Here is a 72,089-nt window from a genome sequence, read left to right on the forward strand (position 1 = left end):
GGATTGCTTGGTGTGTTGGCTTTTGTTTGGGTTTTTTAACAAAACAAAACATGATAACATACTGTTTACCATAAAAATACTAAAATTAAAACTTCTGGCCCAGATGGTAACCCACTACAAACACTGCTGAACAGTGACTCTCGTTCTACTGCCTGTTTGTTAGAAAGGTACCACAAAACTGGACAGGGGAGTCACAAGACGCAATTCAATGACTGGGAGTGGAAAAAGAATGAAAGAGCCTGCTGCCTTTCAGGAAAAGACTTAAGGAGCTCAATCTGTTTCAGTTAATCAAAAATAAGATTGAGAAGTGATGTGGCTACAGGGTATAATTACCCACATGGGGAGAAAATACTGGCTACAAAAGGGATCTTTAATCTAGCAGAGAGACACATAAAAAGAACTAATTACCGGAAGGTGAAGCCCAGCAAATCTAACATAGTAATGGGGCACAACTTCTTAGGAGCACAGATGATTAATCACTGGAACAAAATACCCAGGGAAACAGTGGGTTCTCCATCTCAGTGGTGAGGTTGAATGCTGCTCTATAAGACCTGCTTTCAGCATGAGATGCCAGACTCCCTAAGGTCACTCATAGTGGAAACCTATGGCCTGTTTTGCACCAGACCAACAATTCTTTCACCTCACATCCAGTGTACCTCAGGATCTCTTCTGCCCAAAGGCCTTCAATTCCACACTAATAATGGTACTTTCTCACCTTAACTTTGCTACTTTTTCTGATGTTTCTTCCATGGCCAGTTCTGGGAATAATTCTTGGATACCCAGCCTTTTATTGCTCCTGATTGCCATGCTCTCCTCGGCTGGACATCTGCCCTATTTTCCCCACACCATACTGTGACATCTCTCCACTTTTCTCCACAGAGCCTGCTCTGTTGCTTTGCATGCATCCCTAAAAAAGCTGTCTGTGTTACCAAACAGCTGACGCAACCAGGGCAGGGAGCCCCAGGACAAAATGTGTCACTCTCTGCTCTCACTTGCCACCTCAGAATGTCCTGCCTACAGTGACATCTACACTTCAAGGGACACACAGATTCAGAAAGGATTTCCCAGGCAGAGTTCTCCTTGTGGTACCACACACTTGGCAGCCTCTGGCCTTTGGAAAGTTTGGAAAGGGCCTCCCCTTCCTACCCCAGCAGATGGACCCAAGGCTCACCACCAACCCACCCCCGCTGCTTCCCTGGCAATATATCCCCTGCCACAGCTGGAGTGTTTGTAACCTGGCAGACAGAAGGTTTCACAGACTTGATGTAGTTTGTGACAAAGTGGCCCACCTGCTGTTAGCTCTGGGCCAAAACAGGCTTTTGAGCGAGGCACCATCGGTGAAGCTCGTCTGCCAAGAGTGGTCCAGCCCCACCAGAGTCCTTATTAAACTACTCTATTTTTTCATCTTCATCTTGCAAGGCAACTTTATCTCTTCCTTCCAGGAGTGGACATGGCTAATGCAATCTTTGCATTTATCAGCATTTGGATGGATTATCAGAAGAAACCAGACCTGGGCCTCAGTTTAAGGCTGCCACTCAATTTTGAATTAAAAAAAAAAAAAAGCTGCCTTCTGTTTGGCTTAAACCTCAGAAGGCACGCAGAGCTTCTTTCCTAGTCCCTTCTCCAGCTCTTCAATAGCATCTGGCATCAGTTCAAGGTCCCATTTCTCAAAGAAGCTGAAAGATTGAATCTGTTCTCCAAGAAGGACCAAATTTCAGTCTGTGTCCTTGGTGGACAGCTCCTCTGAGCCAATGCCTCTGAGAATGGACAACAAAAGAGCTCTGATGGACGGGAAGTAAATCTGTGTGGAAATTGTTTAATTGGAGATCAAAAACACTCCCAAGCCTGGAGGTCTCTAAGGGGTGTCACTCAGCTTTCTTGGAGGCAACTTTATTGGCACCATTGATATTATCAATAGAAAAACCTTTATTCTCCACTCATGCCCTTATTCCCTCCTAAGACAACAGCCTTTCATGAGGAGTGCTGGCCCCAAAAGGAAAGCTGCAGGAGAGCCCCTGAACCCTATGAGGGAATTAATGAATTTTCTTCACATGAAAATTGCTTGGAGGCTGCAGTAATGGATGCAATATAAAACTCTACATATAAGCAGGAGAACTTGACCCAGAGTTTCTAGGTCAGCTGTCAAAGCAATAAACCTAATTTCTTGCACTTGGAAATGAGTGCTGAATAAGGGAATTGCTCAGATGAGGACTGCAGCTTGTAGAAGATGAAGTCCAACTCACCCAACTTCAACTTAATTCTAACCTCAAATGCTGTTCCAGAGCTCACTCCAAAAGCACTGTCACTAGACCTGCATCATTACCATTGCCCCAGGAAGATGTTGCAAATGAAGAGTTTAGGTAGAAGCCCAGGATTGTCCTGTGGCTTTCCTATTATCAAGATTCCTAAACTTACACTTTTTTTCCCTCTAGAGCTGGAAGGACTAGGGGAAGTCATGAAGGAGCAATAATTCAGTACATTAAATATACATGCATGTGTATATATATTTATAAAGAGAGAGAGAGAAAAAGAGAGTTAAGAAACTGCAAATCCATGAGCCAATTACAACTGACTTTCTCCCCCCTTCCATCTTTTTCCTTTATAGTGTAAAATAGACCTTAAGCTCCAATTCCAAAGTAATCATTGCAGTAATTCCCTCTAGAAGAGAATCACTATTTACTGCTTGCATTTTCACCTCAAATAGAAAATATTAAACTGCAAACATAGAAGAACTGGGGTTAAAAAAGGTATCCCCATTTTTCTCAGAATGGTATACCTGGAATGTATGTTGTCATGTAAAAATTGAATTGTGTATTTTCCACTGAGTTTTCAGTAGCAGCAAAGTTTGGTATTTCTGGAGCCTTGTCAATGATACCAAACCAAACATTTTATCACACAATGACTGCATGTTGATGCACAGCAAGGGGAGGCTGTGGTGACGAAAAACAGAGATACCCAGAAAGAAGCATTTTTGTAACAGGTGTAACATCACTGGTGATATCAGCAGCCAAATACTGGTGATAACCTACTGGAAGTTACCAGAAATCATGCATCAGAAGATATAAAATTACATTAGGATCATGCTTGCAGATGCATTCAGGATAACACAGGGATGTGTTTGCCATGCTAACAACACTAGCCAATTAACAAACCTTCCAGGCCAAACTAGAACTGAAAAAAGAGACGCTCATCCAGTTTCTGAAGTGCAGCAGTGCACGAAGCGTGGGCTCACTCCATATGTTCTCTCCCTCCTTGCAGAGTAAACCTCAGTGTTGCTTTTGCATGTTTAATGACAGTTTTCTACAACTCGCTGAGCCTAGGAAATACTGGAGGAGCTATGAGTGATTAAATTCAACTGGAGCGAAGCCAGCTCATCTCTCCATTCTTCAAAGCTGGTGGAAAATGTGCACCAGTAAGAGGTGAGGGTAGTAAGTTCTCCAGCATAAAGAAAGCAGCCACCCTGCTTAAAGTTTGCCCCAGAGAGGCTGTCCTGCATGTGGTCATGCCTCAGCCCCTGCCAGTCTACCCAGGCTCACCCTCATAATACACTGAGATTGAATGTTTTGTACAGTAAATAAATTACCTCAGGCTATGAATCATGGGGCTATTATTCCTTCCAGGCTTTCTGTTCTCATCCAGAGCAGAAACTTTCTAATGATGCCATCAGCTGCAAGAAAGGAAGCTTGAGTTATCATAGCCTCTGGATAAAATAGTATGTGTGCAGTACACAATTGCTTGTTTGTTCAGACAAGGTGTTGTTAACAGTGAGCCCTCTGACTGCCTGTAATAAGGCAAAATCAGTTTGATACCTGGCCCCACTGCCAGATGAGAGCCAATGGCCTGTAATGCACCCGCTCTTTTCCTTCCACTTACACCCTATGAGATTGATCACAAATGGCCCTTTGCAAATCATAAAAAATGAGCCTTATTGATGTCCAGCACAGTCCTATCATGCATTTACTCCATCTCCACAGATCCCCCACCATTTCCCTCCCTCCCTCCCTAGAAGATGCTATGTGGGTCAGGAATGTGACAGCTCACATATGGCTCTCCATTCCCAGCTCCACCATATGGCTCTACAGGCCAGAACCCAGAGAGATCATAGCAGCTGCAGCACAGAACTTTTGGGCTTGTATACTCAGACTGGCATCCAAAATCTGTGCTAAGGCCCACAAACACTATGGTGCATGGAAAGAAGGGGCTGGTGTGTCATAGCAGCCTGAATATGACACTGATCAATTTAATGAGCACATGGATGTGCCGGCTTTAGCCCTTGGTGTGTCCTGTCTTTCGGGAGAGTAAGAGGGCTGTCCCCAGCATTAAAGAAAGATGTTCCCTTTCCTACTTCCCAAGGATGGGGAGTAGAAGTTTTGTCCCTATCTAGTGATGGGTTTGGGGCATTCTCTTCCTAGTGGGAAACCAAGTTTGCTTCTGTGCCTAGTAAAGACAGACACTTATATCTTTTCCAACATTTGAGTTGTGTAACAACCTGCCCAATCTTTTAGGCTTTCCCAACCCTTAACCACTTGTCAGACAGTAAGGAAATACTTTTTCTCTGTTGCTCTCTACTCCATTCATTGGAGCATTTGCCTCAGCAGGCAGAATGTCTGGGTTTGGAATTTTACCCTGAGCATTTGATGAAATGTAATGCGACAACTTCCCAAGACTGAGCTTATTAGCTTGGCCACATGAATATGATTTGAAACCTTTCACTGGAGCTCACCTTGCAATGTGCTGCTGCATTGGGGAGACACCCAGAGGGCAAAGGGCTGGCTCTGATCCCTCTAGGCAAGTCCATCATTGTGAGAAGTGCCACAGAAGAGCAGAGAACAGAGCATGTATGGAAATCCCAAGTGAGTGGCAGCACTCTGATAGACCATCCCATACGTGCTTCCAGAGTTCTTACAAAATCCTTGTTTTCTACCTACCTTTCAATGTCTGTCTCTAACATATTGTCTCTTGTCTTCACAACCTTTGGCACTCTTGTCTGCAAGAGTTGCTCAGAGACTGGAAAGCAAGGCCCATAGAAAGAGTGTCCCCAACATTTTCCTTCAGTGGGCAACTTCCTTATCACCTTTAAGCCCTGTGAGATTGGACTCCTTTTTGTTTGCCAAAGGCTCACTGTCAGTTGCAGTGTAGGAATTGCAAATGTTCATCTCTTGATCAATTGCCAAATACTTCTTCAGGAACAAGGAGAGGGATGGCTGCTTATTGATGCCAGCCTGCATCCTGAACTAGAGATTTCCAGCTCCCACAATTTAGATTGCAACCTGTTTAGAGTGCAGCAAAGAGAGGCCATAAATTACAGTAAGCTGTGAAGTCCAATCACAGAAGAAAGATCAGAATAAAATTCAGGAGTATTTTTCTTCCCTGTCCTATGTATGCTCCCTATAGATCAGTATAGCAGTAGGAGAGAAATGTGTACACCTTGACAAGAGTCCCTCATTTGCTGGGAATCTGGGTCCTTCCAACATGTTTTAAGTTGCTGAAGCACTTGAAATGTAGCCAGCTCATTATGCATTGAGATTAGTTACAGGATATCTCAGTAATAAAAAGTAGAGGCATGTAAACCTATTTTATGAAAATCTGCTCCTCACACAGGCTGTACACATTGTGGTCATTCTGCTGGAATCACTCAAGGAACGCAAAGTTAAGCATTTCTTTAGGTCTTTCCAAAGTTGGGGTTGTAAGGCAAAATTAGGGGGGGAAAAAGCCTTTACAGCGCATGGTTGGTATAGGATTTTCAAACCTTTAAATCACAGCTAAATAAAAATCAATTCCCTTCAAAATAAGGCTGGGCACTGTGCAAAAGTACAGCTTTTGACATGGCAAATCACAGTTTTCAACTTTCAGCCATCTTGCTCATGAGTGGTTGAGAAGGGTCACAAGATACAATGGGAGAAATGCATTTTGCTTTTCATTCTCACTTAAAAATAGTCAGAATACTTTATATAAAAACTTTTCAAAACTATTCACCAAGCATGGCACATTTTAGTCTACAAGGTAGATACTTCACAAGCTACAACTATTGAAAAATACACTTTTTTATAAATAAGTTTACCCGCTTAAATATAGAAATAGTTGTCTCTTACTTTAATAGCTGATACTATGTCTTTCTAAACATAGAAATAAGACATCATTTTGCATCTAGTATCTTGAATCTAGGCTTTTAGGATGAAAAAAGTGGCCAAAAAGAAAGTGAAAAATATGAAGGAAATAGGAAAAAAATTCAGGTTGGTTTTTTCCATTTACTTTTGAAGCACAAGAAGCATGATAGTACTAGTGTTTGCAGGTGTTGCAATAAGCATTGACTTACCTGGTTTTACAGTGAGATCATTCTGCTCTAATCTTGTAAGGATTTTTATGTGATCATTGTAAAGGATTTTTCTCATGGTTTTTCCTACACTAAAAAAGAAACTCACACAGCATTTGGGTTTTTAAAATTATTTTTAAATTTTTAATGGAAGATACAGTATGATTCCTTGTGGCAGCAGACCTGCTCCATGGGAAGAGCTGGTCCTTGAAACACAGGACAGGCACTTTCCAAAACGGCACATAAACTCTGGCTTCTGCCAGCACCAAAGCAGCTATGGAAAAACAACAGAAATGTCAACAGGCTTAACAGACCTTTCTGATAAACACTCAGCACACAGTGCCAGAGCAAAGAATTCCAAATCTGCCCCCGAGAAATACAGCTTGCCATTTGGTTCCTATGTCAGGAGAGAAAGGCTGCCTTCTTTGCTGAGATATGTAAGTGCACCTGAACTGCCAAGGAATTTCTCTTTTGTTTTTTGATTCCCTGACCTTTGGAATAAAGGTGTTCTTTAATATCAAACATCATGTAATTCTTGGCCATTTGTACAGCACGTGCACTGTCCTGAATTTCAGTTTCATGCAGATATGTGTGCAATGCAGGAGCTGACACAGATGAGATGCAGCTCTGCCTAGTCCATGGTCCTACCTCGGACAGCCGTGGATGCACAGCTACAGCCCAGGAGACAGTCCCGGCTCCACCCTCACCTCAGAACCACTGCACCTTTCTTCCAATGCTGCCCCAAAGCTTCCATGGCCACTGGGGTCCCAGTGTGCCTGTACAAGCACTGCACCCCTCGGTTTTGTTATGAAAACCCTGGTCTCCCAGAACCACCACTAGGTAACAGAATGGCAGGGAAATGCCTTTTGAGAGCAGAAGTTCACAACCAAATGAAAAGATGTCACACTGCACCGCCTCAATCAGACACTGTGGTAGCAGCAGTAGCACTACAGCTGCAAGTAGCATTTTCTGCCTTCCTGCTTCTCTCTGTACTGCTCTGGAGTTGCTAAGTTGATACCAATCATGCCTCTGTTGCCATTTGGGCATATGAGTGCTTCAGAATGTGGTAGATTTTGCAAGGATGCAAAGATACAATCAAGTCAGATCTCACCCTAGGGCAAAGAAGCAGACAGTCAATTCAGGCAAATATTATCAGGTGATTTTAATACATTTGTTGTTCTTGCTCTTTTGGGTAATAATAAGTAACAGCTTTGGGGACAATTGGACAAAAGGTGCCTCAATTAGGACAAAATATAATTTTCTAGGTGCACACAAAGAAAAAGGATAAGGAGGAATGGAAATTATAATGGAAAAAAGTAAAATTTATGATTTATGAAGAACTCTTCATTTTACTGCGAATCATAATGGACTCCTGCTGCTTATAACCTTATTGTAATCAAAGGGTTATATTCATTTCTTGCATAGTTACATGCACATAACTCCGATTGAAACTAGTAAGCATTTTGTGCTTGCTGTGAGGAGCAGAGGTGCCACACAATTAAATAATTTACTACAGCTGAATTAGAAACAATGAAAATGGCCTAGAATGTTATAAATGTAGATAACATTGCTCAAGGATGTATAGCATTGTCCCTTTGACCTTCTGCTGGGGTTAAGACAGAAATGGTCACAGGCATTGGAGGCGATGGGAGGACAGGTTTCTGGAATGCAGCAGTCACAGGGCACCTCAAGAAGCAAGGATAATGCAGAAATCAGGAAAAAAAATTGTTCCAAAGCTGGATTCTTCTGAATTTTTGTGTCATTTTGAGTTTAGACAGTCTGATTTTGAAGAAAAGAAACAGCAGCAAAACTATCCTTGCCCCTACTTCACATAAGAGATCAGTATCTTTTGTCTTCTCAAGTGAGAAACAACATTTAATGCAGGAGCAGCAGCTACCAGTAATTAAAGCATCTAGACCTTCAATGCTTACACAGCACACAGAAGCTCATGAATGTTGCAATGTGGAAATAAGGACAGATATCCAAATCCCTATTTAGCTAACAATATAAGTAGCACTTGTTCTCAGATGTGCCAGACCTCCAAGGCTCCAGTCTAATTGCTCTCAGAGGCTGTGGACAAACATCCTCCTTCAGATCCAGCTGTGCTGCTGGGTGTTACCACTGCAGCTGCTCATCTGTGGTGTTCTCCATCCTCTCCCCACCCCTTCCCTCCTCCAGTGTTAAGCACCCTTTTGAACCAGCCCACGCAGCAGTTTGTGTCAGCATTCCATAGTTTGTGCCAAGCCAATTCATTCAGCTCAGTTTAAGTGGTTTAAATGGGAGGTGGCAGAAGTGATTGTAGCCCTGAAGCACAAACTTTGGGCAGCAAGGCAAGGATAAATCATCATGCAGCAGCCACCTGGAAGCTGATGAAGAGAACGAAGAGAATGAAGCTCAGGTGTAGAACAGAGGTCAAGTAGCAGTTCAGATCTAAGGAGCCATTTTTTCATTATGGGAAAGAAAAAGTCCCATGGAATTATCTGCACTGGGTCACCCCCACAGGCTGGACATACTGGACCAACAGGTCTTGTGCCATCCTGTATATCTGATTTTCCAGCTTCTCCCCTGTTCTGGGATGTCTCATCTGCAATTAATGAAAAGACACTGTTCAACTATGGCTGCCATCTATCCACAGTACTTGGGTCATATTCTTTGCTCCTCTGCCTGTACAAGCTGAAGTACCAGTGACCTTCAAAATCTTTGGGGTCTGGTATTTTTTAGGGATTCAGACAAATATTTCTTGTCAAGTATCTTTGTTTATCATAATCAGTCCAGAAAAACATGAATTTTCTGCCTCCAAGGTACATCCTTAGCAGCTGTGATGTAAACAAAGAGTGTATAGCTCCTGATACGTTGTGTGTTTCCATCCAGGGAACCCCAGTCCAAAAAGTGACAGGAATACCTGGATGAAACACATAACTCATAAGTCTTGGCTGGTCCCAAAACCACTGGCTGTACTGTATTTGAAGAAGCAGCATTTGCACCTACAACAAATACTCTCTTTTGGCCGGTGCCTCTACAGAGCAAATCTTGCAGCCTTTCTCATATAGGAAGTGATTTAGCATGACTTCATAATCTCTCCCCTTTGCCCAACTCCAGCTGTTTGAAGATCCTGTCATGCAGTGTTTGCTAAATAACATTAGTGTCTGAAAATGGTGGCAAGACAAAAAAGTAGCACCCATGCAAGAGACAGCCCAGCCTCCATATCCCTGCCCTTGGGGAGCTGTGTCCAGTGATGCATGAGGCATCCCAGCAACTTTCTCACCAAGTGATTCTCAACTGCAGAGAAGTTGGGGATCCCCATCCAAATCAGCTGATCCAGCTGGAGAGGAAGTGCAATCAATCAGTAAGAAACCAAATCAAGAAAATATTAACTAAAGTCACCTTGTTCTCGGTGAGGATAGGTCATAATCCTCCCTGAGTCCTTCTGGGAACATGAGAGCTTAAATCATGAATCTCAAAGTCTCCTTTGTCAGGCACAGTAATGTGGCACCTCTATCTCTCCTCAACTGGTCCTCTGCAGCTGACTGATTCCCAAGGAGTAGCAGTGAACCTTCAGATTCTCCTCCAGTACATACAGAGGCAGGGAGCATCCACCAAGGAGTGCTCCTACATTTTCAGCTGCCTCCTGTCCTACCCCAGTCAATTATGCAGTTGCAATAGAGGCACTTAGAAAGTGACAGTGCTCTGCCCCAGAGCTTGCCCCATTCACAGATGTGAGTGAAATCTGGGCTTCTTTCAGTTTTGGCATCCTCTAGATTAAATTAAAGGGGAGATATTTGTGTTAACTTATAACCTGAGGAAGAATTTAGAACAATTCGAAACCTCAGACAAGTTCAGAGAGTGATTCTGCAGTTATGCCTCATAACTCTGAGGAAGACAGCGCAAAGGCTCATAATAACAAGCAGCCCTTTTATGTATAGAAATGCTGATTCTAATTTCCCCTACCTTTACAATGGCATGGGACACTAAGGTGGAGCAAGTGCTATTTTTGCATAAATTTTCCTTGCTGTTGTGACAGGGACAGACTTACAGGGAGAAGGGCTGATGGGGCCATAGGTCTGATTACAGCACATACTGGCTGCCATGTAGTCTCTTAGCTACAGGTTTGGGAGTGGCTGCTCCTTTTAGCCCACTTTCTTAGATTGTGGTCACATTCCACTCAACTCTACACTACTAAAATTTGTTTAAAGATCTTTCTGCAAATGAGAACAAAGGGCCATACACATTTTCTTAACCAGTCCCTCATTTTTTTCGTTTTGCAGTGAACAAAATTATTTCTATGGTTCCTGTTGTGTTCCAGAGATCATTTTGGAAACTTCCTAGAGAGAGATTGGAAAGTAGAAATTATCTTCTTGTGGTCAATAGAACCTGCATGCTCCAGGGTGTCGCAGAGGTTTTTGTCATCATTATATGAATTAGTGACTAGTTCTTTAAGAAGCTCCAATAAATTATGTCATCAAATAAAGATAAGCAATGTGTACAACACTACTAATTTCATTTGTACAAGAAGGAAAAACATTGAGCAGTGGTATGAAGGACACCTGCAGTATCCCTCCTTTATGACTCATGTCCACCCATCTTCACAGCCTTTTATTCTGGACTTACTGTTTGAAGTCTTTTTTGCTCTTCCCTTTCCAGAAAATATTCACTCTCTGAATGGCTTGGCTTGATTTGTTAGGACAAATTAATCAAAATCACTGCTATTAGGAACATGGTAAACTTCTACTTGTGTACAAAAGATGAAAGGTAACAGCCTAGGAAGGGATTATTTCTATTCCTAGGTTTCTATATCAAATTTCAGACAAAACATTCCTGCTCTTAATAGCTTGAATGTCCAAAAAGAAATCCATGGTAACTTCATCAACATTGTCTGAATCTTTTCACAGACTGGGTGCTTTTCAAGAAATAATATTTTAATCATCTTTTTTAGTGAAGAAGAGAAGATCAGTACAATGTGCCCATTCTGTTGCTCAGGCACTCAAAGTTGGCACTGGCTTCCCATTAGGGTTGTTCACTTGGTGACTGCAGGATGCTGAGGCCCTGATCCAAGAATGTAATGAAGCACGTGGGCCTAAACATAAGCCTGAAGGTAATTTTTCAGACTGTCTTGTGTTCATTAGAATAATCCTGCTCCAAACACCTTGCAGAAACAGTATGGGAGAACCAGAAGGGAAGGGAGACAAGTGTTATTTCCAAACAGTTTTGACAAAAAATTCCAAGTATGGAACAGCTGACACTACACAACACCTGAAGTGATGGTCTCCTGAGCAAATCCATGGGATGTGAATCATTTACATCAGCCTCTTTAACTTCCTGGGCAAGCCATTGTACTGAACTGCACTTCATTGCACTGCTGTAACTGGCACCTCTGAGCACAATAAGCCCATTCAAGCAGGGATCCTGTTACTTGTTCTGCTTTTCTTCCTGTGAGGTCCGTGACAATCAGTCCAAACTTACACAGTTAGAATAATCCCTGCATCCACTGAGAGGTGGGAAGTGGGAACTACAGACAGATGTGGAGCACAGGAAGTTTCTAAGCCCAAGTTCACCCTCGGCCAGAGTCTGGCAGGCTGTTCAGGCACCCATGCAGCACCCCAGGCATGATGGCAACTGTGGGCAGAGAGGGGATTCATCTCCCTCCAGTTTCTCAGGATCAATGGCCAGCAGAATCTGATTTGCCGTGTCTGCAAGTCTTCTGGTGTGAGAAAATAAAAAACTTGGCCAAAAGGAATGGGTCCTGGCCACAGAAACCACAGACTGCAAGGTTCCCACACTGAGAAAATTCTGTGATAATTGTCAGGATCTTGTGGCTCTGCAGAGCCACTAGTAAAGCTTACTTTACCCAGTAAAGTAGGCATGTGCCTGTGTGCAAAAAGAAGGATGCGATGGTTTGGGTGCAGCAAGCTAGGCACACCTCAATTTGTGGGGACAGTCTTAAAGAAGAAATTGTTGCATTTTATTTCAAGTTAATTGTGTGCATATTTCTCATCAGTATCCCATCATCAGTCTAGACTATTGGAAATGGTTTTGGTTTTTTTTTTTTTTCCTTCAGCTGCATTCCTATTCTTTGCAGAGGCAAAATCACTCATGAATCTTAAACAGCTTTTGCATGGAATCAGCTTAGCTAATGAAAAAAACAGAGAAGATTGCCATAATCTCTTGAATCTAAGGAGTAATATAGAGAACTGATTCTATCAGGATGAGGAAGAAAGGAAGACATAAGAAAGATGGCCAGGTGCATTATGAATTTTTTGCAATATATTTCTTTAAAATATGTGGGGGAGGGAGAGGTGACAGAATTTTAACAATACCATTATTTTACATCGTCCTTCTCCTTATTACTTATGGACAGGCTGATGCTGAGATTTAGCACAGGAAACAGTTTTAAGAATCCATATATTCTTGGCTACAGTTCATGCCCTCAGACTGTGCCAGAACACCAACTGAATGTTAAATATCTAACCTAGCTATGCATTTTTAATGCAGACTTTACCACTATGTTGAAATAACACTAAGCACTAATGGCAAGCCTTTTCCTTTTTTAACACAAATACAAGGCAGGATCCAGAAACTGCACTGAAACAGGAGGTGTAGTCAGAACCAACATACACTGCAAAAACCTATGATTTCTTCCCAGAGACAATGTGTCATTCACAATGACAATGGCATGAAATTAGATGTGACCACACTCATGAATAAGGTTTGCTGGACTGGGAGCTTTTCATTTAGAAGATTCAGGCAGGTCTGCAATTTATTCTAGTGCTGCCCATGTGTATGCCTCAGCTCTGCCACTTGAGGTGCGTTTGTCACTGAAGGCAAAATGAGTCATGGCTCCTCTGCCAATGCTCCACAGACTTGCTTTAGATGTAGAGGTGGAAGTCACATCAGCCTGTCAGCCCTCCCACACCAATCTGGTGGCCCAGCACCTCACCAGTGAGGCTTGTTTGGATCCAGGCTCTGTCCGAGGGTCTCTGCACAGCAGGGCCCTGGGTGCTTTCAGGCACTAACTAGGTCAGAGATCTCTGACCAACACTGCTTTGAGTAAATGTTCCTTTAGAAACTATGAGGATTGTTACATGAAATTAATCAGAGGAGACATCTCATCTTTCTTTCCGTGGCTTCTCTCATTCAGTTAAGCACTGATGGCTTCAAGGCAGGGATTCTTCCAGTGTTTGTGTAGATAGGGCACCTTCAGTTTCAGTGGCAGCTGCTAAGCACCAGTGTAATACATAATAATTAATATGCGTTAATTGTATATACCAAAGAAATCAGCTGACTGGCAAGTCCTATGTACCTACTTCTGGAAAGATGATTAGATCTTTATTATTCTCTTTGCTCTTAAATACATACATAACTGTATATACATATTTCTTCTTTATGGAAAATTTTTTTTAAAAAGGGCCATTTTAAAAATAAGGTAAGAATGAGAGGGATGTTCCTAAGCCATGACATTTTCTGGATTTTGAAATGGTGTCTTCAATTTTTTAAATTATTTCTGGAACAACCATACTAGACTTTCATTATTTCACAAATCTTTGATTCATTATGCTTTTCACTGAAAACAGAAAAACACCCCTCAGTGTAAGGGGAAGAACTGGAGATCAACTGCTACATGAGCAAATCAAAAAAAAAAAAAAAAAAAAAAGGAGAGACAATCTATATCCCTGTAAAAGATTCCACCATACCTAGTCTTCTTCTTCTGCCTTCCTAAAACTTAAAGCTTCAAGGATTCTTTCATTGATATTGACTTTTGCAATATTCTGCTTTGAGTTTGCCTGCTACTAATGCTTACCCCGGTAGTCAAGACCAATTCTGAGAAGCGATGCTTCCTCGCTGGCAGAAGGTCTTTCTCCAGTAGACAGGGATGAAACCATGCTGGAGGGAGCCGTCAGAGCTCTGCAGCAGCTCACCCATGGCCCTGAAGTGGGATCCCTATTCAATAATCAGGCACCAAACAGAAATATTTTTGTTTCTAATGCAAACAACATTTCTGGGGTTTGCTTACTCATTCTGTCACTGAGACACTTGAAAAGGATGGGTGGTCTGTTACGTACCAAAAGCAAACAGTATCACATTTACTTTCCTCAGGGAACTTAAGTTCTCATCTTATGTCTTTACCCCAAGGTGTCCAAACACCATCTTAATTTCCTATTTCAGATGCTAAAGAGTAAGTAAGGTGCTCCTGAGGCCTTAGTTGTATTTCTGTGGAACATGCTATGTATTTTGTCATTGTTTCCTCTGTCAAAACTCATACCATGGACACTCTGTGACAGGAAGAAGTACCTCAGCACCTAGTTCTCACCACCAGCTAAAGTTGGTTGAAATGAATCCTGCTCTTTGTCACTGCTACTTTCTGGGCAGCTCAAAGATACCTGTTATAAGTTGCTCATGCTGTGCCAGCAGTCCTGCTTCAATCAATGCAACACCTCACACAGTGAGACATGACCCAGCTACAGCAGAAGTGATTTTCCTGTTCTCAAAATCAATGAATTCTGCCATTGATTTTCCTTAGGACCAAAATATTTCTTTATCTTCAGGATAATGATATAAGTATGGCCTTGATGGTTAAAAGCAAAGGTCTGTGCAGCCCAACAGATTAAAAAAAAAAAAAAAGAAAGAAAAGAAAAGAAAAAAAAGGGGGAAAAAAAGAATAAAAAGAGCAGAAGCAAGGCTGGCATAGAGTGATTATCCCTATTCCTTTCCAGCAGCTAGAAAGTATGTTGTTACCTGAGTACTGAGCTTGTAGATCTGTCTACATCACTTGATGCAAACTTTTTTTTACCTAATGCCAACACATTTATTTAATTGTTGTTTTAATTTAATTTCAATTGAGCTTTCACAGTTTCCTGTGGCAATGAGTTCCACAGTGTCATCTCTTGAAAACATATGGTACTTCTTGTAAACTGTCTAAGAAATTGTTCCCTCCCTCCTGGCATTTAAGATGTGAGCACTGCATTGGTTTGCATGGTTATAAAAAAAGTATTTTATCATGTTATCTATTTATTTCCTAATAATTTCTAATATCCCATTTGTCTTTTTGACCACTGTTAGCTTTGAGGTGATTGTTTCTGAAGAATTATGTGTAATGATTCCCAAATCTGTTTTCTGAGTTGTAATAGCTCATTTAGAGTCCATCACTGTGGATGTATAGTTAAGGTTGTTTTCCTCTATGTGCATTACTTTGCATTTATTGACACTGAATTTAATCTGCCATTTTATTACCCAATCACTCAGTTTCTTGAGCTCCTTTTTTAAGCCTTCACAAACAGTTTTATCTTTAACTGTGGTAAATAATGGGATGTCAGCAGCTGGATATGCCAATTGATATTCACTTCTTTTTCAAGGAGAGTATTTAGAGGCATGCTGTGCCTGTGGGACCACACCAACAACCTTCCTCTTCTGTGAAGCTGCCCCTACCTTTTAATGTCTACAAACTGAGTCTCCAAAACACCCAATATCTCAGGAGTACCTAGGCCATGTGACTTTTCCTGCTCCTTTGTAGAGACTCATAGCCCATGCCTAACTTTTTCCTATACTAAAACTCCCTTTCACAAAGTCAGGCCTCGGGGTCCCAGCCCATCGAGGGGAGGTGACGCCCAGAGTTACAGTTTTCTTCCCGCTGTGTCTCACCAGAGAAGCTCGCCCCGCCCTCCCGCGGGCGCAGCCCCCGGCGCCCGCCGCCCTCCCGGAGCTCCGGCCGGGGCAGCCCCGTGCGGCTCAACCCCTCGGGAGCCTCCGGGCCGGCCGTGCCCAGGGCTCCATCTCGCGGCGACCGCCGGCACGGTCCCAGAGCCCTGCTGAGACCGTCAGTCATTCCCTGCTGCGCTTGCTGCCGTAGTCCTTCCCAAGCCAGAGCACTGTCACAGAAAATATGCAAGTCCCAGCAACAGTGGGATATGAATACTTTACAGGGCAAAAAAGCCCAAAAAATCCTGTTCACTATTCTGGTCCCATCTTCTTCTAGAGGAGGTGGATGAAGAAAAATTAACTGAAGGCCATGAAAAGGTATAGCTGATGAACAGGGAGCCCAGGACCCTGCCAGGGTAGCACACTTCAGCTGAGAACTTACCTGCTGTAACTCAGAGCTCAGTGCTTTTGTTAGCATGCTGCTAACTCAGGGTAGACTAGCTGTGTCTGTAGAATGCAGAGTCAGAAACACTGAAAAAGAAGTTGCATTGAGAACAGGGGGGTTCATCTCCCTCACTCTGGGCAGCACTGTGTGTCGAACCAAAAGCCAGTGCTGAAAAAAATAACTATCTTCTCAGGCTCACACCCGAGGACTAAAAGCATTTGTTTGGCAGTCTGAGTTAAAAGATTGAGTTCCACAGCAGAAACAGCATCATGGTACAGGAAAGTCCAGCACAATTCTACTTGGAGAAACCAGCATGTTTGAAACGATTCTGTACATCTCTGAACTGCATGGTGCCAACATGCCGTATGCACATAGAAAAAAGTTCAGATACAAACATTGAAAGTACAGCCATGGCTTAGCTCATCTCAGTTCAGCCCAATTCCATTAATGGCAGTTTGAAGACATAATAAGATTTTTGTAGCTTTTTTCCCCCTTGAGATCACTGCATTAATTGGACACTTCTCATCTTACACGGAGAAGTGTTTCCTAGTTTTGTGCTTTTCCAGTATCTAGCACAAGGAGATTCTTAGGTGTTAAAAGAGGGTGAGCTGCAAACTCAGTCTAGTGCCTTGAGAAGCCCATCTGGAAGCCACATTTTGGAGCACTGAACAAGCACAGAACACAAAATCAATTAATAATATGACTACAGTATACACAATGAAAAAATGCATCAGATTGAAGCACATTTCCAAGCAAACAGCTTCCACCTTTACTCATGTTTGCAGGCTATTGGTCTGAAAGACACACGCCTGAACTGCATGGAAAGGACCCACTGCAAGGCTGAATGCAGTCATGATGTGCAGAGTGACTGGGAAGACACAGAGCCATTCCCTTTTCCTCTGACCTAGCACGTATACTATTTGGCCTGGGGGAAACTTCAGGTGCCAAATGAGGCATTAAATCAACCTCAATTGGAAAGCTTTGTTAACAGTTGCAATTCTAAGCCAAAAAGCAAAACCCTCACCTGATCAATATTCCAGGCCAGCCAACACCTGAATCATGTACATTGCACAATTTATAAATGTAAACTCTTTTTGTCTGTGTTCCTCCAGCTGCTGCCACTGCACTTCAATAGTGTGATCCAAAACCTAGTGCTTTTTTCAGCTGTGAACTAGGTCCATATGAGGAATGCAGAAGGGCATTAATCTTATTCGCTCCATGTGTAAAGGTCTTTAGTGCCCTTGAAATCTAGTACTTGAGCTGTGTGTGGTCCACGGATACTCAGCCATCATCCCAGGCAGGAAGCCTGACTGAATGGATCATAAAAATCACACAGATCATTTGTTAGCTGTGTTTTGTCATGCAGAGGGTGGCTAAGCATACCATGGAATCATAGAATGGTTTGGGTTGAAAGGGACCTCAAAGATCATCTAATTCCAGTCCCCCTACCATGGGCAAGTACACCTACCAGACCAGGTCACTCAAATCCCCATCCAGCTTGGCTTGTAACAAAAAATTACTTGTTATCACTCTCTTTATCTCTCACAAAGCAAATAAAAATACTCTCAAACTGCATTTATAGCAGCTTCTTCAAGACAGACTCAAGGCTGTGCAAATTCTCTTTCTCTGTGTCTTTAAAACACACTCTCTGTATTTGGTTTTCTAAAGAGTTACCGAGAAGACTCAGCAACAATTGCTTGTGGAGACAATAGCGGGAGGAGAAGCTGACCATTAGCACTGAAAAGCAACTGCAAATTGGGTAGGGATGAGCCAGGTTAAGCAACCAGCTTGTACTTAAGGTTTAACATGTTGTTTCCTCATCTTTCTCCCTGCTGCAGCTGCAAATAGAAGAGACGTGCCAGCTAGTTTAATCTTGCTTATAAAAAAAGGGGGAGTCTGTCAGGGTCCACACACTAAGGACCCATGCAATCTCTTTGGATTGAAGTATTCTGGATTTGATTAGCTCAGTAACAGATGGTGAAAAGTTCCTAGTAAAAAGACTTTTGTGGAAGGCAGGGACTATCCTTTTTGAAGATGAAGGTAATAAAAAGATAAGGCTGCAGCTCTTCTTGATTTTCTGTATGTCCATTATCCATAGGCTGGATATTAACTGTGCAGTCACCTGTGGATGCTCCACACAAACAACTATGTGGAAATCCACATCCAAAGGGAACATCAGCATGGTGCTACAGTGTCCCAAGTGAGGCTTTGGTTCTGCTGGACATAAGCTTCAACACGTCTGCACTGACAAGTTCCCTCACCACATCCTTTTTTCTACTGTCTCCTCCCTGCATGTTGTCCACACTATTTGAAATACATTCAGGGCCAGCTGTCTTACTCCTTTCTGTGAATTGTGTTATGCCTTTCTGTATCACTTTTACCTTGCATTACCAGGAGAAAAAAGTCCTTGCCTATGTATGACTGTTTATGTGTGTGTAATTATTTTACTGCTGTGTAGCTGTGTTGTATTAAGGTGATGCCAACTGAATATTTAGTGACTTAGCTTGTTACGCCTGAGGTGAATTTTTATTGAAATGTGGTATTCCTATTATGAGCTATAAGCCCCAAGTCCAAAATGTGCATCTTCAGAACTCTTCTCAGAATATTCTCAGAAAATTAATTTCAGATGTATTTGGTAGTTGTAACACTTCTGTAATAATGATAAAACACAGACATGCTGCAAGCTTGATCCAACCAGCATTTCAATCAAAGGAACATTTTATTTTACGTTTATGGCAGTCAAGGTGGGTCCATAACTTTTAAAAAATATTGAAGTGAAACTGGAGGTCTTCATGTATAACCAGGAGGATGTTTGAACGCAGCATTCAAATTACTTGGCACTACACTTTGGTTTATGTAGCACAATTTCTAAATAACCATTGCCAGAACATGAAGTGGGATCTAGAGATACTTCCCATGTCACTATTGTTAGTCAAGTGACATTACATGTGTGGTTAACTGAGCACTGAACTAAATGTGACAGATTTGGAGATATAAAAATAATGTAAAATAATGTGACTTTGCTCTCCATTTTCTTCATAGTTCATCAAAGAAGTAACAGAAACATATTCTTTAAAACAGAAAGTGATAGGTAATAACAAGCTGATTCTTAACCACATTTCATTCCTACCATTAGTGTACTATCCCGTAAAAAAAAAAATTTTAAAATTTAGAGAGTATTTACCCAAAAAAACCCTACCAAAGCTGGCAGTGACTGCCTTGTGTCTCCAGTGCAGGGATGGCAATTAGTATGTAGTGTGCAGGGAAGATCCAGTGGATAGAGCACAAGGCTGTACCTGCCTTTGCAGATGCAGAGGAACAAATCTACATGATGCCCAGGACAGATTAATGCACAGGAGTGTGCCTGGGGCTCCAGCTCTGCTTTGATGTCAACAACATATTTGTTTTCCTTATTAAGAAATGCTTTTAGCCCTCCTGGCCATGAAGGAAAGCTGGAAATGACAACCCGTGTGTCGTGGATGGAGCAACATCTGCTTGAATCTGCTGTCAGCGTCCAGCAGAGAGAAGGGCTGTATCTAAAGCCAAAAGGAAATCACAGGGACTTTTTTTTTTTTTCCCTAAATAAAGAAGACAGAGAAGATTTTTCATTTTTAAAAATTCCATTTTCATGGATTCCATAACAAGAGCACTGACAATCTGAAAATGTCTTCATTTTTCAAAGCTTACTCCCATAATAAGGCAGCTAAATGGAATATATCAGACAATTGGTTTTATTTTTGGCAACCTAAACTGCAAACAAGCTTCAGTGTTCGGCCAGAAAGGAAATTAACTGTCCTCTTACATTACCGCTATTGTAGGCAGGGGTGGGGGGAGAGAGGCAGACCCTGCACAAGCTGCCCCAAGCAATGCTCACCAATCTGTGCCCAGATTCCTCTCTGGCTGTGCAGGGGCTCCTCAGTGCCTTGTCCCGGCCATGCAGAGCTCAGCTCCCCTCTGCTCTGTCGATATGCAATGGGGGTAAATTTTCACTTTCTCCTCCAGACAGGCTGTGGAAATACTTACTGGATCATAAAATAACAACTCTCGTAGTCGTTTTCAGCGTCTCACCAGTGACTGAGAGCTCATCAGCAAAGGAGGCTGAATGAGTCTGGAAAGAAAACCACAGAGAGGGGTGATCTATCAAGCAGCTCTTGTCTTTTGCTTTCTGGGCTGAGAAAATGCCCTTTCATCCCCTTACAAGTTGTCTGAACCAGACAATTCTCACCTGCTCCCTCCTCTTCCTCCCCTTTCTCCCCCTGTGGCAGTGCCATAGCGTGTGTCACAGCCGCGGTGCGTTTAGCACCTAGTGGCACTTGCTGAGGACACAGACAAGGGACCAAAACGAGCGCAGGGAAGGGGGCTGGGGGCCACAGCTGAGGAAGAAAGAGTTCATGCAAATCAGTCACTTTTCAGGTGATTCATCAGTCCTGCCCGTGAGACAGATCATCCCACCTTCTGCAGAGACTCTGGCCATTTATAAAAGCTTTTCGTACGTCCTAATGCATCTGCCCTTCAATGTATGAGCAGAAGCAATCTCAAGTCTGGCATTGCCTTAGCTTTCCAGTACTTGACTCTGCAGCCTCAGCTAATAATGTTCTTTAGGCAGACTTTCTGGTGTGTGATGTTATGGATAAAAAGCAGACAGTTCACTTGAAGAGAGGCTGGGTTGGCACACAGCTACAGAAATGTTGCTTTCCTGTAACAAACTGCAAAAAAAGAAAAAGAAAAAAGTCAAACTATATATAGCCCAAACAATTTTCATAGCCTGTGCCAATGGCACATCAGAAAATACAGAAACATGTTTGAAATGTCTGTGGTTATAAAAACATGAGATGGTTTCTTGCAGAAAATGTATTTGAAGTGCATGAAAGTGGCTGTGTTAGATGTCACCCAGAGGAACCAAACTAGGGCTTTCCTGCCTCAAAGGCATAGACAGCTTTAGCAGCTGGATCTGAACTTTGGCTCAAGTGTGTGCAGTCCGTGGGCAGATCCACAGAAGGATCTGCAGTTAGCTGGCAGATCAGAAGTGCCCATTTCTCTGAAGTTTGAGTTCTGGTGCCACAACATGAGTGGAAACACCATGATTCAAAGAGCGACCTCAGGAGAAAAACCATGCAAACCACGCATTTGCCCTGTAATTGGACAGTTTACTTTGGTATGCAACTCAATTTCCCAGCAGACCCCCAAGGGCCCATCCAAACCCTAACAGTGACTTGCTGCTCTCCTCCAAAGATCCTTGAGTCACAAGAGCCTCTTTCTACCCCTGCTTCTGCCACTTCAGCACTTGGCCTTTCTCTGGAAGGATGCAGCAAGGAAGCTCTTAATGGGTCCCCGTGGGGCATCACAAGAAGTCCAGGAGTGAGGAAGAACATCAGGCACATAATTCATGACCTGCCTCAGGCAAAAGGGGGCAAACAACAACAGCAGCAACAAAAACAAAAAAGCTCTTCCCTCCAGAGTGGAGTAATAGGAGTTCCCACAGGAGCCCATTAAACAAAGCAAAATGCTGAGAGCCTAGGAATATTGTGCACTTCATAATTTTCTCAGGATCCCCATGGATAGGACAGGGAAAGTTGCAGTGCTGTCTAAGTGGAGGGAAGGAACCTGGGAGGTGTGTGGGCTCTGCCAGGCAAGAGGGATTTGTACCTCCTTGGCAGGTGGAAGAATGTCTCCTTTGTGTGCCTGCAGGTGATATTTTTCCTTCTCTAGTCTGTACATGGATGTCTTGTGCTCTCCCAAGATTTTTGCAGGCCCTCAGTGGACTGTTAGTTTGTTCTGCCATTTTGCCATCTGGCCTGCCTAACACGACTGTCCCTGGCAGAGGTTGAAATTTTGATGTTTTGTCTAAACTTGGAAGTGACATTTTCTTCAGGTTTTGTAATTAGAACTAATGAATTGCTACAGTGCAATCTGTTTTACTTTCTCTTCATGGAGTTTGACCTGAATTTTAGCACTGACTAAGATGATGTGTTGACAGGACAGGCTGCAGGGGTGATATCTCCAGTCTGCTCTGCAGATGTGTCTTGCTCCTGCCCAGAATCTTCTGCTATTAAGACTTCATTATCTATTGCTCTCATTTCTCTGTCAGAAAAGACTTTATTCTCCTCTTGGGACTACATTTGTTATGACTCTGAGGACATATCTTCATGCCCTCCTGCCATTTCTATTCAGGACCTGTAAAGAAATTAATACAAACCATCCCAGCTCATCCTGAAATAATACTTAAGGTCTTGTCAGGCAAGAGGATTCAGGATCAGTTCACTCCCTTCACTTTGTGAGATAAGTATGGTTTGTGGTATTTGACAGACAAAATCACAAATTATTTTAATCTTCCCCACTATAAACTTCTTAAAATTGCATGTATAGGTGCTGCAAAGACTGAAGTTTAAAGAAGACAGGGAAACTCTCAGCTTCTCATGTGCTTTCTAGAATAAGTCACCTGAAAACAGATTTTAGCAACCAGCCTTTAACTGATTTTAAGTAACTGGGTTTCCTTATAGATATTGGATGGTCTCTAAAGTTTCCTGAAGAGAGGAAGTGGAGAAGAAGGTGCTGATCTCTTCAGCCTGGTATCCAGTGCTAGGCTGTGTAGGAATAATTCAAAGCTGAGCCAGGGAAGGTTTAGACTGGATGTTAGGAAGCATTTATTCACTGAGAGGGTAGTCAAACACTGGAACAGTCTTCCTAGAGAAGTGGTTGATGCTCCAGTGTTTAAGAGGCATTTGGATATTTCCCTAAATAACATGCTTTAATTTGGTTAGCCCTGCATTAGTCAGGCAATTGGTCTGGATGATCACTGTAGGTCCTTTCCAACCAAAACAGTCCTATTCTATTCTATTCTATTCTATTCTATTCTATTCTATTCCTAAAATTCTTTCCCACCCTGAAAAGCTGCAAAAACCCTTTTATGCATAAAATCAGGGTTGCTCTTGGCTTATAAATCACAGGCTTTAGTGTATGAAGTAACTGCAGGAGAATCCTTGCATGCAAATCAGATGGGTAAGACTACCACTTCTCATTCTGTGACATCTTTTCATCATGGGAATGTCTCAAAGTGGAAGATGAGGATGTAAGACAATTTCACTTCCCCACCTGGGCTGTCTCAGCCCTGCTGTGCTTATCCCACAGGCCATGCTGCCCTCTCCTGCGTGGCTTTGAGAGGCAGAAATATTCAAGCAGTGATCCCCTAATGCTGGCTCTGTCAGCCTGAACATTGAATTAATTAGTGGTAAATAAAGCACTGTTTCACAACACTGTTTGCAAAGCCCATCATGTGAAAGAAAGGTGGTTAAAATCCATGCAGGGTGCCAGAGCCAGTTGGGAACTTTATGACATGGTACTGCTTTTTCCTTGTGGAAATCACAGCAGTTTTAGAGGACGGTAAGGCTGGCAAATCCATACATGCTGGAATCTGTGACCATCCCAGACAGATAAAAACCCTGTTACACATGCAGTATAGAATTTCTTTATTCCCACATAAATTATCTATGCAGTAACTGTTTTCCAGGATACCTCACTAAGTGGACTGCTGAATTTGAGAAAAATATCTACCAAAAAAGTGGGCTTAACAATATAATATAATATAATATAATATAATATAATATAATATAATAACTATGCATCCTGTTAATCAGGACAGACAGCACCCTTAGGAAAAACACACATGCTACAACTTTCCCCAAATGTTTTTTTTTTTTTTTTTTTTTTCCATCTATGAAACCAGGAAACTGGGTCAGCTGCAAAAACGTGCATTTGCTCTGCACACACAGAGCTCTGCACTACCAGGCTGGTGTTGTTTGGATTCACTGTTCATTAAAATAAAATAAATTTTAAAAATTCTTCATGTTCTTGAAACATGCTGTTCCAATAGTCTTTAAAAGGCCATTTTGCCATGTTCAAGATTACTGCTTTATTTAAAAACAAATTGATTACAGTGGGAAAGTAATTGAAAGTTCAACAGGAAGACAAAACATTTTATTATGATCAAAATGAAATGTTTTTATTGAACTGAGACTAATAGACTGAAAAAAAAAAGCTAACCCAAAACAAAAATTACGTTCTTTTTCGAGTCTATCAGAGTTTGACATTTTGTTCTGGCTTGGTGTGGGAGCTTACAATCTCAAAATCTTCCCAGCATGGGAAGGCTGCTTCCCATGAAACTTGTAGCCAGGCTGTGAATTACTTCTAGACCAGGCTTCTCAGGAATGAGACAACAGATGCCTGCTCCACCCCATTACTGTAACATGAACATTTCCCTCACAGCCAACACCCTGATGGCCAGCTAAACCAGCTAAAGGGTGACTCCTGCTTAAGTACTCACTTGGTCTGTCTGTGCTGTTTTTTTTTCATATAAATACACTGAAAAAAGCCAACGTGGTTAAGAACACAGAACAAAATTAACTTAGTCTCACACTCCCAATCTGCGCATTGAATAGTTGGTTTGGGAGTGGAGGATGTATGTACTGTACTCCAGGCATGTAACTTTTAGACAATTAATCTACGCTACTTCTTGAGGCTTTTTCTCTTGGAAATACAGGAAGAGAAGTGCATCCTGAGGGGTGTTAGGTACATTTCCCTCAGACATTTGCCTAAGGATACCTTTAATTGCCCATTGGCAGAGCCAGTCTCCTCCTCGTTGGCCAATAAGAGAGTTTGCCATGCCACTGTTTCAGAGTCCCTTCTGCTGGCATCTCCTTAATGGATGAGGCTTTAACTGCAGGTACCACTGCAGGACAACAGCAGCTCAGCATTGCACCAGTGATTCCCAGTTGCATTCAGTGCCTTCTCCTTGTCTGCATCACCTGGATGATGAAGAACCATTCCAGGTCACCAGAAGTTCATTTCCATGCATCACCACAGACATATATTCACTACCAAGCAACAACCCATCTGAAATAATGAGCTACAGGTCATGGACTTTATGTTTTACTCTGTTATTGATTCCTTGGGCTTATCCCTCTCCTTTTTCTCTGGAGAATTGGTTTCATTTATGTACATATGGATTCTGTGGCCTTCTTCAGTAGGTGGGGAGAGAACTGTTGTTCTCCCCCATGTTTGCAAGGATGGACCTCATTAAGCATGTTCCTTCTTTATTTTTAGCTTTCCATCAGGCAAACAGCAAAAAAATCAAAGCTTGTTTATAGCCATGCTGGACAGTTCTCCATGTCAATTGCTGCCCCATGGCCTGAATTGTTATGAAAAGGACAACCTTTCATCTCTCCAGCCCTTTCAACATATAACAGCTCCTGCTCCATTCAAAGCAAATTGCTCCCTATCATGAACTAACTAAAGATTTTTGATAGAAAAACCTCTGCAAAGGGCTATGGGGGGCTGGCAGTGGAGAAGAAGCATTATGAAATACAAGAATGGATTAAACAGAGGGTGAAGTTGTTAAAAACCACCTCTAAATTATGTAATCAGTGACCTGGGCTCAAACTGTTTGTCTCCTTCCTCTCTTGCAATCCTGCTGCTGCCATTAAGGGTTTTGGCTTGGGAGAAATATTTTTCTGAATCTGTTTCACCTTGATGGATTATGATGCCATTTTAAATGTCAATTGATAATAACTGTGCCATTAAAAAAAATCATAAACGTTATCTGTTTAAACCTACAGTGTCCCTTTTAATATTATTTCTAATTTATGGGCATTTTGAGGAATCTACAGAGACCACAGGGCTAATAAATCCGAGGTGAAAGGGGCTCCAGAAGCCGGCTGTGTGAGCTTTCCACTAGATCACTGCCAGCTGTTGAACTTTGAGGAGATCAGAGCAGCTCAGGTGTCGCTGGGGGGATTGATGGAGTCCAGTACGGCATAAATGATGGAAGACAACCTGCAAGGACATGAGGCTTCAGAGGTGGTGTGGGCAATTTGCAGGTGCAGGTGTGTCTCTGGCTGCCTGAGCTGGCTGACTTGCTCTGAACAGCTGAGTGAGCAGAGGCCCTGGGAGAGGAGCTGCTGTGAGCTGCAGCATCCACGCTGTGCATAAACACTGGACAGCTCCGACTCTGAGTCACATTTGTGCACAGAGTTTAAAGGAGAAGCTTCAGAGGCTTTGGAAGGAATATCATCCCATTATTGCCTTCATCCAGTGGAAGAGACCAGTGGGCCAGGAACAGTCCTTTTTCATGACTGACAGGGAAAACACAATTCTTCTTCCTCCTTGAGATAGCCAGTATAGGACAAAAAATTCCAAAGTATTGATCTCAAGTAGATTTTAAATCTATGCATCCAGAATTTTTCACTTTCTGAAATTCTTTAATTTATAAACCTCAGGGGCTGTGTGGACCTCTAGATTTGCCTGGCACTGAGAGGATGAGTTGAGAAAATCAACACGGCACAATTTTGTTCTAGACAGCCGCCTTCTGCTGAAAGGGTTTCCTTCAGAGCTCAGCAATCCCAGAGGAAGATGTGTTTCCTGCCTCAAGGAATTTATAGACTAAATTAGATGGGCAGCACAATAATTGTAACAAATGAGAGTCATCTGCATTTCCAGGTCAAGCAGAAATATAAAAATATCCCCAAACTACCCTGCAAAAGCCGGCATATTAGAACTTGGCAGAAAAATAACTTCTTCATTCTCCGGTAATTTAAAAGTAAATAATTTCTTGTTTTGAAATTAAATAATTTGTTACATTTCAGCAACTCAGTCATTTGAGAAAGGGGGTCAACTGAACTATTTTAATTTGCAGAATGTTCATTTGCATTTCAAGGGTCTATTTTTTGCCACTCATCTTTATTTTAACATAATACAAAGCAAGGAAATTCTGGGTGAGCAGTAATTCCAAAGGCAGTATTTAATATTTTTTTTAAATTAATGAAATTGCATTTATCACTATTTTCCCACTTCTGCATTAAAAATAGTAAAATGTTAAAGTCTTTTGGTACTACTTAAACATTTTGATATCAAACCTGCCTTTTTTTCTGAAGAAACTTTTGTACACAAAACATGGGATTTATGCATCATTACACTGCTGCTTTCTAATCCCCTTTCAAGAGTTGTCACTTATTTATCCTATTTCCTACTTTGTGCTTGTTTTGATTTCAAATATAGAAGAACAAAAGTATATTTCTCAGTTGACATTGCCTTCAGTTTCAATAAAAAAGTACAATACAATCAGAACAAAAATAAAGCCTTCACAAGGACACTTTCAAGTTGTAAATTTGCATGTGAGCATCTAATTTAAGCACACACAGAAAATCAACCTGTCACTGCAAGCAGCAGGGAGGTTTAAAGTTGCAGACCGAGACAGACTAGTTATACAAACATGCACAATTTGATTTTGTGACATGGGACTACAGAATCATCGCAGCAGGTGCCTGCACAGAGCGAGCTGGTGGCAGTGGAGACAGGCAGTGCAGGCACTCTGAGTATGGGATAATGCTGAATTCACTCATGACCATAGAAAAGTATTTATTCTATTCTGAGATGGAAACTTGGAGTCTGCCTGTCTCAATTCTCTTTACTTCAGAAATTTTTTAACATGAATGCACATGTACTTCTGCCAGAACGCTATGTTTCTCCCTTTCAAAACTGTGTGTGTTTAACACAGCAAAAATTGAGCTGGGGCAAGGACCAGGGAGAGGAGGTATAGTTTTTGCCCTGAGAGTCTCTAGGCTAATTTACTCAGCTATTTTACCCAAATATATGGATTCTTTCATGAGGAGTACTGGGATCTATCAGACTTTCCTGTGAAATCCTCCTCTTCCTCCTCCTCCTGCTCCTGCAGCAAGATATGAGCTCCTTGAATGCCTAGGTTTTAATAACAAACCAAAGTTTTCCATTGCAAAGGAAAATGTTGCCTTGCTTCATTTAATAATTGAAGCAGACGAATCCATAGGTTCCACTCCTGCACCAATATAGATCCTTCAGAAAAATGGACAGCAGTGGAGGCTTCAAACACAGACATCCCTAAATCTGATTTTCCTGTGCCTGAAACGTACAGTAAAAGGTAGCACAGTAAACATCAGAGAGTTCAGACTAAATTAATAAAATGAAAGCTGGGTCAAGGACTCTCAACTTGAGGCATCTGGGAAGTAACATTTGAATCCATTGCTGTATAGGATGCCAGAAAGCAAGAAAAGTGGCTCCCTTTTTAGTGCCTCAGGCAAACAGAGTAGGGAAAATAGGGTGTCTGTAAAAGAATGTACTAGGTTTCTCCTTGTGCTTTTTCATGGGTTTTGAATCAGGAATCACAAGGAAAAAAGGGAAACCCTCTTATTAAATAGGCACTTTTAATCCAGGATACGGATTCAGAGCTCCTTTCTTTCTCTCTGCATACACACAGCACGCTCACCTGTTCTCAGCCCATAAATTACCCGCTCTCTCTCTAAGCAAAGAAGGGGGACACATCCCTCTTTGTGTGCCCAGCCGGGATCACAGCCTGGCAGCAAGGCTGGAGAGGACAAAGCTTGGCTAGAGAGACATTCCTCCAGTGCAGGGATTGAAACAGGAGGGTGTTCCCTGCTTCATGGAGAGGGCCACAAGAACTTTTGCACCCACACAACAGCTGCCACCTCATCACACAACCAGGAAGGCACAAGATCCTCCTTTATGGAAACAGCAGAGGGATGCGAAGGGAACAAATGAAAACACTTCCCACTCTAGGGCACGTGTGTTGTCAGTGTGAAAGACACTCACTGGTCTATCCTGTCGCCTAGGGAGAAGTTTGGTTCATAAAATCAGATAATTAAATATTCTTCATCACTGCTGCATCATTTTGAACCTCTTCCATTGTTCTTTCCTCATCAGCCCCCACTGTTTTTCCAGTACCTAGAATCTGGAAAAAGCCGAAAGCCTTTCATCTTATCAGGTGTGGTTTATTGCCCCCTGGTTATACAGTAATTTTGGTCTCCACTCCATGAAAAGGTCGTACGATGGGATATCAGCTCAAGAATTGTCAGTTCGCTGGACAAATAAGGCAGGGACTGCCAATACAATTATAAGAGCCTGATAAGGAAGGCACAGAGAAGAGCCAGCAGGAAAGGGAGAAACGACCATAGCAGTTTAAAAGGTGAGGGGCAATCCCAGAAGAAGGCAAGAAATGCCCCTGGGGGGAGGGAGAGAGAAGGAACAGGAGTGTATCTAACCACATTCTTCCCAAAATAAAAATTAACAAGAAGATAGAAGTGGCTCAGGAGAGGAATCACAGGTATTCACCCTCATTAACCGGGAAATCTCCCGCTGTGCTCGATGCCTAATTGGGAGGCTTAAGCAACTGGTAGGATGATTATCAAGCTAGCTTGCCTCATAGCTCAGGATGGAAAGAAAATAATGTCTTCTCTTTACAAGTATAGGTGGGGGTAGAAGGCACTAATTCCTGCTCCTACACGTGTTGCAAGGACCATCTCTTTTTCTCTTGTGACTGATAAGATGGCATGTTGAAAAGCACCTGCTTGGAAAGTTCAAAGGGTTTTCACAAAAGAAGAAAAGAGAATCTGAACCAAAGCTGATGGCTAGGAGGGATGGTTGAAGGAAAACCTGGGAACTGCTGATGAGGAAGCTTTTCATATGTGACACCTCCTTGTATGCGAGAGAAGTTTACAGGTTGTCTCTCTTGCCAGTTAATGGCCCGAGGGTCAAGTATTTGTCCTGCCAATTATTTCCTTAACTCCATAATGGTACAAATCCAGTGGGCTTTTTGGAGGTTTCAGGCTGAAAGCAGAAAAGGAAGATAACTACCCCACAAACAACATTTACCAACAAGAGGCAGCCCTTCCCAGGGCATTTTTCTCCTGGTTCTGCAGGGAGCACACCTCCTCCTGGAACGGCCATGGAGAGTTCGGAGCTCCGTAAACACGGAGCAGGGGGAAAGCTCAGCAGTGGGTGGGGTCGGTAAGACTTTCAACCCCCACTTCACTCCTACCACCGCAGGTGCTGGTGCCGGGGCGCTCGGCGGCGAGGGTAGGCGTGTGCGCTGAGCCGCGGGTGGCTTCTTTCTCCTCCCCGCACCCCGGGGTGACCCGGGCATGGGTGCGGAGGGCCGGGCCCCGTCCCCGCCGCGCGTCCCGCGGCCTGCTCCGCCAGCCCGGGCAGCACGGCAGCGCTCTGCGGGCCGCCGCCGCCGGGCCGGGAACATGACGGACCCGCGGGTGGCTGCTGGACAGAGGAAGCCCGGCCTGTCCTTTTCCATTGAGGAAATCCTAAAGAAGCCTTCTGCCAGCACTGTCCCGAGCAGTGACACCAGGAAAAGAAGCAGCTACGCTGAGAGACCTCCGTCCCTAAAAGCAGGGTCGCCAGTGGCCTTCGGTATGTACCAGTCATAAAATGGAATGAAAATGTTTCTTGCTTTTTGGTCCCAAAGGCTGTCAGGTTCAGTCATCTAGAATTTTAATTCTTTAACTTTTATAGGAATTTAGGATTTCCCTTATCAGGTACAAATCGTTCATTATATACGCAGAAATAATATTTTAAAAATAATTTGCTTTCAACCTCGCAGTAGATTGGACTCTGGGGTTTGGTACATTGTAAAGCCTCAATGTCATTGGAGAGGTGAGTATGCAACCTGAGAAGTTATTTCAGGTTGCTCTCTTCAGTGAAGAGTGCTTATTGTAAAAAATACAGCAGCTTTCCTTTTAAAAAATATACTCTTGTTATCTAGTAGGGGGGAAAAGATAAATGTGTGCCGTAAGAGCAGGTATTCAGACTCAGAAAGTGAGCCTAAGACTGCTGCAACTTAACAAAATTTTTTGAGTTTTACTTACACCAGGAATTGACAGTTGTCTGGAATTACAGCCGAATCTTATATCAGCATTCTTTTCTGATAAATTTGACCACTCACCCTCAAGCGGGAGAAATGATCTGTAAGGGTAATGGTAGCTACCGGAGTGTTAGAACCCAATTGCTAGAATAAGAGAAAGCATATATGTTTAAGAATTTCTTTTTATCATCATGGACACTAGGTTCTTTCATGAAGTAAATGAAAACATCTAGGAGAAAAACTTGCATAACTTTGATCTTGGCAAACCAGCAAGTGCGTTAGACTTTTTGACTTCAGTTTTCACAGTTTAGTTACTCTGGCCTTGAGTGAACTTTTACCCCCACAGAAGTTGTCCCCTTCTTTTGTTAAACAAAGGACAACATCCAACATTTTCTGGATTAAATATTTTTTAATCTTTTTAAATCTGCATTTTTCATAAGAAATAGATACAAGCAGATGTACTTAAACAAAAAAATGACCTGTACTTTTGGCACAAAATTTTTACTCACCTGTAACTCAACTTCTTTCAATAACGTTTAATGCTACACTTTATTTTTTGTAATATAGAGTGATATTTTCATGGATTAGGACCCCATTTCCCAGGACACTGGATGAGCCGCCCTTTAGTAAGGGAGAGTCTTTCTCCAAAAGCCCGTCAGTCCAAGAAACTATTGCCTATTCTCATAGAAAGCCAACAAGACCTGAGGGTGAGGGGAACTACTCACTACTGTAACTTGAGTTACTGGGGTTGGACTCAGGCACCCTAACACTGACTCTTAGTCGTGCTCTGCACAAGACTTGGACTTCTTTTTGTGTATCTGTGACACAGGAGAACTCACCTCCTCACTGTGTGGCTCACCTCACAGCACTGGGGCTGAATGTACCACTGCTGCCTTTGTGCCAGTAACTGGAGCTTTCCATGGAAACTTGTGTTTGGGAAAGAGAGATGGCATTTTGCTGCTTTTTCCCAGAACCATAGGATAACTGAGGTTTGGGGGGACCTCTCCAGGTCATCTGCTCAAAGAAAAAGCTGTTCCAAAGACAAAATGAGGTTGCTGAAGGCTTTGGCAAATGTTGCTTGCCTGTTTTGCCACTGGTACTATTGGAGGACTGGAGCATTTGGAGGTTTCCTTGAGCTGCTTTTGCCAACTGGAACTGGACAACCAGTCCTGAAAGATGCAAGAACTTGGTAGTTTGTAGAGGTGGAAATGTACGTGGCTGAGGCTGCTGCTGGTGGAGTAGGGCCCATGTGTCAAGGGTTGTGAAGGGGGAGAAATGCTGCAGTGCGCTCTGGCAGTGTGGTTTTGTGAGCTGAAAATCCTCTCCTGAGGGCCCATGGCAGTCACTTTGTGCCACTGGATCCAAAGTGAGACAAATAACACCACTGAAAATTCAGTCAGTGCTTGTTCACAGCATGGGCCACAGAACTGCATTTCAACAGCATGAGAGTGTTCTCGGGGAACTCAGACAGGACCTTTTTGTATTAAGCCTTTTTCACAATCAATATGTTGAAGCCCAGTTTCACTGTGTCTCAGCTAAGTGTGTCTTGGCCACTGCAAGTTCGAGGGTCTGACAGGTCTGCATGCAGGACGTGGTGGGCTCCTGCACTACTGCCCTGCCAGTGCAGCCTCAGCCCACGTTGCTCCACCTGAGCATACAGTCAGTTTTCCATCTTGAAAGCAATGCAGGCAGAACCATCAGGCCTTGCCTTTGACTTTTCTTCACTCTCTTCACACCAGAGACTCTAGCTGTAGCAGGAGAATATAGTCACTCTCCTCTCCCCTGCTAGAAAGAAAGGCTGGCTTCATAAACTTAAGGGAAGGTAGAATATTAACTAATGAAAACAGTATATATATGTGAAGATTCATTTAATTGTTGCTGGAAGTGGGAGAACAGGAAAGCTGTAGAAATCTTCCAGAATGTTTTTGTACTTTGTTTTTGCAATTGATCAAGGAATTAAAAAAAAAAAAAAAGAAAACAAAACCTTTTCACTATTTACCTAAGAATGTGGTACCTAAATTTATTACCCTTTGCTTTCTGAGCAGAACTGTGATTTATTCAGATAAATTATATTTATTTCAGAAGTGCAATACCCTGTGCTGTACATCTTGGGATAATTGTTGTATACCATCTAAGTCATTCAGCTTCATGCCATATAACACTGTCATTAAAAAAAATGTGTAAATAATCAGCCACATCTGGTATGGCTCAGTGCTGGCCAAGGTCAGGGAACTGAAATGAGCTAGGGAATTTGCTGGAAATTCCAGGATGGGACACAAATCCAGCTGCTTTCTCATAACAGTTCAGCAGCAGCAAAGAAGGAAGTACTACAGGTCAGGGGTTAGTTATATCTTACTAAGGTTTTTAAGAACATTCCCCACAAACCTCTATGGTATTTTTCTGACCAGAGCTATGATTCATTTGTGAGACAGGAAGATCCATATGACACCACATGGGCTACTGTAAGGTAAATACTGAGGCCAGAAATTACCATCTGATGTAGACAGTCTCAGTACCAAGATCACACTTGTCCTGGAGTCTGCTGAGGAGATGGGTAGGACCAGGAGAGCAGAAGATGGAGAATGTCAGAAATGGTTGGACTTGGTGGTCTGATGTTTGGACTCAGTTATTTTAAAGGTCTTTTCCAACCTGTGATTCTAAATGACGGGTGCAAACCAAGATTCCCAAGAAAACTCATGGGTGCTGGATCAGATGACTTCTAGAAGTTGCTTCTAACAAATTATTCTGAGTCTCTGACAACAAGGACGTTGTGATGTACAGTGCAAGCCTCTCACAGAGTGGTATGGGAAGATCTCTAGGCCTGACTCCTGAGTTCATATGTTTTTGTGAGTGTAATTCCAGTGGGACTTGGAATAAGGAGTGTGCAGTGTTCTCTGAAGCATTTGGCTTTCCAGTTGCAGCGTTAGTCATAGCGGAGTTCACTGTACACACACAACAGCTAGAGGACCTGGAGCTGCAGTTATTGAAGCTGTTGAAATAATTGAAAGAGTCTTACCAAATTAAAAAAAAAAAATAATGGACAAGAAGCCATTTTAGTATGCAGTCTGTGCTTTTCCTCTCAACCTTTTGTCACAGTGCTTGAAAGGGTAACCATGGCCTTTGCAAGGAACACAATTAAACACCCAGTGAGTGCTGATTTCCTCCCTTTTGCCAACTCTTTCATTTAAAACACAGAAGAATATCAGACCTATTTCAGAAAAAAAGATTGTTCTGAAATTCCTGGGAACCTGATTTTAATGTACTTGAAATTACATCTGAATTGATTGTTCATTACTCCCCTGTTTTCTGCCAGTGAGGTTTCACCAACAGGAGATCCTTTGTCAAGTCAGGGAAAACTTGGGATGAGAGTGTTACACCTGGGAAATTAATAGTGAATGCAATAACAGATATGGTAATTCCGTCATTCTGCCTTGTGTTATGCTCCATCATGTTAAGGATATGCAAATTAATAGGAATACAACCACCACTTCATACACAAACGTCAATATGGTGATTGTTCACCTTTAGCAGCACTCCACCCATCTTTATCACTAAAGAGGAAACAAACTGAAGGAATCTAACTGAACAGATACCATCTGGTCAATAAGACCAATTCATCCCACCTATTGCAAGGAAAACCAATAAACCTGGAAAGCAAAAAAATAGGAAGGAAAGAAAAATATGTAGAGGAAATAGAAAAAAACCCCACAATACAAATATGCTTCCATTTAGACTCTTCCCTGTTCACAGTGTTAGTAAGACCCTAAAATCATAAACCTTGTGCCTCCTCAGGTCTGTCTGCAGTGATTGCACAACAAGGCTTAACTGAAACTTAGATTATCTGAAATAACCTCTGCTTTCAAAGTGAAACCCTACTACCTTGCCTGAAATTGTCCATCCTTTCCTATGCAACTGAAAGTCAAGAAAAAAGACCATTTTGAGCAACAAGTCAAAGTAATTTCTGTGCATGGCAGTAACAAGTATCTCATGTTGTGCTGGGCTGAAACGTCATTGCCTACTCTGGGGGGGGGGGGGAAAAAAAAAGAAAAGTACATTCTCTGGAGGAAGTTTTGCCCCGTGTCAGTTTATAGCTGATTTTCAGAGCTCTTGCTGGAGTCACATGAATGTGTACCAAAAAAATTCGAGCTGACCTTAAGAGCAACCACTTTAGGCAGGCTTTTTACTTGGTCAGAACAACAAACACCAGAGAAGGTTGCAATGCAAACAGGATTGGGGCTCCAACTCTCAGCTATGTGCTGTAAACTCAGTATTATTAAACTCTGCCTTCAATCTTATCCTCCTGAAAATCTTAGCCTTCAATCTTAGCCTCCTGATTAATTCAGAGGCTCATACTTTGAGGTTCATACTTCTTTGATCTCAAACAACAGATCCTCCCACTCCTTTTCACCAGTTCACAGAGACATTGGCATTTTCCAATCTGCCTAGGACTGTCTTCCATTTCTTCCCTCTTCTTTCTGCCTCAGTCGGTAATTGCTCTGTCCGTGCTCATATGTGATTTGTACTCATCGCTGGGGTGTGTGAGCATCTCAGGAAAAATACTGGGGAGCAAAGTCTTAAATAAAGAATAAAGACCTGTGAAAAGTCTTCTCTAATTTAGGAAATGCTAATGTCATTCCTTAAAAACTTTAATCACTCCCCATAAGAGCACCTTGCTTAGGTACCCTCACATTTTTCATTACTGTAGCATATAAGCATCATCACTTTTGTAACATATGAATTTTCACGGCATCATATCTAGCAAAGGAGTGCAGCTAGTCCTTAATTTAGGGTTGGGAGACTAAGATAGAAGTCCTGGGCTAGGAACCTATGCCAGTACTGATACCATCTGATCATCTGTTGTTTAACCCCTGCCTCATGCTAGTGACTATTCCCAGGTCTATCCTTCTCCTTTATGCCACAAATATTATTCAAAACCTCACCTGTTTTCTCTCCAGAAAACTCAAAGTTAGTTGATACTAAAGGAATAAAATTAGTTCCGTTTTGCACAATGTGCCTCAAATGCTAAGGTGGGCCAGATTTTTAAGGTCCACATGACTGTACACATATAATTTTGTTAAGAGCGTTACGCAGATTGGTGATATTTTAGATAACATTTTAACAATTATTCCTTATTGAAATTAGACTTTGGCTAATTTTTGGAGCTCTTATAACTTCGCTTTCTTCATGGAGGTGTCAACCGTGTATAAAACTCCTATTGTGTGAGCTCTTAGTGAGGGCAGAATCAGAATTAGATACTTTGTCTCCAGATGTTGTAATTGTCATTGCTCCAATGCTGCTTTCAAATAGAACTTGTTTGTTTGAGAAAATAAATCTCTAACAAGTCTAAAAACTTAGATATTTTGCCAATGCCAGACATGACAACAAAGATATAAACTCCAGAGTCGAGATGTGGGAGACTGCTCAGGAGTGCAGTCCATTATTGCATTAGGATTTTAATGTTCTTCAGCAATAATAGCAGACAAACCTGTACTGTCATGTTTGCTCCCAGGCCATTCAAACCATGAAACCTAAATTCCAAAATGTGTACATTATGCTTATGTGTTGCTTTTTACTCTGGCTTTCCAAGCAAAGAATACAGGTGGGGAGGAGAACTAGAGCAAATTCTGGGTTTGCCATTAAAGCAGCACAGACACAGATGTCTTGTCTCTGAAGAGACAATTGAGCCATGATTGCAGCTACCAAAGGCAGCACATCAAACATTCAGGACCAGGGTTTATGGCAAGGCTGTAATACAGAAAAGGGAGGTGGAGAGTGGGGTATTTGTGTAATTCTCTTGGGATGCTGACAGCCACAGACAGCCCACTGCTGTAAACCTCGAGGCTTCCCAGTGTGTTTTGTTTCAGTGCATGGCTTTGCAAGGTCTGCTTACATTCATAAGGAGGAGTAAGAACTCATACTACATTCATGAGGGCAGAGAAGTCATCTGGAAGATCTTTGTGGTGCCCCAGTACACAATTGAGGTAATAAGGCAACACCATAGCTGAAGAAAGATTGTGGCTTCTGGGGCCAATTTCCTCAGCACTTGGGGTCAGGTGTCCTAGCACATGACATCACTGGTTGCTGCTGAAGTTACTGCAGTTTGTTTATAATGTCCATGCTCAAATCTAAGTTAATGTTACAGCTGTACTTAGTGAAAATAGGCCAACACACGCTTCTCCTGTTTGTCCTGTCAACAAAAGCGTGCAGGTGATTTCACAAAGATGAGCTGGCTGTCAGTACCTTTCTAGATATCACCAGCATTACTTGTCACAAAGGCAGAGGGGAAATGTTGACTGCCTGGGCAAAGGCTGCCTTTAGAATTGTCCAATTCCGAAATCAGAAGAGCAGACAGCCCAGATGGAGAATCAAGGACATAGGGACCTGAATTAGGGAAGACACTGACTTTTAGCCTATTCATTGGCCCATTTTCCTATAGGGTAAATGTACCTACAGGGACATTTAAGAAAGGACCAGACTTTTAAAAGCATTTGGCATCCAGCAAATTCCATGGCAATCTTGTTGACAGATTTTCAGAGCAGCTCAGTATCCACTTTGCTTCCAAGTTCTTCCAAAAAGGCAGCCACTAATTTGGATACTGACAGGGAAGCTTGGATTTCTCAATCTTTTGGTTATGTCTCCTTATTTTTTACAGTCCTTTTTAAAAAATCTCTAAGGACCATTGAAAGTTTTAAGGTGGAAGGAAGCAGAAAACAGGGAAGATTTGGGGGTCAAATTCACCAAGGTCCTGTATGTGCAACATGGGGTAATCTTGGCATTGAAGTACAGCACAGAAGGATTAGGGCCATTTTAAGTATGACCAGGTTTGAATGGCACAATATCCAGACCACTTTTTTCACATAAACTGGAAGGTGTGCTGAATGGTGGTGGCTGCTTTATTCAAAGCTGTCTTGTGCTGTGTCCTTCACAGATTCCAGCTGCCAGAGTCAGTCTGACTGTGACTTACCTTCAGCCAAAATCCTTCTTCCCACCATGTGTGCTACACCCGTGGCCAAAGCAAGGAGAGTGCAGGCAACTCACTGCAAGAGAAGACCTACTGCCAACCCAGTGTCCTTCCTGGGTGAGGACACAGGACGTGAACGTCTGGAAGGCAAAAGAAAACATGAGGAAGATCAGCTATGTGGTTTCCCAGTGGACCATCCCCTTCATGGTGAGTGCCTCTGTATCCAGACTTTCCCCTTCAATGCCCCAAAACACAGCTGTTATCTTACAGTTATGTATATGGTGATACCAAGCAACAGCCAGCACGAGTGTTTCCATTGGCTGAGTCACAGGAGTTGGTCATAGCTCTTGGATGAGTCACAGAGACAGTTCTTCATTCTTGCCATCAAAAGCCACTATTTGAGCCAAAGTTCCAGCTCAGTCTTACCAACTCTACCAGTGTTAGTGGTAGGGACTGTTTTGGGTGTTTGTTGCCCTCCTGCTTCGGTCGTGAGGAGCTGCCACGTTCTGAGCCTCACTGCCAGGGTTGTGGAACGCCCATTTCCTGAAAATGTGCATTGCACAACGTGGGGAGAGAGGCTGGTGAATAAGCTGAGTCAGCTCACTGTGTTCTGTACACCTTGGACCCACTGTAGAGGTGATGAAGAGGTCAGCAGCATGCACACAGGCAAACTGGCGACAGGCAGTAGATCTGGCAGGATGGGTCACGCACAATTGTCAATGCTGGCCATGTTGGTGAACCTGCAAATTTAATTAGTTGTGAACATTGGTAAATAGTGGTCTATCTCCTAGCCAAAGCACTGGACAATACCAATATCCTTTTCCAATATGTTGCACAGGGACTTTAGGCTAAGCAGGATATGTGGTACCTGAACGAGACTAGTTCCTAGCAGACAGGAATTAATTGGCAGCATGTGACAGAAATTTCTCTATGTTCTTTGTGTTTGAGGAAAAGTAAATACAGACATTCATACTATACTCCAGAAAACAAGTTTGCAGCAGCAGCAGAAAGATGTTTTTGCATAGTCTCTTATTATTTACTCCAGGGAAAAGGAGGCATTTCATTTAAGTCCATTGAAGATGGCAGATATGGGGTTACTCAGCTGGCTTTTCTGAGATTCACTCATCATCCTTGCTCCATACTCTGCAAGCTGGCAGGAGAAGGAACGCTTTCTGTGAAATACATTTGAAAGAAAATCCTTTTTTCTGCCACTGCTGCCAAGGTATACATGAGTCTTGTGACAAGCTGCTGTCACCTCCTCCTCCTGCACGAGACAGCCATCAGTATTGATGCAGGGAGAAGCCTTGTAAGATAACTGGAAATTTTAGCTTTCCTCTGCCGTGTAAGCTGCACACAGCTCATGACAGCAGGGCTAAATCATGTGGCCTCCTCATAGAAGAGCCAGGGCTGTATGCATCTGGCTCTCAGAGTTGCCTCTGAATATAAAAGTAGAATATTCACATATTCTCTATATGAGGGAGTCTCCAGCCAGGAGGATCACACCATAGCTGGGAGGTGACTATCCTGACTTGGCACTTAGCCAGCCTCATCAGTAAAGCAGGGGAGGTAGCCTGCAATTATTTGCACAAAACAGAGCCAACATGAGCAGCCCCCTTCAATGGCAGCGTGTATTTTAAAGGCATTTTAAACAAAATCCCTCTGTTCCCTGGTCACAGTGAGGTTTTGAAACCAAGCAGAGGTTTAATGATCTGCAATTTCCTAGGCTACTGGTTCCTGCAGTTGCTGAGCCTTTGATAGAAGCTGGCTGGAGAAGGAGGGATAATCCTAAAGCGTGGGATTGACGTTTTCCCTGTAGTGTGCAAACAATGATGTTTCGGATCCTGTTCATACACTACATCGTTCCTAGCAGAGAGCTGGAGGCCTGGGTTTAAAATACTTTCCTGTATCTCAAGTTTCAGCCTCCTTCTTCCACTTGACAGTACAGGGAAGAGCTGGTGGTTCATTTTCTCCTGCCTCTGGCTGTGGCAGGTATCATCTTTCTCAGACAAAGTCAGCAACAACACCTGCAGGAAGGGTAGACTGCAGCATCCCTGGAAGCAGTCTGTAGTCCAGCTGATAGCAAATGAACTTCTGTTTATGCACCTGTCAGCTGTGGGGGGCTTCAGACCTGCTTTTGGCATGGCAGCTACAGGTCAGTTACGGGTCCTCTGAGAAGGCACCTTGGCAGTCCCAAATGCCCACAGTGTATCCCTGGAGGTGTCCCCAGGACCTCCCTCACACCCACACCAACAATCGCTGTAAGCACTCAGAGGAACATCACCAACCTCAGCAGCAGGAGACCTTTCTGATGTGGAAAGACATCAGAAACCCTTCGTGGGGCATTCCCTCCCCTCTCTCTGTTAGCACACATCTATTGATGGTTTGTGAGGAAGGGCCCTGGGTCTGTCTAGACACACACATCTGTTTAGTTGTCAGGGAATAGAAGAAATCAGGCATGCTATACAATCACCTTGGAGGCAGGAGAGCTGGGCTTTGGTGCTATTTTGTATGGGAGGAGAAAGGTGAGGAGACTTCAACAACAGCCTCCTTCATGGGCATGTGGTCTGAGATAACAAGATCACCCCAACTGTGACCTTGAGTATGGGATTTGGAGCATATTTCCAGGAAACTCTGTAACAGTTCCCTAAAATTTTTCTTTTCACCACAAAATGGCTTCTGCCACTAAGCGGTTTAGAAATGCAGTGTCATTTAAGCTAAATAGATTTATGTCCTTATCACAAACCACTGCAGGAAGCAATGCCTCTTGTACTTTGAACTTAGAGGCTGCCCTGTAAGCAAAAAAAGAAGAGGCCTCATATGCTAGAGACATGCTGACACTGGCATTTAGTTTTGCTAAACCCCTATTTGAATTTGGGTGCCTTCATTCAGAATGCTGTATGCCTTCACCTGTGGCCTTCTGCATGGAAAGCTCAGCAGAGCCTTTTCAGAAAACCTGGATTCTTGGAAAGCAGCATTGATAAAGCCCATTTTAGAAGGAGAAACAGCTTTGATAAAATCTGTTTTAGAAGGAGATCATTTGAAAGAAGGCCTTACTTTGAAGCTGCAGGTAGAGACTCTGTTTGGGCCAGCTTCTGTGAGATGAGTCATTGCAGCCCCTTTGCCATGCACAACCACCATCGCTGCCAAGGGATTCAAAACACCAGAGCAAGCGGGGAAAACTCTTGTGGTTGTTGGTCACCCTCTCAGCACCTGTCTATGTAAACCCAAATCCTGAGCTCCCGCTTTGCTTTACTTCTCTCTGCCCTGACCTCCCTGGGACTCAGCTTGCCAGTCCAGAAGAGTAGAGCACTGGAGCCTGAGAGGATAACACACCCCCATGCCTGCCTGACCTGCCTACCTGCAGCAGCTCCTGGTGGAGATTGCCAAGTACAAGATCCCAGCCTAGTTTGGATCCTCCTGGGCAATCATTTTGCAATGAGTCTTTTACACATGCTGGGTTTGATTGTATACATTGGGTAGGTGTGCACTGTAACTATATCCAAAGGCAGTGCATGACTGTGCCCTACATTGCACACAGATCATGGTTCCAGTCTCCTGCTCAAGCAAAGGAGCAGCTGCTGCCTTGGAGAAGCCAGGTAGCAGCATCACCTTCAGGCACCAGTGGATGTCTGGTCCTGTGGGATTTCTTCTCTGGGCAGTAATTGAAGGACTGCATAGATCATGCTTCAATAAACAGAGCTGGCTCCTAATTCCACCAGAAACTGAGGGCTTCAGGCTGTGAACCACATGTGGTTCAGAGGTTCATGTTATTTCCTGCAGCTCAAGTCTTCATTATTTGCTGTAGAGGAGGCTGCCCTAATGAGTCAACATCACCCAAATATTTCCATAGCAAAAATCTTCTGCACATTGCTGACTGTGAGCTCAGGGATCTTTTTATTAATCTAATTGTTTTATTGTCATGATAGCATCTGTGATCCCAAAGCATATTGATGAATTTTGGTGGCAGTTTTTGTAAAGACAACAGAAAGTATAGAGATAATCTCAGTTCTGGAGGAAGTCCAGTATAAGTCATGTTCCCTCTGTACTGATGCCATTTGCAGACATCCTTAGCTCAATGTTTATATTTTCTCTGAAGTCATAAATTCACTTGTACTATTCATTTGTGGACAATATGGTCAAATCCCTGTACCTCTGTGAAACAGCATGATTTATCTCTCATGGAACAGTCTTTTCCTCAATATGCTGACTTACCTTAATGCACTTCTGAAACACCCAGGAGCCAATGAAGCACTGTGCAATCACAATCCCAGATAAATATCAGCTGCCCAGACTACACCAATGGGACTGTGAGAAAGGGCACAAGCATCTCATTGTCCTGCAGAACAAAAGGCAACAATTTTAAATGAAAAGGAAAAGCAGGAGGAAAAAAGAAATGCCCATATATATAATTTGGCTGCCATTACTGTCTTACCAGCCTTTTGTTTATCTGTGTGAATAGTCCCTGCAGCCCTCTGTCTCTAAAGTGCAGTGTTCTTCTATATGCACTTGGAAATGCCCCAGACCATTGACCTTGTTTTGGTGGGTTTACTTGAGGTATTGTTGCAGGCTGATTCTTTCTTTTCTCCGTCTTTGAAGACTGACTGTTTATAATGACACCCTGGATATTAAATGAAAACCTGAATCCTTTACTCTCACCCTTCAAACTCCATTCACATAGAAGTCTCACTGGTATAAGTGAGCACTGAATAAAGCAAAGCTGCTAGCAGCTGGGGACTATTATAAAGTCCTTTTGTGTTGTTTCTTCATGGGTTTTGGGTTTGGAGTTTTATTTATTTAAAGCAAATGTTAACATTCAAAGCTTTCCTCAAGCCGTCCCTTCTTCCCAGGGAATTTTGGATACAAAGGGTACATTCCACAGGACCCAGAGGTTGATTTGCTCCTGCTAGTCGAATCTGTATGGTGTGACCACTTGTAAAGCTGATGGCACATCATGATTAGTTTATTTCAAAGGCCTTAATGAGTATTTATTGGCTTCTCCAAAATTGTCCTAGAACTTTTTATTAAAGCCCTGGGATATGATACTGTTTATTACTGTTCTTTGAAACTGAGGGCAGGTCTTTTACCTACTCTTTTAGCAAGCCTTTTATGCTTAAAGGAGAAACAGTAGAGGCAGGGATGTGAATAAACATTCCTGATTGGTGTCTAGATGTTTGCAGGTAAAAATGATCACAAAGAGCAGGAATAAAGAAAAAGCAGGCTCTCTGTGCAACCTGCAATAAACTCAGGTTTTTCCCTGTTGCAAATGACTGGTTTCTCACAAGGGTTTTGGACCAGAGAGTGGTGGGGAACTGGCTTTCTTTGGTGAGAACCGTTATTGGTTTAGGCTGGCCACTGCTTTTAAGGTGAGGTTTGACTATGGTGAACATTCACTAAAATGAATGTGTCAAGTGTCAAGCTTGAGATTTAGCCGCATGGGGAGCCTATACATGCATCTGCCCCAAATCCACATGGGCCTGAAGGAGTACATGAAGGTGCAGGCCCTTTGGACTAGGTATAGATGTGATGGTTTGCTTCATCCTTCAGATCCTGTGCTGACCACTGGCTGTGCCAGAGCTATGCACACCATCATTTCAGGCAGCAGCATTTATAAACACTGTCATCACTTTTCTGGCAGACAAGAAAGGTTAAATTCACCAGGGGCTCAAGGTTGATGGTGAGCACGATCCCCCACAACAAACTGTCCACGTGAATGGTTTCATACATGCTGTCTACTCCTTGCCAACTCCTCTGACAAGCAGACTTAAGAAACTCCCCTGATCACCACTGTACAGCCTGCTTAAACAGGTTTCTAGCCTGGTATTTTTGGCTCGCACCCCTTGATGTCTGCATTTCAGTCTTGATGTCAGGTGATTGGGCATGGTACTCATTAGGGTAGAAGCAACTCTACATGAAGGAGTTTTGGACTGAAGGGAAGAGGTCAAGACTTCAGAAGTTCAAGTTGTGCTTCTCTGAATTAACTTTGGCAATGCCTGAACAGGCAGCAGCTGGGTGCTATGTGCTGTTTCACTAGCAGGAGGCTCTATCTGGAGCACATTGTACCCATCCAATTAGGATCAGTCTCACTCGCTATGCCAGTCCTTCTTAGGTTGAAAAGTCACTTTAATAAAGATTAGCCACACTGCAATACTCATGCCTAAATATTGCAGCTAAGCTCTTTTGAAAGCCATGAGCCACCTCTTTAACTAGGAGAGGGACTGCCATGGGCACATCCCCTTATACAGACAAGCAGGTTTTGTCCTGATGCTATCCTGTAATAACTGGAGGTTTTTGCTGTGGGGCTGTCTGCAGTGAGCAGAATCTCACCACACAAAAACAACATTCAGAAAAGCCACGAGAAGGAAATGGCTGGGGGAGCCACATATCTGAATTACAAAGAAGAGAGAGAGAGATAGGAACTTCTCTGAAAAAGGCAAAAAAGGATGAAACAGAACTTAACCAGATGTGATGAGGCTCTTTTTCAACACACCTGAGTTTCTTTCTGAGAAAAAATGTTACAGTCAACTTTGTTACACAGAGAAAAATACATTTCTGAGGATATATAACTAAAGCCACTTGCTTGCTTATGTAACTGCTTTCTCCTTGTCAAAGAAGATGCAGAATCTTTGGATCTGTCTGTGGCATACTGTGAGAGGCTGTCTGTCCAGAAATGACAAAGAAGATTGCAGTGAAATAAAGTGATCCTACCAGTTTTCATCTCCCTGGGTTACCTACTTCAAGGCAAATATGTGCTAGTAGTGATTTCCAGCCCTTCTCCTGTGTTTTTAATTCCTTGTCCCTCCAGTGTATGGCCAAAGTAGGCTTGATACAATCCTAGCTGCTACTGGGGTAAGTGCTAATGGGGGGTGCAGTTGCAGAGATCTCCCTGAGGCAGCATTTTTCTAACTGGTTCAGATGTGCAGCTAAGAAACAGCAGTGCAAGGTGTACTACAGGCTATTTGCCTACTACAGAATGTAGTCCAGAAGAAATTTGCCCCAAGTATAGCATTATTGCAGCTCTGCAGCTTTTACTTTAAAAACTGCAATGTTAACAAACTTTTACAAGTAGTTATCAGTATCGATTTGCTCATATCTCAGATTGCTTGAAACTGTGTTATACTGGATAGTGGAAATAAGCTGCAATATGCTAAGCTAAAACTGTGTATGTAAACAATTGCAAGTCAGATGCTTCGAGCTGTGCTTAGTTTAAGGCCTTAATGCCCTAAGCTTCCTTAATTTTTAGGGAAGGAATGATGGGGGCCTTTACTTCATATGGTTATTTGGAGGTCAGAGATTACATAACAGAATAGGTTGTGAGAGGCCTCTGGAGACTATCTTGTCCAACCCCAAATCTAAGCAGGGCCAGCTTAAATCAGGTGTCTTAGGCTTTTGACCAGTCAAGTTCAGAGTATCTGCAAGGACTGAAACTTCACAGCCTCTCCCGGCCCCCACATCAGACTACCCTCATTATGAAAACATTTTTTACCTATTATGTAACCAGAATTTCCCTTGCTGCAACTTGTAGTCATTGATCTCATCCTTCCACTGCACACCTTCAAGAAGAATCTCTATTCCTCCAAAGTTCATATGTTTGAATTTGCTTCAAGCCTGACCTAATAATAAAGCAGATCTGCAAAGGACAAATGAGCCTGATATCGAATTTAAAGGAGCTATCCTGCTTTATCAGTGGGGAGAATCTGGCCCTTCCAGTGTCAACAGTAAGGCAATGTACAGACAGCTGTATCTCTAAGCATCTGAAAATGCTGACACATTTAGCTGCCTCGTATTTTCAGGCTTGGTTTCAACAGCCAGCTAACCTGCAAATGACTTTCATGGAGCATAAAAGCACACTTGAATATCCCCAGCTTTTACATAAAAAATAGCTCAGGAAACTCAGACAGAGTCTTATTTCCCCAGAGACTCTAGAGCCACATTTGAAAAGCCAAAGTTACACTTCCAACACTTCCTAGTCTTACATCTTCCACCCACATTCTTTATTAGACTGTAATTCTGAATGCTGTTGTTTGCTATGGGATCTCTAAGCTGAGGTCCCAAGGCAAAGGGAACTATCAAAGCTACAGTCAGAGAAAGTTTGATCTTGCAAGAGAAAATGTTAACACAGAGTCTCAGATTTTTTGCATTTCTTAATAGTTTTTTTAAAAATTAGAAATAGAATGACTGATTACTTATTGAAAAAATACAGTTTTCTATATTCCCTGCTGGCAAAAGTCTTGATTAGTTCACAGGAGTCTATTTTGTTAGCAGTTTAATTTTAAAATATATAGTCAAAATCAAAGTTTTTCCTTCAGTCTCAAAATACAAACTGTATTTTGTTCAATGTGATGAGTTTCAGCTTTGCAAAGTTTGGTTTCAGTCGGACTGATACTTCTCAGCACTGTGCAGATCCCTGCCCTTACATAAGAGTCTTGTCTATAATACAGTTCACCTTTCCAGAAAGAAAAATGTGGAGGATTTAGAGTGGACTGATAGGGAGTTTCTTTTGTTCATCACCAAGTTAAAAGGGTCATTTTCATATCCAAGAAGCTGGTATGAGACACCAGAAACTCACATGTCTCTCTGAAGCCACATTCTCTAGTCCTGGACATTTCTCAGGTGCCAGCAAGACAGAATATAGTAAGCCAAATATTAAATGGGAGGTGAAAATCTTCCAAACAAGAAACAGCATTATGAACTGTCTTATCTGCAGGGGATGTAGTGTCCTAATATTTCTACTGTCAGAACTGATATTTCCCTTTTCTTGCATATAGCAATAAACCCCCTTTGCAGTAATCTTTTGAGAAGGTTCAAGTAAATGTAATCAGAGCTTCTTAGGAGAAGGTGCCCTTTATACCTTCAGCATAAACATGCACAAATATTTCTCATTTCAAATCTCTGCTCCCATAGTGCCAGCAAGATTCAGTGGAAATAGCATTTTGTTCTGAGACTGAAGCCAGTGCTGCAGTTTAATGAGTAGTACTTTGATAGGCTGATGGAAGGTCTAATGATATGGATTTAACTGTGTTGGACATCAGCTTTATTAGGCTGTTTCTGAGACATGGTAGTATTGACAGTCATGATAAATGACATTCCTCAGTTATTCCTGCATGACTGGTTTTCTTTCAAAGTCCCCAAAAGGTTTAGAAAAGATGAAATATTCACAATGGTATTGTGTCCAGGCTCCTTCCTACCAAGCTGATGAACAGAATATTTTAATTCTTATTTTCTGTGTCAACAGAGCCACAATGAGGTTTTGATTACAGAATGAAAAATGTCATTTTCTGCTTGGCACAGAGCCCGCTTTATATTGGCCTAGGTGTTTAGTTGCCTTTTCACTGTGTTAGCCCTCCAAAGGATGCTAATGGCTGAACAAAAGGGGGAAAAGGTAGCAAGTCTCTTTGAGGGGTTAAGCTAACTTTGTGTGGTTGATGGTCCCATTAGAAAGAGTATGCCTCTAGTTACATAGTATGAATTGTTAGTTGTCATCAGACTGTGAAGACCAAAAGCAGCCATACAGAAAAGCAATTTTTTGTAACAACATGGTTTCATTGAGAATTACTTCAGGTCATTGAGTAGCAAGCTCATCACAGTCAGTAAAATAATATTAGAATTTTTATGTACCCATCAGATGCAGCTTTCTGAGCCCAGTAGAAAAAACCCTGTGGTTCATAATGCTTGGGGTATGGCTTTTTGTGCTGGTCACTCAGTGTCAGCTGGAGATACTCCATTTGTGCGTCAGAGAAGATCCCAGCTTTGGGATGAGGCTGAACTCCACATTCTGCAGCTGCTTCTTCCTCTTCCTCTTCAGCATCATTTCAGAGCAACTGAGACTTCATTCTAACTTACATCAAGTGCTATACAGAGTTTATGATCTAAATAAAATATTCTAGTGTAGGAGGGCCTTTTCAAAACACTGTAGGAGTGTTTAGGGAAGCACTTTTTGTGATCACACCACAGCAGGTGAAGCAATGAAGCATTGGAATTCACAGCACCTAAACTTCTGCATGGGCTTTAAGGCCTTATTCTTAAGTTCCTTAGGTTAAGCTTGCTTAGAAGGTCCCCACACAACAATAGTACAGTCAGAAAAATACCTTTTCTTTGCAACAGCAGAGTTAAACTGCTGGCTATACCTGCTGCTGTAGGAATGGTATGGGAAGAGAATAGCAGTCAGTTAGGGGTCAGTGGTTGGTCCAGCACTCAAGGACTTTGGTGACAAACTCATTGCAGGGTTAGTATGTTAAAATACATAGGCATTTGTTGCTGTTGACATGCAGTGGATCAGTGGAATTAGCAGTACAAGTGGACACTTTTGACTCATTCCTTTCATGATAAAGGACTGCATTCATGTTGTCTGCTAGAGAATATCAGGAGCCAGTCACCTATGATAAGTACACGTCTAGAAGAAGTTGTAGATGCCATCCCAACTGTAGAGAAATATACAGAAACTGCTGCATCTCTGAATCTTCTTGTGGTCCTGTAGCCTTTTCCTGTAAAAAGTAATACATCTTTCCTTGTTTTTCACAGCTGAGAGGAAAGGGAAACGAAGAATCCGGACAACGTTCACAGCTGAGCAGCTCCAGGAACTGGAGAAAATTTTCCAAGTGACTCACTACCCAGATGTCCATATTCGCAATCAACTGGCAGCAAAGATAAACCTCCCAGAAGCCAGAGTTCAGGTACAGTGTGTCTCCAAAAGGCTATATTCTCTGCAATTCATTCATTACTTGGAGGGCATTCTTAATAGTTTATGCCTGGGTGGCAGTGCTAATGAGGTACGTGACCTCTCTCTTACCCTACAGATAGGGCCACTGTCACTGAACTCTTTTTACAAATAGGGGAAGAAGTATTTTTCGCCCAGCTGTGACTAACCACATGGAAATAATCAAAGGGTTAACAGAAGCTCTAAGCATACTAAATGCATAGCAAGTAAGAGTTAGAGATGGTTATGAGTAACCTGTTGGACTCTGTAGCGACAGAGCAGCCATTCATGAAAATATTTATTGATCATTTATCAACCATTTATAGGTTAATATTCATCTAATACAAACTGTCATCCACATTCATCTTCCACAGGGTCTCAAAACATATGAAAATAGTTGCCAAAATGGAAGTGCTTCTTAGTGTTCTGTATTTCGATAGGACAGGCTATAAATACCCTGGCCATAATTTCAGTGCACAGAAACTAATCTGGTTTCCCTCAATTGTAATATAATGTTGCTGACTGAGCTAAAATTGACCCCAAATTCTTACTGCATAGGAAATCTGCTACATTAAAATATACATACCGCTCTGTATTGGCATTTGGTGTTGCCTACCAGGCACTGTAGTGATGATTTTTGCATGAGGCAGTTTCTGCACTTGCTGCAATGCTATCTATAGTCATTGGTGTACTTCTTTGCATATATCCCTCTCTAACAATCAAAGTTCAACACAGAGCTGTTTATTGACTATGACATGCCTGGGACTATTGACTAGCTATGATAATATTACTTCATCATTAGGTGACAGGGAGAATTAGACCTGCATTGCCACAATATGCCCATCAGCAATACCAGTACTCCAACAATGCATTTCCAACAGCATAAAAGACAAGCTGAGCTGCCAGTCAGTGCTCTCCACAGAACAATGAATCACATGAAAGAATAAGGTATTTTTCTGTTTAAAAATTTTTTTTATAATTTGTATAGGGAAAAATAAAAATGAGTTATTACAGGAAACATCAACCTGAGATGTAAATGATAGAAGTAAAAAGTCCCTCATGTATGAAGTGCAGATGGCAAATTCCCAATTCAGACAGTGTTATACATGATACAGGAAATTCTGTCTTTGGCCTCATCCAGGCTGATAAAGGGAAATCAGCCACAAAACTAAAAATTAGCAGTAACTTAGGTTCAAGTTACAAGTTATAGTTTCAATTGACTGCATTTGTCACACAAATCAAACAGCATACAGAGAATTTGCATATGCTCTTGCTACTTTGAAATAGTTTTCACAAAGCTTTGTGTAAGTTAAATCACCTCAGAAATATAACTCAACTATCAAAAAATTAAGTGAACAACCAACCGTTTGGTAACCAAATGAAACCCTTCATAAACTGTAAAAAATCTTGTGTCCTCCAGTCAGGAAAAAAAGTTATGATTGCTGTGAAACATCGTAAAGGGATAGATGAGACTGTATAACTGCATGTGTTAACACATAAAAAATTAAGAATCCTGTATGAGTAAACATGAGAAACAAGAAATTATAAAAAATAAGTAAGCAAAGCAGGAGGGTGCAGGCCAAAGCTTTGGTCAGAAAAATTAAAGATCAAAAACTCAATAAAAGTCAGTTAAGAAGAAAAAAAAGCCCAAAGTGATCAATTATATTGATCTGTTACTTTGTAGAAACAGTAGGACTGTCAAGGATAATGCATAAATGGCAAAGATGTTCAGTCATAATTTCTGCTCTATCCTTGGAAATATGTCAGGGAGCACTTTCTAAAAGGATAATATTGAACAGGAGCTGCTACAGACAGGTATTTTTTAATCTACACATCTAAGTAACTTACCTCCAGTGGTTCTGAAAAAGCTGCTTGAGATGTAGTTTAGGTCATCAGTGTTGATATTTAATCAGTTCTGGAGCATGAGAGACATTCCATTCCAGGGGCCTTGAAGAAATCTAATGTATCAGTATTCAAAGGGTAACAGGACAACCAAAATGACTGGCCTGTCAGACAAACATTGGTTTTTGGCAAAAACTGTGAAAACAACTGCATATTTTGTTAATGGAGAGTTAAAGAAAAGATAACATATTTAATGCTTATCAGCACTGGTTTATGAAAACAGACACTGCCAAACTCATCTTTTTATGGTGGGATTATTAGTGACAGTTTTAAACTGAAAGAAGGTAGATTTACTTTGTGTATGAGGTAGAAATTCTTTATGGTGAGATTGGCAAGACACTGGAACAGATTGCCCAGAGAAATTGTGGGTGTCCCATGACTGGAAGTGTTCAAAGTCAGGCTGAATGGGGCTTTGAGCAACCTGGTCTAGTGAAATATGCCCCTGCCCACAGCAGAAGTGTTGGAACTAGATTTTCTTTAAAAGGTGCATTCCAACCAAGAGTAGTCTATGGTTTTGTGCATTTGGTTGATAAATGTAGACAGAGCATGAGGAATAGGTTTAAAAGACAATTGAAAGGACTCATGCTGGGTATGAAGAAATCATTTTAGATGTAAGGGTGCTGGAGAGCTGGTTGGGGAAAAAAAGAGCTGTTTGGTCTGAGAAGTGTTAAAATCTTTGCCTTTAGTTAAATAAAGTAAGTCCATGAAGTGAGAACTTTATCCCATGTGCAGGTTTTAGAAGCAGCACTTCAGAGACTGAATGTTGGCTGGAGTGCCCCCTTTGCCCTCTATCACTTTGTGAGTGTTAAATGGTGCTGTTTCACCATGTAACTCCTGCATGGTAGAAAGGGAATGGAAAAGTTCATACAGACTAAGCAGTTTCCAGACACATGCACACCCAGATAAACAAAACTGTCCTTTCAGTAACCCCAGATACATCTAGCTATCAGCAATATAGCAGCTAACTATCAGCAATATAGCAAAGGGCTCCTGACATTCCCATTACTTCTTGGGTGAGATGCAGAAATAACTGAGCTGCTCATTATTTGGCTTAAAATACATATGTATTTACATTCAGTAGCACCTGTCTTCAATAACCAACACTTTGTGTTCATGTGAACCACTTGCTTACATTCAAACAGCAAGTCCCTTAGCAAGCTACAAACAATTGAAGGGGGCTTCAACTTTTCATGGCAGTGCAGCAAGATGCACAACTGCAGCTGCACAATAAATACACTTATGCCTCTGCCAGAAGGCAGACTGGTCAAATCAGCTGACAGATGAAAGGAATTCCCTAGAGAAAATTAGTTGTCTGCTTTCCAGTGCAAATGAGACAGCTGACAGCATACTCAGATTGCTGAGTGATCCCCGCGGGTCTTTCACTTAGGTCCCTTATGTGAATTTCCAAATGCTACCAGCTAAACATAGGTAGAACCCTGTTAGTACATCTCCACTGGTGACACACTTTTATTGCAGCCCAGCAAAACATCTAGGTGGATCTATTCTCAGTCTATTCACTTGGGAACAGGGTGGAAGAGCTCTGTCATGAGATGTCACACCTTGGGAAAACAGAATGCTGTGTGCATTGACCACTGCACAGCTTTGTTCACAGAAAGATCTGCTCTCTCCAGGGAGCCCTGGGAAACCTGCAATACTGTCTTTCTTTGAACAGGGTGATCCTGTTTCTTCTGTGTAGAAAACAGGGTATCATGGTCCAGAGTTTCGATATGCTATGTAAAGTGTGAAAAGTGCTCTGTCAAACCCAGTGGTTTACTTTAGATTCAGCCTCTGGTTCTGCTGAGCTGGACACAGTGTTTTCTGATGCTCAGAGTTTAGGGAAAGTAGTTGGCTGTGAGAAGTTCTTCCTTCATATTCTGTTAATTTCTGTACCTTTTATTTCTTGCCTTTATCCAGATCTGGTTCCAGAATCAGCGAGCAAAGTGGAGGAAACATGAAAAGTTCAGCAACTTCGGTGGCCTTCAGTATCTAACAGAAGTTGATTTCATTCCTGCTCCCAAGTCAGATATCACAGTGAGTATTGGACACTTTGTGTCAAAGCCAGTGAGGGAGAGCCAGCTATCCTTCACCAGGTAATCACTTCACCAGTAGTGCCATGGGACTATCCCAGAGAAGGAGCAACTGGCTATGTGATTACAGAAAATCCCACCATCAATCCACTGATCAAGTAACACGTTTCTTCATAGAATTAAACCTGTTTCATAAATATTCTGTGAGGTGTCTCTTGTAGGGTCCTTCCCCATTTTGCTTCTAAATCACTTCCCTATAAATCATACTTTGATTCAGAATGTCTTTGTAATCAGAAATTTCCTGGAGAGGAAGACCTAAGACAATGGCAGACACAAAGCCATGTCCATTTAGAGACAGAATCTCTTTACAACATCCAGCCTTGGTTAGGCTGACCAGTACCTTGACCTATACTTTAGCAGTCCAGGACTGTTATTTTTTAGGCTGCCACACAGGCTCTTTCCCTGACAGGCTAGAAAAAAGAGTATTTTGCTTTGTGTCCTGGGTGACAACACATCACTGGGGTTTAGGAAGTCTGTTTTTCTAAACGTTTCTTCTTAATTACTGATCACCAGGGAAACAAATAAGGTTGATTGTAAATTTCATCTAAGTAGAAGTCCATATTGATTCACCTGAGACTATGCTTTTATTCTTGAAAGGCTCCTAGCTTGATGCCAAGAAAACTCTCTGCTTCCTATCCTGCCATGGGATACTACTCACCACTGCAAGGACAGCTGACAACTGCCTGGCTGCCCAGCATGCTCTCCTTCGCTCCCCACCACGTGGAGCTGCTGCCCTTCCCAGAGCCATACTTGCTCTTCAATGTCCTGCCCCCGTACAGCTCGCTGCTACCCCACAGGCTGGAAAGGAGCAGTATCTGTGCCAGCTCCTCATAGAGCAGGACACGGGGCAGGGGGGGCTTTGGGGATGCCTTTCTCTTCATGTCCTCCGTGGAGTTGTGCGGTTCCTCTCCTCGAAAAAACCTGCTGGGATGATGGGTGGCACTGGTGCCAGGTCACCATGCTGGAGGAGAGGTGCCACAGCCCAGTGGATGAGGGCAAGAGGCACCAAGGACCTGAAAGGAGCTCCTCATCTCCCTGAGGAGCAGCATGCTCCGTGGAAACCCAACCCTTCAACCAAGAGCCTCTCCCCAGGGGGACGGTGCACCAAGCAGCCCTGTGAAAGGATTTTCTGGGATTTTACTCAGCCATGAGACATTGGATGACCCTATTGCACGGATGACTGGGGGCAGGAAAGACACTGGGGCTAAAGTGTACATAGGCCTAAGGGCCAGCCAAAAGTGCTTTTCTGTGCAGGTTTTGGTGACTTTGCTCATACATTCTGGTCTTCATGTACTGCAAAGAACATGTTTAGGTCAAAAATCAAACTTTAAAGATACTTTTTTTTTCCAAGTAGTCAAATGGGGGGGGGGGGAGGAGGGTTGATTTGCTGTCTGTGTTTTTGACTTGAATAAAGGGGAACAAACACAATCTGAGCTGAAATATTACAGTCTGAGCTCTGGATTTGGTACTGCAAGTCTCTGGGGGCAAGAGAATTCTTCAGCTGGTTAATTAAAATGCTTATGAGGAAGCCTCTCATTTTTTGACCTAAATTAAGAAAGCTCCAAAACACCCCCAGAAACAATAACAAAAAGAGAAAGCCTGAGTTTAATCTGCTCGGTCTAATAGGATGATATGACCCCACAGTTTAGTTTAATTGTAGATAAATAATGAGATCGGCCTGCCCATTTACAAAATGTCTCTATCCCTGTTATTTACATAATACTCATCCCCTTCCAGCATATGGTGCTTTTCTCTCCCCTGTTTATTCAGGGTTCAATCCTGTTTCCACTAAGGTCTGTGCTGTATATACTGTATCTGTACTCTTACAGGTCTTCCACAAGACCTTTCCTCATGCTTGCTTGGATCTGAATTCTCTATCATCTTCATCCCTGTCATCTTATCAGTCACCTGAAGGACACTCAGGTCAGATACAGGGCTAAACTTCAGCTCCAGCAAAGAGCTTCAACACCTAACTGATTAAAATCAACACAAATTAGTAGTGCGCCTCATGCAAGTTTAGATGACTGCATTGTAGCCACACACACTCTCAAGTTAGGACCTTGAGTTTACTTAAAAGAAGAAAAAGTGATCACACTAAAGTTTCTGAATTAGGTGCAGATCACTCATTAATGCAGTTTCTGGAACATGAATTGTCCTTACACAGTGATTATCTGGAATATAGGCATCGTAATAATCTAAAGCTAAGGGGACACAACTCTGCACAGTAGCCCAGGGCTCAGGCTAGCACCTGCAATGAGATAGCTCTTCCTGCATGAATATTTCTTTAGCTTAGAGGAAAATTCTGGGGTGATCACAACATGACCATTTTCCTTGGTCAGGTTATGGAGGTAAGAAGCTTAGGGTGCTACTTTTACATTGTTTCATACTCTGGTATTTCCACATAATGCTGGGTTGGACACAGCAGTCCTTGGGACATCCTCAACTCTGCAGTTCTTCAGACACACAGGTCTGCTTTGGCAAACATGTCTTAAACCTGACAAAAAGTTGCTTGAGGGAGAAGTCATCCAAGGAAGCTGACCACACAAGACATGAGTATGGAAATGTAGTCACAGTTTCATCCTAGCCTTCTTCACCTGACATCAAGTGATTCAAGTGACAGGGTTTACAGGCCCCTGGGGGGGACTCCTGCAGTCTCACAGCTCTCCATGACATTCCACTCACATTTTCCATATGACAGCTTCAACCTTTAATCTTCCCTAAAACCCCTTGTGACCTAAACAATTTCTCCCCCTGGCTTATGGCCTTGATTTCTGTTTTCACATTGACTTTTTGGTAAAAGAAAGAGAGTAAGAGCTAGAACGCTTTCCTTTTATGGTTGCTGCTGTTGTTTTGTGGGGATGGCTAGAAAAGAGAGCTGGGGCTTTGAGGGGGTTGTTTAAAGGTTTCTCTTTTTTTCTTTTTTTGCTTCATCATGTGTTTACCATGTGTTTTGATCACAGTCAAAAAGAGAGCATGCAAAGAGGGTGATGCCTGCTCTGCAATTCCATGCAGGTACACACTAGACTTCGGGTCACAAAAAGCTGTGATTCAAAGCAGCCGGACATCTGGTTCCTCATGCTTTTTGATCAAGGTCTACATCCCCTTCCTACTCTATGCTCTGACCTGACTTTGCTGAGTGATTGTAAAATACCATTTCTCTGTTCCTTCACATCTCCCCTTAGCCTGGACCATGGGTCTCACCCAAGGGCCTACTTCTGTTTTCTTGCCCTGCTCACATTTTGCTCTGTGTAGTTTGATTTGGCTTTGATATGAGAAAACAGTATCACTTCTAGCTCAGAAACCATCAAATGAGCCAATGTCTGTGCATCTCAGGGAGAATAACCCAAAAGACTTGGTGTAAATAAGTAATTCAAAATAAAATCATTTTGAATGAATTAATTCAGATGGGCTTTTATCCAACCAGGAGAGTTTGGCTCTTCCAAGAAGGTCTCCTGTGACACTTCTTCCCTGCTTGTGTCCTTATGCAAACGTGCTCTCTTCTGGGACAGCATTACCCCACTTCCAGGACTTGTTCTTGCTTCTGCTGAAATTCGTAATTTACAGTGTCTATCCAAAGATACCAGTACAGAATGATTTTATTTTCAAGTGGCTAACAATAAAAACTCACCTCCTGACCACCTGAAGAATGGAGAGGGTAGGAAGGGAAAATGCCTTTCATTCCAGGTCTTCAGAGCTGGAGCTTCTGAAAGGAATTTGATCCAATCTGAAATCTGAATCTGAAAGGAGTTTGATCAAAAATGAGCCTGGTGTCAAAGCCATGAGATGGGTTTAGATTAAATGCTTTAAAAGGAAACCCAAATAGGTTTGGTTTTCAATAAGCTCAAAAAAAAAACAAAAAAAAAAAGAAATCTGTGTCTCAAAGTAGAAAATGGCTCATTATTCCAACAGCTATTAGATACATATTATACATCATGGGCATTTCAAGGAGAGCATGTCCCGTCATGGGACAGCGTGCATTGGCTCTCTGGCCCTTTCTGGAGCCATCCTATCAAGTGGTACATGTTGGCCACCTGAAAGATCTGAAACCTCTTTAGGAATTAAAAGAGTACCAGCCAGCAGCCACGTGCCAGGAATCTGTAGTAGCTGTCCCTCTCTCTGCGTTTCAAAACTCTCATAGTCACGTTCTTTGCCGTCACATTACTCATCTTTGTCACATGGCTGATGTTGAGCTTACAGGACAGAAATTCACTGAATCCTTCATCATCTTTGATTAAATATAGATGCTGCTATTTACAGCCTTGCAGACCCTGGGCCTTGTCAGCTGTAAATGCATTCCGATGCTTTCAATAGCAGAAAAGAGACACTTTGTCTGTCCTTCCATAATAGGATAAGCCAATTTGACACTTTCTTTCTCTGCAGGAAGCACATTCCTGACTGTAGGGTTACCTTTCCTCTGCTTGTGACTACTAAAGCTAGGAAAACTTTTAGGGCTCCCAGCAATACCAGCCTTATCTATCCCTAATCTTCCCCTCTCTGAAGCCTTGCTTTTCCCTGCCTCCTTTTTGTCTCCCACACACATTGAGAGGACTAATGCCCTTGCTACTTTTGCTTTATTCCCTTCTCTAATATCTTTTTGCTGCTCTGAACTTAGAGTTGTCCCATACCACACTGCCAGGATTTCCCAAGCAGAAGTAGGTACACACTCTTTTAGGGGTGCCTGGCAGGGTAAACACCTCCTGAGAAAGGACTACCATGAAAATCTTGCTGGTATAAGGACCTACTCAGAAGGGCCTTTTTCTTTTGTTTTCCTGAAGCAGAAGTAAATAGATGTCTGGTGTTCAGGGGCTATCGTATGAATCCCAAAATTATCTTTCTTATAGTTACAGAAAAAGCAGGTCCCCACCAAGGGGTCTTAAAGTTGAGCCTGCATCACAGGTGTTAGCAATCTTTTATTGATTGCATTTTACAGCACTCTACAGTGCAATCTGGCTGCTCTGAGACACTTGGAATTTAAACAAATTTTAAAAAATTGACATTTTTCTGTGTTATCTGTCTGCCTCAGGCCAATGTCTTAAATATAAGCAATTCAGTCCCTGAGGCTGGGGAAATTGCGCTTTTTAACTCAGGGTGACAAAATTTTGTTGCCCTTTTGAAAACAGCACTTTGAGCAGGAGCTTGAAATCTGGCACAGAGGTGGCCTTTTCTGTTAATTTTTCTCTTTGCCATCATTGTCACCAACTACTGTTATCTGGCCAAAGTATTAGTCTCTGAAAAGTATTGGTTTGCACAGGTTTATTCTGTATCCTTTAGATGATAGCAATTGCATTCCTTACGGAGTCAATGCTCCCAGGAGTGTTTACTCTGATGGCTCAGCACAGTCACCCCCCACAAGTTCAGTTCTTGCCTGGCTGTGAACAACACGTGGGCCAGACTCTCATGAAAGCCAGCAGGGCCCTTTTCCCTTGCTTCCTGAATGCCCCACTGCCTCCATCACAGGATCAGGCTGGTGGAGCAATCTGCTCAAGCCTAACATGAAATAAATAATTTCCTATGACCACTTGCAAAATATGTGGAGTGCCATGGGGCAAACACTTTTGATCTTTACCTTGCTAAAATCAGCTGTTCAGCTCACTGTAACTGGGGCCCAGGAATGTCTCCAGGAAGGATGTAGGAGTCTGGTTCAGTCTTTGTTGTTACCAACAGGAGAATGTCCATCTTCCTTGGCAGAACCAGAGATTGGTGTGTGCTGGAAAAAACACCTCTAACACACATACTCACCAGAGAAAACCGCAGTCAGAGTGCTGTTTATGTTGCACAGGGAGTTATTCAAATGCAGATCAGCATTAGCATAGCATTCCAGGAGTTAATATAATTCCAGGCAATTTAGCGCTCTCCAGTATTAAAGCTGCTGTCCTGACGAAAACAACAGCATGTGGTAGCATCTTATGTTTTCTGTGGTTAGCTGAGCTACTTCAGACAAGCTGTTTTAATAAAGTCAGATTTGTACTCATGTTATAGTGAATGATAGTGCTGAAGGAGCTATGAAGATTAGAAACTCCTCTTCTGGGAAGCCAAGTCTTCTCAGCTTGTGTAGGATCTGTTGCAGCACACAGCACTAGCCCAGGAAATGTTTTATCACACTGTCATAAAATAACTGCTTCTTAGTGTAAATGTTTACTAGGAGCAAAATTAATCTTGTGCCTTCATTTTCCACGGGGAGGATGGGATCAGGTAGAATATTCCCAGTCCTGATTCTCCCAGCAGATCAGTACATCCTGCTTGGGCTCTTTGGTTGCTCTCCTGGCCGCACAGCCTTTGCATTCCTGCCTGCACCATGACCCTCCCTGAAAAGGGATCATCCTCTTTGCCTGTACCAACCAGAGCTGTGCATCCCATTTTCCTCAAGGCAGAGAAAACTGAGGGTGCACATCCTGGTGAGTAGAAGCTGTGATCAATAGGTCTTGGGTCCAGCTGTGGCTTTTGGCCTGGGAATTGCAGCAGTGGCATCACACCCTCAGTACTGGTGGTAGCAGATACCCTCAACAATGCTGGCTGTTCCCACGTTGGAGAAGAGTTATTTTGAAGTGATAGGAGCTTTTGAACTTCAAATATGCCTAAATCTCTCCACAGTCTCCCTAATTCAGGCAGTCTGGATGTGGCCACAAAACTATGGCTCTGCAATGCCTACCTGTATCCGGCATGGTCTGGATACTGTCCTTAATGTAAGGTAAATATCTTAACAATACTCCTTTTCTTAGAAGGCTGTGTTCACCATCCAGCATGGGAAATAAGGAATGCAACACTACGTACACTCATTCAGACTCACAGAACACCTGCTCCCAAACCACACATAAAGAAAGAGGGAGAAAAAATCTTAAGAAAATTAAAAATCAGATGAGGATAGCTTAATTAAAACATAAACACAAATGAAATCACAACAATCAATGATAGTTCAACTCTAATTGAATTTTATCATCAGCAGAGCTGCTGTTGTTTTTCACTTCCTCCCAAAATGAGAAGCTCTGTAAAGGAAATGTCCCACATCAAATTTCACATTCAGTTGAATTAGTCTGGAAATCTTTTTAATAAAATTAAAAAAAAAAAAACCTTGACAGAAAACTTTAATTCCTGCCAAGGCCCTTAAACCAACCACCCTGTGCCAGAAAGTTCAGTGACAGAACTGGAGGGTGTCAGCACTAATCATCTGCCCCTGTTTTCTGAGGGTAAATTCAGCATCTGTCTCCAAGCTGGAGAGAAGAGGCCCTGGAGCCCTCGAAGGAATTGGCTTGTAATTCTGATGTGATGGCATCAGCTAATTAGCAGCTCTAACAAACCTCACCTCCAGCCCCCTAGCCCTCTCTGGATTTTTCTTCAATTATGGCTAAGAGTGCAGCTTGCACGGAAGGGAGGTGAGGTGGGGGGAGTTGTGCATAGCTAGTGAAGGTTAGACAGCTGCATAGAATAAAAATGACTGCAGCATTTAATGACACTCTTGTTTAATTCTGACAAACAGGGGGATTAACATCCTGCAAATAGGGACAAATTAACATGAAGGATACTGAGCAGAGACAAGCCCCAAAGCCCTTTCTCTGGCCCTTTGTACAGAACTAAATTTTACCAATACCAGTTTTAGGGACCTGTTAGCCTTTGAACATGTATACTCTTTCATATATTGGTGTGACTATAAATACATAATTTCCTTGAGGTTCTGCTTTATTAAAATTATTAACTATATGGGTTTTCTTGCTGCCCTCTTTTCTCATACATATCATACAAAACAGCAAATACTGTTTACCACAAGAAAGATAATCACTTACATACCAAAGGCAGAAAACACTTTAAGTGCTGTCCTCAAAAGAGTTTTCTGTTTTGCTCAGAAAGTTTGGCTGGTTCTTTTATCCCTCAGTGGCATTGGAAAATTCTCCCACTGAAACCAGTGTAGTCCATTTTTCATTGAAATCCCAGCATTTCCCAACTGCCATAAAATGACATTATTTTAGAAATGCCATAAAATCACAAAGAATTTTACAAACACCATAAATGTGGCCATGGAAAGAGTGAAAAATGTTCAAAGTGTGGTTCCATCTCTCCCAAATAACTGTGACACACCTGTCACAGTACAAAGCTTTGGAACAGTTATATTGCCACACATAGCAATGTAAAGCACAGATGATGACACAAACAAATGCTCAGTGCTGACACTTAAAAGAGCAGCTGTAAAAAATAGCAGTCCATGATAAAAAGCACAGCATCAGCCAGTGACTTTATGCAAAATATTATTTACTGTACAAACATACTGGGCTGCAAAATATAGCTAATAAAATAAGTGATTTCCCTGCCTGCGGCTTCCAAAATCACTCACAGTCTCCAGCAGGCACAGTTCCCTAGGGGTGATGGAAAATATTTTCTAGCAGTTGACAAGAAACTCTTGATTAATTTTTTTCTGTTTTGCTGGCAGTGAAGAGCCACCCTTGACAATCTGATTTTAACTCACTAAACTTATTACATCTCATTACAAGTCCCAAGGTTTAATTTTTAAAAAATTAAAAGCAGACATTCAGGTGCTAAATAAATCAGATTGCACCTCCCAGAGACAGGACCTGTTCCTCCAGCTGCACAGTAGCCAAATGGTGTGCCAACATTTTCATGCAACACAGAGAACTGGCATGGGTCATGCTAAATGTCACCTCAGAGCAAAGTGATGTGACAGCTGAGGCGTGCTGAGTTTTGGCCAATGCAGAGCAATAACGTGGTGAGACACCAGCCAGGTTCAGCCTGCAAGTTACTTAGGGACACCAACCCAGGAGCTGCACCACGGCAAAGTCCCCTTGGTGGGGAGGAGCAGATGGAGAATCCCCAGGTATTCCACAGGTGGCTCCCTGGGCACTGTGAATGCCTGTGTCACACATACATCCTTTGTTATCCCCATCTCACCTGCACTTGGAATGAATAAAATCTCTCTCTGCATGGGCCGTCAATTTTGAGACATATGTGCCAATAAAGATCAACTTGAAAAAGCTCTGGGAAGATCAGGCAGGCCTCACAATTTCTCTACTGACAATGATGGGTTTTGCTACCCAAACACAAAACAAGAAGAAAACCTTCTGGTGATGCAGACCATGTGACTGAACAGAAATAGAAATCCTTTTCCTTGGCTGATTGCCAAATGATCTTGTTTCTTCTTAACAGGTTTGTATTCACTTTCATTTCCCCCTGTTCAATGAAGCCTTTCACCAGAGAGCCAGGCTCCAGAACAGGAGAGGGAGAGATGGGCATGTTAGGAAGAGTTTCTTCCCACCAGCTCTTTGCTACAGAAAAGCAGTCTGCATTCACCAACTACACAAATTTGGAAGCATTTTACACAATTTGGATTCTCAATTCCTTCCACAGTGATTTCACTCTGGCACTACTATATGGGCACAGATCCCTGAAAATGGGGGACAGCTTAGGCAAACACCTGGACTCGCCACAGATGCACGGCGTGTCAGATGTGGACTGCCACTCACTGCCCCAACTCAGCTTTTCTCTACAGAGAGCTGCCTCACTTGGCAAAGTAATCAAAGAATCACAGCATCACAGGATGGTTTGAGTTGGAAGGGACCTTAAAAATCATCCAGTTCCAACTCCCCTGCCCTGTGCAGGGACGCCTTCCACTAGACCAGATTTGTCAGAGCCCCATCCAACCCGGCCTTGAACACTTCCAGGAATGGAGCATCCACAACTTCTCTGCGCAAGAATCAAAATATGTGAAACACACTGAGGTGCTTCATGGTTTCCTACAAAGGCTCACAGAATTTTCCTGGTGTAAATTAACTCTGACATTTCAGGCAGAGTCTTCTGGGAGCACCAAGAAGTGAGCACAGAATGAGGGGACAACAAAGCTTGAAAAATCCAATCGAAAACAAAGCAATATCCTTTCTGGGTTGTCTTTCTCAGACAAACTCCATTTTGTCCACTTGGGAGTTTCCTTGTTAGTTGTTTTTTTTTTTTTTTTTTTTTGCTTTTTACTCTCCTTGTTTTAAAAGCCTGACACATTGACAGATGCTTCCCATATATTTCCATCCTGTAGTGTATTAAATCTTGATGCTCAAACAGCTACAAGTCATTTCAAGGGATTATTTTTTTTCATTGTTATGCCTGGGTCATCTGAAAATCTAAGGGGGAAAAGACATTCTCTACTGGCTCTGTGTTTAAAAATTATTTATCTTGCTACATCTTGCAGCATCACAATGAGTAGAATTTCACCACCCTGTGTGGTACAAGCTCCTGCACAACACTTTGCTAATGGTTTCTTTTTCCCAAGCAGGAATGGCTTCAAAGCCCCAGAGTTTTCTCCCTAGGCTGGAAAAATACCTGAGCCAAACTCAGATGGAATCAACACACTAGGCAGGAGCTATATTAAAAACTCAGAGCAACTTTTTTTCTCTCTTATTAGCTGGGCAGTGCAAAGGCAGCCTGGGTTGATGACAGCAGGAATGTGTTCATTAACCAAAGGCATCACGGTTGCCTTCCTATTGCTGAGCTCTGCAACTCCTACCCACAATCAATGCTGCTTCAGTAGCAGAGTTTAATCTAAGCTTTGCCCCATTTATCCTAATAAAGACTAAAGATTTATCTTACTTTTTATGTTACTTTTCTTTGTGGCAAAATTCAGCTAAAACTCCTGATTGCTTTATCACTTGCTCTAAGCAATGGTTGCATTGCCCACCATAATGGCAATGCCCACATGCCAGTCAAAATGTCATGGAGAAATAAAATCACAGTCTTCTGGGTGATGGAATTTTCCTTTGCAAAGGAAATATTTTGTTGCCCCACATCTTGGATTTCCTACCATGTGAAAGGCTGTTCAGCCTGATATTTGGCCCTCAGCATTTGCAGAAATCGTATGCAATACATCTGTGTCTCCCCACGTACCAAGAAACACATGCCAAACAGTCTGGCCCAGAGTCATCCTACTTCTTGACAGATGCTGTTCCTAAATACCTCCTCTGGAAAGGCAAAATGCCTAGAGGGGACTGGCAGTCATCAGGGAAGTTTGGTGCAAGGTCACACACAGTGAGCATTGTCAATAACAGCATCAGGTGTGACACACATCCCCCCAGTCCTTTGTTTCATGTTCCCTGAGCAGCACCACGCACTAGCTGTGATCCTGCCTCAGAGCCTGGCTTCACTTCTGCCACTTTTTGCCATTTCCTATGCTGAAAGAGGTAGCTACACAGGCCAGTGCATGGAACTGGACAGCTGCTTGTCTCTGCTTCCCAGGTGTTGTCTGCTCCTGTAGCACCACCCTGCTCTGCCCATTAGGTGAGAATAGGAGGAATAGGAAGCTCATTTCATCAAATGATGAATGCTGATAGCATAGGTTTTACTACCTGGGACCAGCTCAGGAGAATCCCAGCTCCCCCTGGGCCCAGCTGGCAGAGTGGGTGCTCATGAGAAAGTGCAGTTTAGCAGTGACCTGCACATACCACACGGTCCGCTTGGAGTTGCTCCTCAGCAGTGCCAGGGTATGACAAAATAAAGGTTCAAAAATAGAATTATTGTGGATTTACACAGAGGCTGGGGACCATCACGAGGCTGGAGGGAGTACCTGACAACCATGTCTTCCTCCTGAAGAAAAGCACCTTCCAAACCCTCTGAGAAGACCCAAGTTATTCAAAAGCTCCAGAAAGCCGCTGAGCCCCATAGACTGGAAACTGGTATCTGACAGACTGGCCAGCAGCCTTTGCATTTACTTTTTTTAATCAGCCACCTGCTACATGACCCCGGTTCTGCACTGTACACGTGAGATGGGAGCAGAAAGACCTTCCTGCTGTCTGCATGAGACAATCAAGTCACTTAGCAGCAATTAGCCTCCCAAACAGCTTAGCTCATTTACAATTATACTATGGTTCCTGACAGCTCTGGACTTCAAGACATTGTTTGAGGCAGGTCATAAACCAATCTGTGTTTTGGTGGTGCTGCAATGGAGCATGGAGCTAAATAAGGGAATATAATGTGGCCCATAAAAAGGTTTAACCCTCAAGTGCCACAATGGAATCCATTGTGCCATTTTAGGGACAAGTGAGAAACAACCACCCTTTCCAATCAAATGATGTAGCGTGAGCCACTAACCAATGTTTCCAACTTCTGCTTCTGTGTCTACACAGAAAATAAGAAAAATCTTCTTGTCTTCCTTCATAAAGAAAGGCATCATTTTTTCAGCACTGTATATAGTGCATCCTTGCCATTTGCTGTAAGTGTGATGTTATTTGCATTCATCTCTCTGGTATTTTTAATGTATTGGGATACCAGGAGCCCTGATGGTGCTGTGGCTGGCACTTAACCTCATGTATTAGGTACAAATTCAGGTTCTTTCTACAGGTCAGGCAAAAACATGAACCTCATTTCAGTTGCTCTAAACCACCTCATGCAGAGTCTTTCCTGATTGCAGGGGGAGTTAATTTTTGAAGGTTAAACTGACCCACTGCAAATCCACCACAAAAAGCCCTGCAGATGCAGGCATTCAGTATCTGCTCTCTGAACCATAATGTTTTCTTGTTTTCCCCTTGCCAGTGTTTTGTCCCCATTGTCTGACATCTGTCAGGCTAGGAATTAAAACCCCACCAAGCCCTAACAACATCAGTAGCCCTGGCTCTCATCACTGATCTCCACCTGCAGGTTCTGATGCCCAAGGTGGTATGAACTACTGCTGGGGTGATAAGTTCTGATCTCTTGTGCTGTCAACAGCTTGCTCACTGACTCATGATGTCCTGGGGGACAGGAGGATGTGGATAAAATTCTGCAGCCAGTTGTTAATTTGCTTCAGTCAATGCTAAATTTGTACTATAAACATTTGCCCTGAGTGCGTGAGCCACTGTGCATGCGGTGCTTTTTTGTGCCCGTTTGTGAAGCTGAAGAAATTGTTTTGTCCCAGTTGTCTCATGCAGTAGAGGAGCTGTTCATTTGAAGAAATGAGGCTCCCTGGGGATCCCTGGAGGATGCAAACTCTAAATAGTTTTGCTTGTCTTCTGCTCCCAGGGTCCAGTCTCAGGGCATCTTGACACTGACAAATCTTGTAGTCAGCTGCAAGACTTTACTGAAGGAGGGTAAAGACATGTATGAAAAAAAGATGCCAAAATTTGGTTACTTGTCAGGAAGCAAGTAATTTTGGGGTTAACTTTATCCCTGACAAATGCAGGGCCAGTCCCTCTGTTGCTTTGAAGGCCACAGTTCTGTTAGTAGCAGAACTGTTCAGCTCGCTTGAACCCTGAAAACTGGGCCTGGGATCTTTTCCCAGTAAACTGCCCTCTCTAGATTTACTCTGCTGCACCAGAAGCCCAACACACTGATCTCCCATCCCAGGGCAGGCAACAATTGTTGATCCATGTGTCTCTCAGCTGATGATCCTCTTCCAACAAGGTTTGAAGGTGTTGTAGCCAGTGGGGCTAGCATCTAAGAGAGACCAGCACAAAGAGGGAGTCCCTCCAGGCAGCCAAAATGCTGACTTTCTCTGCCTTCCAGAGAACCTGCCTTGCAAACCTGCTCTGTGTCCAGCACAATTTCTTTGCAGGCAAGACTGTGTAAACTCTCAGAAGAGGTCAGCATGGGGGCAATCCACAGAGATGCCCTTTTTTTCCAGCCAGTGACCCTATGCTTATTTTCTGTGACCTGTCCTTGAGGAAAGAGCTGGGCAGTGGAAAGCAAATCACACCAGGAATTAGGACTAAATGAAGAAAGGAACGTCACAGAGCATAAGAAGAAAAGAGAACAGACAGAGGGAGCAAAGCAGGTGAAAAAGTAAAACTGATATTGTGTTAACTTCCACCAGAACAAAAGATTTTTCTGATTTTTTTCTCAAACAAAACCCTAAAAGAACAGCCTGGCAACATGAGAAACCAAGCAGAATAGAGAAGCCATCCTCACTTTCACCAGTGATAGGTTTCAGCACTTTTCTAAGCCCCTGTCTTACCACAGTGTCCCCTAAGTCCCCTGGTAGCCCATCAGAAATCTTCTCTGGGCAGCTTGTTCCTGCTGCCTGTTGGTGCAGAGGACAACATGGGAAAGGATGATGTACTTGTATGCACAGAAGGAGTAATGGGCTTTTTGCTTGGGAATGCTTTTGTTTGCTAACCTGCTTCAGCCCACCAGGCCTCCCAGAGTGTGGAAATAGCACAACACCAAAATGGCAGCCTGTGCCAGTAAGAGTGCAGGACACTTAGATATGTTTTATGCATATTATTATTACAGGGAATCTCTTCAATTCCCAGGAAAAAACATGACTGTTTGATTTGCTTTGAGGAAGTGGTGACATTTCTTCAGATAGGGCGGTAACAGGGACTTGTGTGGGAGCACACCTATGATTTGCTGGAAGTAGTTTAGATTGCCAAGGTTAATTAAGTTAAAAAGTGCCAAAGACCATGAAATGCTAAAGTTCTTGTGTTGCATACATCATAGTTTTCACATTACTGCTAGCTTGCTGAAGAAATTGAGTCCTTTCTTATTGAGAGAAGGTACACTCTGTTTAGTACTTCTCACACCTTCAAATAATTTGTTCTTAAAAAGTAATTACGAAATGAAGCATAGGGCAAAGTTATCTTCTTATCCAGTGAGCAACCTTATAACTTATCTGTCCCCATCATTAGGACAAAGTTCAGGTGGGATGTTAAGTAATGTAGCAGTAGAAGCAGAACTAACAACAGCTGTGGGGTTCCTACCTTGTTCCTGTCTCGGTGCCTTGGGCTGGCATCACATGGCAGGCGGACCTGGAGTTTAAAGTCAGCCACCTGATGTGCTTTGTGCAAATCCTGAGGCCTGGATTTACTAGCTTTTATTCTTACCAATAAACAGTAAAGCAATATTAGCCAATAAACAACAGAAGCACAAGAAGACGGGCTCAATCTCTTAAGAACTGAGCATGTGTTTTATGCTTTGGCATGGTGAAGACATTTAACAAAGTTGTTGCCCAACTTAGAATGGCTATATGTAGTAAACAGAAGTTGCTAGAAAGTGCTGCTTGCTAGAAATGGCAGAAACTGCAATATAAGCAATATACATGTAAGTATCTTAATGATAATTGCATCTAAGTCTTTTTGGTGGAGTGCTAGGTGCCAATGGAAACAGCCCAGGCTTGCTTGTGTTAAGAACTTCCCTCCAGGTAATGCCAGTGGTTCCCATCTGTGATACATCATTTGTATCATGTCTCAACTAAAAAGTTTATTTGCCCTTCATTGGGCTTGAGTGGCATCATGGAGAAATTTGGATTTCTGTTGTCTCTGCAGTGACCTTTTCAGCCAGTTCTCACTACTACCCACTAAATAACTTGACCTGTAGAAAGTGCACTTCAGAAGTAATAAACTTGAACAAGCATGAACTCAGAAATACAAGTGGAGCCGTTGAGAGCAGTTCTGCTCTTTCCTTACTGGTAACATGTCAATAGGGGATTTGCTGTTTGTCATAGGAAACTGCAAGGAAACATATTTAGATGCTGAACTTCTGAACTTCTCCTTTCACCTGTGTTTGAACCCTGCTAAATGATTTTACAACTATTATTGCTTTACAACCCATGACTGTAAATTCTTCCATTAGATTTTATTACTTAAGGATAAAAATGTGTGCCTGGGGTTTGTATTTATATTTAATAATATGTGTATGAGCTCCCACACGAAGTGACTGATAGATAAGATAGAGGGAGAAAACGGCGGTTTGCCTCTGAGAGCTGCGGCGTCCCTCGCTGGGAGCTCTGGCAGGGCTGCAGCGGGGAGATCTGAGATGCTCAGCCCCCAGTCACCTCCCCAAAAGGCCCTTGGAGACCAGGAATGCTTCATGCTGGAAAAGGAAGAAAATACCAGTTTTGCCAGCCTCAAGTAATAAGAAAATTTTTATTATGGCCCTATAAAACCTGTGGAATGTTTAAATGTACCATTTATAACACGAGTTGCTCGTTTTTGTTCCCTTTTCTGAGGCTGTCAGTCTAACAATTTCAATCTCTCCTCCATCTTTTGAAGGTCTATGCTCTCCTTTCATTTTTTGACAAACTCTGAGACTATGCTGTAATAGCAGGACTCAAAGGGCTTTATGAGGAAAACAAGGACAAGAACATTGTAAACAACTGGGATAAAAATTATGGGAATTGATATCATCAAGTTCTCAATGCTTCTTCTGTACACACTCACTGTCTGTCATATGATGAACTTTTGAGAGACAAAACTGTTTCCTTCTTTTGGTTTCCTTATTCCAGCTTAATTTTTGTGGGTTGTTTCCAGTCAGAAATATCAAGAAGAGGTGAAGCTTTCTAGCAGGCTCTGGCTAGGGAAAACTATGAGTGCTGGAAAGAGAATTTTCTCCAGCTTCATCACTTGTCAGGGAGCCAAAACCTTGCAGGGTACAGATGGGAGCCCTGGGCAGGAAAGCAAAGGCAGCTGCCTGGAGCACACTGTGTGTTGGAGCCACAGACTAACAAGCAGGGAGTGCAGGGAGAGCACAGAGGCCTGAGAGCCAGACACACCACAGGCTAAGTCTTCTGACAGGGATTCTTCTGCTGCTGGCACAGGGCTAGTTTTGCCTCAGGACAGCTTGACATCATTCAAAGGCCTCCACTTTGCCTCCTTAAAAAGATATCTGCAGGGGCTCCAGCCAAAAATACCCACTTTCACAGACAGAAGACCAAATGTCCTGCAAAGATCTCAAAGGGCTCACTTGACAGGGAGGGCTAAAGCACAGAGGAGCTCAGCTTCAGCCTGAGAAATAGGTAGCTGTGAAAGGGGCAGTAGAAGGGTTTCTTCTCTTCCCAGAATAGTTCTCCTATGTCTACCAACACTTCTTTGAGATAAAATCAGGTTGAAAAAAAGAAAAGCGTTTTCATACAAGGCTTAAAAGAGAATATTGACTCTAAGAGAGTAGGAAAGTTTACTCCCTGATGGAGAAAAAAAACATTTAAGAAGGGACAGGAGTCTGGATGGACAGTGAAAGTTTGGAGAGTGATTCAGGGTATTTCAAATTCACCAGCATGGCTCCTGTTTTCAGATGATACAGAACTTGTATTTCACAGTTGTGCTCCCTGTTTCTCCACCTCATCTGTCTCCATTACTCAGTTGTTCCAAGTAAAACTCTAAAGGTTTTGCTCTGCAAAATGAAGAATGGGTTTGGAAGATCCCAAAAGACAAGAAATGTGCATTGATAGCATTTTTTTAATGGTATTATCACTCTGCTTTAACAAAGTTTAAGGCAATTAACTCCCTAAGAGCCTCAGGTGGCTGATTTCCCCGATTACTCAGCCAGAGGGAATGTCATTGCAACTGCAGCAATTAATTAATTAACTCACACCAATTGATTGGAAGAGTCACTCCATTATTAAGCCCTTGCTTCAGTCTCTTGTCACTTTTCTGACACTGCTGGGAGTTTTGTTAAGGATTTCCTGGAGTTTTGCTTCAGCTGGAAGGCAGATTCCTTTTAACAGTTACAGTCAAAGCAATATGTCAGCTATTTCCTTTTCCAAGGATGAAAAAGCCTAGACACAGGTATTAGGTGACCACCAAGTGTGGTCAGATAATGCAACTCAGTCCTTAGAAACTGGGAAAAGCCAACTTTCGGGCTGCTTGTCCAGCTGGGATTAACCAAACCCATCCCTGATTTCTCACCACAGCAGCACAGGGAAAGTGATGGCATCATGGCCAGATTCAGCCCTGCTGCTGGAGGCATTTCCTTCTGCAGACAGTGATTTTGTCTGAGACAGCAGGGTGGGAAGACAGAGCCAACCACTACACAGAAGGTTTGGAAAGCATGAGGAGCCAAGCTGCTCAGACTGTCCAGTCTGGGTGGGAAGGACATCGATTTTCCCTCAAGGATCAGCAGAAGAATGGGGCCTTTGTCTCCAAGCTCTTTGCTCCTCTATGCTGAGTTATGATTGTGCTTTCTAACTCTGGGAAGTTATCTGAGATGCACAGGCAGCTGTCTCCTGCCAAGAAATAGTGGTATCAGGACTGCATGCCATAATTTTTCTCTCTCATCCTTTCCCACACTGATGGCAGGTTTCAACTTTTTGGGCTCTTTTCCAGTTGCTGTCAGATTTCTTTGGTGTGCTAACAGATTTCTTTGGGGTTTATTCCCCTGCAGCAAAGGACAGCACAGGGAGCACAGGCAGGAGGGGTGTCCAATCCTGATGCAAGCACTGCCCCAGGGACATCGCCACATTGCCAAGCCAAGATGGCTCCAGGCTGGGCAAGAACTATAGGGAATAAAAATACAATGCACTTCCACTGGCTTCTGCAAGCATGCAGACAAAACAGTTCCCCTCTAAATTTTCTTCAGACAGGCATACTTTGTATGTGGGTGGCATGACTGGAGAGCCTGTCTGGTCCTGTAGTGCCTGCTTCTCCTCATCTGGCAGCTGGAGCCCACCTCAGGATCAGGCAGCACTGCAGGAAACTATCAGACAAATGCCACAGACTGTCCTACAGGTCTCACGATGGCTCACAGTCCAAGTGTGATTGCATCCAGACTGGACAAGGCTCATCCACTGCTCCATGAGCTCCTGTCTGGTTTCTCCTCAAGCCCCAGCTGTTCATCTCCATACCCCTGCCCTTACCATCCCTGGTAACTTGGGCAGGGAGGGCAGGGGGCCGATCCTCCACAGTGTGAGCCTTCCTTAAAATCTTTGGAAAACCATACTGAGAAGGGTCCCTAAAACTTCTGGAAATTATGGCCCTTCTATTTCAGGAAGATGACAAAAGCTATGTTCCCCAAAGCCAAAGGAAGGTGACCAAGTGGCCTAGACACAAGAGCAGTAATTCTGTGTGAGTTCTGCTCTTGGCACAGCTAGGAGCCACTTCTGTGTTCCAAAGCACAACCAGAGCTGTAATTCTCTCCATAAACTCGGACCCTTGCTTACTCCCTCTATGCTGGTCCAAAAAGACAGGCATGAGTAGGAAGGATTGAGCCAGTTGTGAAGGGAGTGCCTCAAAAAGATGCCTAATGGTGTCAGCCCAACTTCACACAGAGATATTTGTGAGCAGTCTGTACGATGCTACAGCTGTGGCAGTAATGATTCACAGCAGGGTTTAATCCAGGCTTCTTCACTGCCATCCTGTGAAACTCTGTTCAGCTCCTTGCAGCTTAAGTCTTTCCTTGTAGACAGCGCCAGGGACTAATTAGTCCTTTTAAATGTGCTATGGCAGCAAGTGCTGAGCTCCTTACTTATGACTGCCTTGGATCTGATTGATGTATGAAAGTCTCTTCCATGACAACAGCATCAGGCACTAGCCAAGGCTGCATTGACTGCTGCTGGTGATGGTCCCACTGCAAAAGCCAGTTCAAACTTCCCCAATTCCCTGCTTTCTCAGTTGTCTGCATGGTCACTAAACCTCCAGATTAGCCAGTCTGCATTTTTGTTTCTGCTCCTAGTAACAGCACCAAGCCTGTGTGA

The 72,089-nt window shown here is 42.7% G+C and overlaps 1 protein-coding gene across 1 annotated transcript; it reads left to right on the forward strand.

Annotated features, from left to right (window-relative positions):
* The first annotated feature begins 30,460 nt into the window (after positions 1 to 30,460).
* ISX (intestine specific homeobox) lies at positions 30,461 to 53,560 on the forward strand. Its single transcript, XM_058805930.1, has 5 exons — positions 30,461 to 30,632; positions 38,012 to 38,251; positions 48,563 to 48,714; positions 52,554 to 52,670; positions 53,324 to 53,560. Exons 1-5 carry the CDS (start codon positions 30,461 to 30,463, stop codon positions 53,558 to 53,560), a joined length of 918 nt encoding a protein of 305 aa, XP_058661913.1.
* The last annotated feature ends 18,529 nt before the right edge of the window (positions 53,561 to 72,089 follow it).

The sequence above is a fragment of the Ammospiza caudacuta genome, chromosome 5 (assembly GCF_027887145.1).
Source record: "Ammospiza caudacuta isolate bAmmCau1 chromosome 5, bAmmCau1.pri, whole genome shotgun sequence".
NCBI lineage: Eukaryota > Metazoa > Chordata > Aves > Passeriformes > Passerellidae > Ammospiza > Ammospiza caudacuta.

Bases quoted from the DNA above. Each gene is read 5' to 3' on its own strand.
- ISX (XM_058805930.1), top strand. From the start codon at position 30,461: ATGACGGACCCGCGGGTGGCTGCTGGACAGAGGAAGCCCGGCCTGTCC. The intron at 48,715-52,553 runs GTACAGTGTGTC...GCCTTTATCCAG, and splicing joins TCCCAGAAGCCAGAGTTCAG to ATCTGGTTCCAGAATCAGCG. The intron at 52,671-53,323 runs GTGAGTATTGGA...TATTCTTGAAAG, and splicing joins CTCCCAAGTCAGATATCACA to GCTCCTAGCTTGATGCCAAG.